The sequence below is a fragment of the Chrysochloris asiatica genome, unplaced genomic scaffold, assembly GCF_000296735.1.
Source record: "Chrysochloris asiatica unplaced genomic scaffold, ChrAsi1.0 scaffold00126, whole genome shotgun sequence".
NCBI lineage: Eukaryota > Metazoa > Chordata > Mammalia > Afrosoricida > Chrysochloridae > Chrysochloris > Chrysochloris asiatica.
Window position 1 is genome coordinate 7,154,839 of NW_006408644.1, and position 72,089 is coordinate 7,226,927.

General features: G+C 41.0%; 3 protein-coding genes and 1 pseudogene across 4 annotated transcripts in view; 2 read left to right on the forward strand and 2 right to left on the reverse strand.

Annotated features, from left to right (window-relative positions):
* Nucleotides 1-6,825: 6,825 nt before the first annotated feature.
* Nucleotides 6,826-10,399, reverse strand: TSPAN6 (tetraspanin 6). 2 transcript variants are annotated; one of them, XM_006869091.1, is made up of 8 exons: nt 10,200-10,286; nt 9,299-9,317; nt 9,129-9,166; nt 8,798-8,872; nt 8,439-8,537; nt 7,962-8,093; nt 7,608-7,691; nt 6,862-6,930 (listed from the first exon to the last, which is right to left on the reverse strand). In XM_006869091.1, the coding sequence occupies exons 1-8, from the start codon at nt 10,284-10,286 to the stop codon at nt 6,862-6,864; spliced, it is 603 nt and encodes a 200-aa protein (XP_006869153.1). The 2 variants fall into 2 exon arrangements, with proteins under 2 accessions (XP_006869152.1, XP_006869153.1); XM_006869090.1 differs by having other exon boundaries at nt 6,826-6,930; nt 9,129-9,317; nt 10,200-10,399.
* Nucleotides 10,400-21,245: 10,846 nt separating this feature from the next.
* SRPX2 (sushi-repeat containing protein, X-linked 2) lies at nt 21,246-58,430 on the forward strand. Its single transcript, XM_006869092.1, has 10 exons — nt 21,246-21,324; nt 27,233-27,313; nt 44,902-45,093; nt 47,329-47,505; nt 47,809-47,935; nt 48,097-48,218; nt 49,456-49,635; nt 49,943-50,076; nt 56,522-56,643; nt 58,250-58,430. The coding sequence occupies exons 1-10, from the start codon at nt 21,246-21,248 to the stop codon at nt 58,428-58,430; spliced, it is 1,395 nt and encodes a 464-aa protein (XP_006869154.1).
* LOC102823866 lies at nt 26,597-26,902 on the forward strand (annotated as a pseudogene).
* Nucleotides 58,431-64,015: 5,585 nt separating the features above from the next.
* SYTL4 (synaptotagmin-like 4) overlaps nt 64,016-72,089 on the reverse strand; it is a 53,112-nt gene continuing 45,038 nt past the window's right edge. Inside the window, exons 12-16 of the mRNA XM_006869093.1 lie at nt 71,302-71,463; nt 68,837-68,945; nt 66,903-67,002; nt 65,955-66,163; nt 64,016-64,275 (exon numbers count right to left, since the gene is read on the reverse strand). Of these exons, the coding sequence (XP_006869155.1) occupies nt 64,127-64,275; nt 65,955-66,163; nt 66,903-67,002; nt 68,837-68,945; nt 71,302-71,463 (729 nt within the window). The 3' untranslated portion in view covers nt 64,016-64,126. The remainder of the gene's footprint in view (nt 64,276-65,954; nt 66,164-66,902; nt 67,003-68,836; nt 68,946-71,301; nt 71,464-72,089) is intronic.

Here is a 72,089-nt window from a genome sequence, read left to right on the forward strand (position 1 = left end):
CCAGTCGTGTGCCATTTTCACAATTGTTACATTTACGTCTGTTGTTGGTGCCACAGTGCCAGTCCAGCTCATTGGGGGACTTCCTCTTTTTTGATGACCCTCCATTTTATCAAGCATGATGTCCTTCTGCAGGAGCTGGTCCCTCCTGATAACAAGTCCAAATTATGAGAGACAAAATCTCACCATCCTGTTTCTCTATGCTCAAGAGCAAGTTTCAGAGTCTCTTCTGATATCCACTTTGGTGTTTTCTTCTTTCCTGACTTTGTAATGACCTTTTGCTTTCTTCCTGTATGATGCTCTGAACTCCCTGTGTCCCTAGGGTATGCAAGGGGGTGAACTGCTTCAGAATGTACTACTGAACTATTATTGTTGTTGTTACTGTTATTGTTTTTAAGTGTTGTTGAGTTGGTTCTGACCCATGGAGACCTGAATAGGGTTTCTGTGGAGTGGCTGATGAATTTGAGCCTCCAACCTGCAGTTCGAACCCACCTTGCATTCCAGTGCTATCTCCGAACAAGACAGCACTACACCAGGATACCACTGTCTTGTTAGGAGATAGGATAACTCCATTATGTGCATGTGTGCAAACCAATCCATTTAATAAAAGCATTAGTTTGGACTTGTGCCTACAGGGTGAGAGTGAGTCTGCCCACAGCATATATGTGCATCTGTGTAGCAGAAGTCTCCTGTTATGGATATTTTTTCACTTAGTACTTATAGATATTCACAAAGGAATAAATTATGGAAGCAACTAAATGTTCTGGAGTATCTTTACTAACACAGGGAATATCAATTCATAGGCTTTAGAAGTATCAGACTGTAACAAAATGATTACAAGAACTCCAAGGGGAGACTAGTTAATGTTTAAACGGTGATTAACTCTTTGTAATCATTTCCTTGGTTCGATAATGTGGAGTAGAGAAGCAAGGGTGGGGTTTGCTTTGTTTTTAGAATTATTTTGTTAAAATTTTTTGTGGTGAAATATCTACACGTATATAAGAAAAGATTTGCTATTTTGAACAATTTTCCAAGTCCAATTCAGTGATATTATGTCCCCCATGTTGTGTGATCATCACCACTATCCATTTCCAATTATTTTTAATCAATTAACAACAAACAGGTAATCAGTACCCCTTAAACAATAACTCACCTGTCCCTCCTTCTACCTGGTAACCTCTAATAAACTTTGGTCTTTATATATTTACCTAATCTGAATATTTCACAAATGGGATTATACAATATTTCTAATTTTGTGCTTATTTCCTCAACATCATGCATTTGTTTGTTTTTAATATGTACTTCTATAGTTATATGTTGTTGTTGTTGTTAAGTGCCATCGAGTCTATTCTGACCCATAGCGACCCTGTATAGGGTTTCTGAGGAGCAAAAAGCCTCATCTTTCTCCCGCGGAGCAGCTGGTAGTTTCGAACCGCTGACCTTAAGGTTCGCAGCCCAAGTAGTAACCACTACACTACCAGATCTCCTTCACTTGAATAGTAGGAGGAAATTAAAACAGCAATGGAAAATGGAAAAAAAAAAAATTCACAAGGTCAACCCAAAAAATCAGATTGGCCAGGAAGTTAACAGTGGTTTCCCAAAGCAGTTTCTCTGCAGTGATAAGGACAGGAGCCTAATTGCAGAAGGTTAAGTGGTTTCTGACAATGCAGGTGTTTTCTATTATATAAACAGTGGCTTATATAGAACGAGATATTTAGATCAACTTATTTCACACCGAACATTAAAGAGCTATTATAATTAGACTCACTCAGTCATTCATTTATTCCATTAGCATTTGCTGTGCTCTACAAGTGCCTAACTCTAAGCTCCACAGGGTAGGGGTACCTAATAGAAAAGCCATAATTAAATCATAATGGCTTCTCTCTCACAAAGCAATCTGGGCTGTTTTAAACTGATGGCTTAAAAATGAAAGTCTCATTTCCCTGGAGCTGTTTGAGTTTATTCTTTTTGATAAAGTAGACTTTTGTTTTCCTTTTTTAATTTAAAAGGTTCTGGTTGTCCACATCACAGGCAAAGTGCCAACATAGAAGGGCAAATAGCTTTAAAAAATAATCAAATCTCAAAGTATCTTATGTAAGATATGAGGAAAAGCAGAGATGCTATTTACCTTTTGTTAGATTCTACCCCCTGCCCCTCAAATAAGTCTACATGTTGTTGTTGTCATTGTTATTGTCATCGAGTCAGTTCTGACCCATAGCAACCCTATATAGGATTTCCAAGGAGTGGCTGTTGAGTTTGAACTTCCAACCTTGCAATTCAAACCAACTTTGAAGTCCTGAGCATTAACCCACAGTGCCACAACAGGACTCCAAGTCTACATGGTAGGTACCAAATTTTCCTTTGTTTCACATTCACTCTCTCTCACACACACATAAATGCATATATTGCTTTGCATCTCATAATTTAATAGGTTTGGTTGACCACCTCACTAGCAAAGTATCAGCTTGAATTTTGACCCAAACCAAACCTAATTCCATCAAGTTTATCCCAACTTACAGTGACCCTACAGAGAGTAAAACTATCCCACAGGCTTTCCAAGGTTGTAAATCTTTATAGAAGCAGACTACCACATCTTTCTCCCACAATCAGCTAAAGGGTTTGAACCATGGACCCTTCTGTTAGCAGCTGTGCACTTTAACCACTGAACCACCAAGGTGTCCTTTGGATTCTGACAGGGAGTTAAAAACATCAGGCCTCAGAATCTTGTGTAAGCTCTGAGGAAAATAGAAATAGTATTTAAACCTTGTAGGAGATATTTATTTCCACAAGTTTGACACCCATTAACATAAACCCACATAAAACAGGTCAATGCTACTAGATTTTCCATTTTCACAAAATAAAGCCTACATAACTTAGCTTCTCAAAGTACAGTTCCAAGTCACCTTGGAGCAATCAACCTGGTAACTGGAGGTAAGATAACCCACAGAATATATCTGGTGCATAAAGGACAGAGAGGAAGTACTTTCAATTTAAATGGACAAACATTGTAGTTATATGTTGGTTGGTTGGTTATGTGCTATGGAGTCAGTTCCAACTCGTAGCAATCCTGTTCCAGTTTGCAAAATTTCCTGTGAAAGTGTACATTCTATGCTACATCTCATAGCCTTAGCATTATGAACATCAGACTTAATTGTATGTTTTTATTAAGTGCCCGCCAGTTGGTTCTGACTCCTAGTGACCCTCTGTAGGGTTTCCGAGGCTGTAAATCTTTACAGGAGCAGAAAGCCTCATCTTTCTTTTGCAGAACAGCTGGTAGTTTCGAACTGCTTATCTTGAGGTTAGCAGCCCAACTCATAACTACTACAATACCAGTCATGTGTACAATAGTTGTTGTTGTTGTTAAGTGCCGTCGAGTCGGTTCCGACCCATAGCGACCCTGTACAGGGTTTCCGAGGGTGTAAATCTTTACGGGAGTAGAAAGCCTCATCTTTCTCCCGCGGAGCGCCTGGTTGTTTCGAACTTGTGGTTCACAGCCCAATTCGTAACCACTACGCTACCAGAGCTCCTTAGTACATACCAGTTATATGTACCATTCCTTTTTTAACTTGATGTTTATGACAAAACTTCAAAGGAATTTTATCCCACCAGAGGCAGCTGGGCTGTGCCATTTCATGAAGACACTCTACCTTCACTCTTAGTGCTTGGTTACATAATAGAGTGTCTTCATGACACTGCACAGCCCTACTGCTTCTGGTAAAAGTTAGTTATGCTTGACTTAGGTCACTAGATCCCTTCTCCTAAGCCAGCTATTCTTATTAGCAACCTACTAAGGATATGTGAGGATTCATGGTGTGGCACTGTAGGATCAGCACTGGACTGCAAACCACAAGGCAATCAGTTCAAACCCACCAGCTGCTCCTCAAAAACCCTATAAAGGGTCACCAAGAGATGGAACTGACTCAATGGTACTTAACAAGGACATGGGAACTCTCCTGGCAATTTTCTTACCACCTGATTATAACTGGTATTCATTATTCTCAGCTCATGCACACATTAGCTACTCATGTATACTTGTTGTTAGGTGCCATCGAGTCGGTACCGACTCATAGTGAGCTTATGCACAGCAGAATGAAACACTGCCCGATCCTGGGCCAACCTCACTACTACTGCCATGCTTGAGCCCATCGATGCTGCCACTTGGCCAATCCATCTCATTGGAGGTCTTCCTCTTTTTCTCTTGACCCTCAACCTTACCAAACATATCCTTCTCCAGCGACTGGTCCCTCCTGACAATATGTCTGAAGTATGAGAGACTAAGTTTGGCCATCTTGGCCTCCAAGGAGCACTCTGGCTGCACTAGCCATCCAAAAACTAAAACCTACTTTACATATCTTTTCTAGTTTTTGTTTTCCTTTTTAATGAGGGACTTCTATGCAGTATGGCAATAAGAGATAATTCTACTAATGGATGTATAAATCTAAACCAAAAAATAATTCTCCCCTTTATGTGAAACTCTAGTAATTCTTTCCCTGATGATTCAAAATACATGCAAATTCAACTTATGCAAGCTATACAAGGGACACAAGTGGCTCTGTAAGGTAAGCACTGGACTGCTAACCACAAAGTTGGTGGTTTGAGTCCATCAGCCACTCCAAGGTAGAAAGATGAGGCTTTCTGTTCCTGTAATGATTTATAGCCTCAGAAACCCTATAGAGGGTCACTAGGAGTCAGAACCAACTGGAGGGCACTTAATAAAAACATACAATTAAGTCTAATGTTCATACTGCTAAGGCTATGAGATGTCATAGCATAGAATGTACCCTTTCACAGGAAATTTTGCAAACTGGGACATTTTTTAAACGTCAAGGTTTTACCTTTCATATCTAAAAATTGTACCCCAAGGTGGTAGGAGGTAAGGAGTAAAGGCACAATGCTAGTGGACAGAGCTTCTGTTAAGGGTGATTGTTAAACATCACAGAATTGTATACATGAAGACTGTTGCTATGGCAAATGTTTTGTTACCTATATATTGTATGCCACTGAGCTGGTTCTGACTCATAGCAACTCTGTACTGGGTTTCCAAGTGATTGGTGGGTTTGATTTGTGGTTACCAGTCCAGTGTTTATCCCACAGCACCACACCAAGGCTCACCTATGAAGTTCCATCGAATCAGTTCTGACTCACTGAGACTCTGGATAGTTTCCAAGGAGCAGCTGGTAGATTTAAACCAACCTACAATGCCATATCAGGACTCCAGGGTTCACCTATATATTTACAAAAAAACCCCAAAACTTTGAAGTAATCAAAGTTGAAAATATGTGAAGCAAAAAACTATCCCAAGTAGAAATGTACCTTTCTCAGTGGAAAACATCTATACCAGATTTTCTAATAGATAAGCACAATTATTTAAGAAAACAATACATATTTATTATGTAAAAGATTTTTATTAATCAGGAGCACAAACCAAAACTAAGCTACTATAAAATTGGCCAATTAAATCACATCAACCCAATAAGAAGATACCAGCTAAAACTAACGAAATTCCTAAAGAAAACAGTAATTCAAACATGAAATAACTCATGTAAAGTAATAACTGTTGTTAAGCGCCACTGAATTGATTCTGACTCAGAGACCCTGCAAAGAGTTTCCAAGGAGAGGCTGGTGGGTTTAAACTGCCAACCTTGCAGTTAGCAGTCCAGTGCTTATTCTATAGCACCACTAAAAACCTTCAAGTAGGGAAAATATACCAGTACAAATACCTTAATTCTAAGGCAAGTGTAAGTGTGCTGATACCTGATGTGTCACAGAACACAAGCAGCGTCTTAAACTGATGTGTTAGGTCAGACAGCATTACCATTACCTGGTAACACTATGGATGTCAAAGCACTGACAGCAATTACATTACACACATGTCTATTAGCAGAACAGACTAATGATAGCATTTCAAGCTGATGCAAATTATACAATCAGAAAATGTTGGCTGGCAAGGCATCAATTTTCTATCACCCAACATCAGTAGGGAATTCAGAGGGTGCAATTCCATCTTACAGCACTACATCAAATTAGCACATGCAAGGTGTTAAGTGCCGTCAAGTCAGTTCCAACTCATAGTGACCCTATGTAGGGTTTCCTAGAGACTGCTGGTGGGTTTGAACTACCACCTTGTGATTCAAATCAGCCTTGCGGTCCAGTGCTTATCCTACAGCACCACACCAGGACTCCAGCACATTCATAGTGCTTTCAAAGACGCCACAGTAAGAAAAATAAAAGTCAAGAGGAACACAGTATTTCATTTACAATTTACTAGCTCTTCCAGTGTTTCAGGGTGATACAGGGTGCTTCAAAGATCTAAAGTGAGTGGGACAGTAGGTGGACTTAGAACATATGGAACAAATGTCATGATTGAATCAGTCTAACGGGCAAATAGCTTGATTGAATTGAGTCTAATGCGCTAAGTAGTTACATCAGGTTTTCAGACTATTGGGTGGCGTCAGTGGTCTTCCATCCAGGCAATTTTATATTTCTTTCATGAAGGGTTGACATCAAAAGATCTAAAACTAAAGAAAAAAAATTATTTGCCAGTATTCCTAAATGATAACTAGGCAAAAGAATAGGGAAAATATCAATATGGTATCCTTTATGAGCTTTAGGCTAGTCTGGATGTTCTATTGCATAAATGGAGAAGTTCATACACAGACAAGCTGTAGCTGAAAAAATTGTGTGTGTGTGTGTTTGTCATGTCTTGTACTTAGGCATGCAGGACTGACAGAACACTAATAAGATTTGAATACATTGCTGGACAGGGCCTTCACAGGCAAAGCTCAAATCAAACACTAACTGAGCTGAGAAGCAAACAAAATGAACTCACCTTAGAGTTGGAGAGTAAGCCTGCACATATGCTGGTTACACTATCTCATACTGGTTATTTGTTATGGCGCGAGAAAGGCAGTAGGCGAGAAAGATTCCAATCAACTAGAAATAAAATGAGCACAATTAAAGTTGTCAGAATATATTTCCTCCACAGTAAATACAATAAATGGGGAGTCCTAGCGTGACACTGTGGGTTAATGCACCAGAATGCAAAGCCATTTGAACTGCAAGGTCAGCGGTGCAAACTCACCAGCTGCTCCTTGGACACCCTATACAGGGTTGCTATGGGTCGGAATTGACTCGACGGCACTTAACAACAACAACAAATATAAATGATGTTTTACTACTGTTGTCATTGCCAAAAATCACTCAAGGAAAATTCAGAGGTAAAAGTTTTAAAGAAACTTATTCTTATAAGGATAGATTTTCTTGGAAGATACTACCTATGTTGTCCAATACAGTAGCCACTAGTCGACTACATACGGTTACTGAACACTTGAAATGTGGCTAGAACTGAGGAAATGAATTACTTAATTTGCAAACTTTCAAAGGTGGCTAGTGGCTATTAACCAATACAGATCTAGAGACATGCCATGATATTTTAGAAACTTACTAAGACCAGACTTCCAGAATCAGTTACATAGGTCAACAAACACTTTTATTTATTTTTTTTTTTGGTTGGACCAAAAAAAATGACTTTGTTTAAGCCTAGGAGTGGAAGCCTTGTAGCTTTCTGCTAAAAGGGACAAAGCATTTTCTAAGCCACTCCAAGGACTTACCTGGAAGCAAGCAACTCCAAATGAAATTCCTGCAACAACTCCCATTTCTGACTCTATAATGGTCATTACCTTTATAAAGCAACCCTAAAAGGAAGGAAAACAAACATTAAGCACAACACAAGCAATTTATGCTCTTGTAAATAAATATTTTAATCAGATACCTCTGCAGAAAGATGATGGGCTTTGTTTTATTGAAATCTATAATGCATTTTCCTTAAAAAGGCACAGAATGCTATTCCCAACCATTTCCACTTCTTGCATTATGCATTAAAAACATTGCTAGTTGATTGAAACTCTGTATTTAACTACTCAAGTATTCTTAATGAAAAAGTTTTTTTTAAAAAAGTTCCTTACTTCATGGTTTACTTTACTTGCATCTTTGTTTGGAGTACATTCAGTTTTACAACAGCTCTTAGGATATCCTTGTTCTGAGTAATAACTAGTATCTTCCCAATCTGTATATTTGGTGACACCGCAACAATGCAACTGAAAAATCCAACAAAAACACTTATAGAACATATTACTACTTTGTAACTATAACATTTAACCTGATCTATTATGTTAAAATGGCTGTCCTCAATTAGAAAGGTCCCATCAGCACTAATGGAGTCCTGGTGCAGCACTGAAGATAAGCACTGAACTGCTAACTGCAAAGTTAGCAGTTCAAACCCACCAGCTGCTCCTCAGAAACCCTATACAGGGTTGTTCTGAGTCAGAAATGACTCAACAGTACTAAACAACATCAACACTAGCAGTCACACAAGAATATTCTCCTGAGGGAATAGGGAATGTGTTTCCCTTTTAAGAAGCCACCAAGTATTAACCACTTACTTTATTTTGGATCCTGTCTACCGCATCACTTCTATAATCTCCTGTAGTGTTATATTGTTTCAGAGCCTTCTCATAATTACTCTTAAAGTTGTTCTTAATCTATAGCAAAGAAACAGTACCATTAAACAAAGGTTTTAGAAAGTTCTTTTGGTTTCTGGGTGGAAGAAAACACCATCTGATCAACGGACCAAGTTCAAAGAGCTATGGTAACATTATTCAAGTGCTAGTGTGTACTGCTGTATCCCCCCTCCCCACCACCACCGCACCCCAGGGTGGAACTCTTGAATTCTAAGTTGAAAAATGTTTTAAATACGGCTTAAGTCAATATAACATATTAAGTTTCCCAAATTCAGACTTACTTCATGTCTAAAAACAAATCCAACGATGGCAGCAACCAGTTCGACCAAAAAAATTAGAGTCAGAAACATTGCATACTAAGAGATAAAAAAAAAAAAATCCAAGTTAGCATAAATAAGATATATCAGAGCTGCAAAAGGAGTCAGCTTATTTTTTGAGAGCTGGGAAAACACAATGAATAAAATGTTCACTTTGAATGAGGGAATCAGCTGCTAAACGGTTACTTGGTTATGTTTTCATAAGGAACAGATAACATTGTAAAGGGTCAGGACCCGTTCCAAGAGAACAAAGCCTACAACACACAACTTTCCTAAATCAATTCTAAGGACTCACCAGTTTTAGCATCCAGGCAGAAGCTTGGCAGGTAGCAAAACAGCCAAAGGTACCCAAGAGAATAATGACAGTGCCAGTGCCAATGAGCACGAAGGGCACATTGGTGGCCTTCTCATTTAAAAGAGAAAAATAATTCTCCAGGCTCACCTTGCCCCAAATACCAACGGCAAGAAGGATAACACCAGTGATCTATGTGGGAAATCAGAGAATAAAAACAGTTATTTATTGTACGCCTCAGCATCTTCAAACCACAAACCACTAGGTATTTAAGACACAATAGGTGTGAGAATTGAGCAGTCTGGTGACCGCAAGTGGGGGGAGGCGGGGAGGATGGAACTGGATAAGAAGGGGAAGTGCACACAAGGACCGGCAGCAATAAATCTACACTAGATTATTAGGCAACCATAGCCAGGACAAAATCAGAGGACAACTACACAAGACATCATAATTCTTAAACGTCATCGCAATTCTTAAACTTCATCGGGTTGTGTGTGTGTAAACCACAAAGCCATGGCATATTTGCCCTAAGGATCAAGATTCTCATAAGAAAACCTTCCTGTAGGGGGAAAAAGTGAGTTCCAGAAACTCTCCCCTCCCCCACTTGCAGCCTTGGGTACAAAGGGATGGTACACAAAAGCCAGCCAGAGGGCAGACTGGCAGAAGCAGAGCGATACCATACTTACCTGCGCAAAATTCCCCTCTTATATGAAGCAGTGAAAAGAAAGAGACTATTAAGCGAGCAAGCCCTCACTGGGGTCGGGCAAGACAACCTTCTCCAAAGGTTCGGAAACACCCTTTCCGTGCTTCCCTTCCTCGGCCCTTTGCAAGGAATTTGCACGCCAGGCATATCTGAGTCCCATCCCAGGCTGCCGGCTGCCGTCGTCCCGCACCCCAAACCTCTCTAGCCGAGCTTGGGCTCCAGCAACTCGTCACTAGGGCCGAGGTCCCAGGGGCTGCGGCCGTGCCTCCCTCCCCACTCACGACCTGAGCCTCGGCTCCCACTGCTCGAGGTCCCACCTCCCACCCAAGCCCAGGAAACCCCCTGGCGTCCCGGGCGACGCTGTTTCTCACCCAGAAGATGAAAGTGTAAATCAGGAGGACGCTCTTGAAACAAGTAATGACTGGTTTCGTCTGCAATCTCCGAGAAGGGGACGCCATGACTCGCCTAAGACCCCGCACCACCGCGCCAGGCGATCAGAACAGAGCCAGCAAGACGCGGAGACCCCCGAGTCGCTCCGGAAACTGCCGAAACAGTACGAGCGCCTACAACTGAGAAGAGCCGGAAACACTGCAATTTTCTAGAGGGCAAAGTCCTGGAGGCTGTCCGGAAAGGGGCGACCATTGTCGAGCGCCCCCTGCAGAAGCTTACTGAAAAGGATATACAAAGGTGGTGTTGGAAATTTCATAGGTCTTCAAGTGGAGCATTCTTGTTCTTGCTCTCAGAATCTTTCCCGCCCGCCACACTCCCCTGCCCTTATAACTTCATATAGTTTCTATCACCAGCAGCGCCATCCGCGGGTGCCCTAGAGGGAAGGAAAGGAAAAGATTAAAAGTGACCTATGAATATTTTATAATATAGGAAAATAACCACAAGAAATCTACTTCCAAAGGGGGAAAAAAAGCAGATGACAAATCAATAGGTACAGACACATGTGTTCAGACAAACACTGAAAAGAAAAGTGAAATTATCTCGTGAGATTTGGCTGATTTTTTTCCCCCTTAAATGAAGAATAAATATAAGAATGAATGAATTGTGGGAAGCCAGATATGGTGCTGTAGGATAAGCACTGAACTACTAACCGAAAAGTTGGCAGTTCAAACCCACCAGCGGCTCCTCGGATACCCTATACAGAATCGCTATGAGTCGGAACGAACTCGACGGCACATAACAAATCATCACTTATTGAAAGGATCCCAAAGTTGGGTGTGTATTATTTTTAGAGGGATTGGACTAGAAGACAGTTCCCTATCCAATTCCATTATTGACACAGCTTAATGTCACAACCGGGCATTTACTGTAATGCTATCGCAAAATGTCCTGCTTTGGTAGAGGAGATGTGGATATACTCAAACTATTTTGCTTGAAACCTTGCTTTAAACATATACCACAGAACCAGAAAATAGGAAAGTTCCATTGACTTGGTCACAGAGCTTCTCTGTGCTTGTAATATTGACCTAGGACTAGTTCCTATAACAGCATTCCAGAACTCTAGTTCCAACGCAACTATTAGAGAATGCATTATACTGCATTATGCAGGCTTTATACTAAAACTGTATCCTAAAATCAGAAAGTCCTAACACATAAACAGAATAGCTAAATGACATACCTATAAACCTATAAAACTCCTATAAACACTGAGAGAAAGTCATCAGGAAATATAGCAGACATTCAACATTTAAATACTGCATAGGCCATAGTTATAGGGGATGTGGTTGAGGGAGGCTAGGCACATGAAAGCTTTCTACCTAGGTTAAGTGACCTTATCTGAGAAGTCCTAGTACTAAAAAACAAACAATTACTAAGGACAGTCTTTCTAACTCCTTGTCATCTTAATGGAAATTTCCTCGGATGCTTAGATTTGTACCCTGTGCTGGAAGGGCTTTTTGTTGTAAGACCAAGAGCAAAGAAACATTTCTGCAGCTAAAGAAAAAACTAAAGCAAAAGTCACATCTTATTTCCAAGAATGTGTTGGTTTTCCTCTGCTCCCTTCCTCTGCCAGTCACAACGCTGCTTTGTTTGAGTCACAGAAAGTGCCAAATTTAATGAAAGGCTGACATGGAAATGAATATTCCTATGACCACAACACCTGACACCACTGCCTCCAACCTTGCTACACCCCCCTTCCCCATCATGCCACCAAACCTAGGCCTTGGTATGGATCCAAACCCAGACCAATAAGGCATCTAATCCCATTTTAATCAATTTAAAAAGTGTTTCCCCAAGCCATAAGATAAATTTATTCTTTAAAGTAATAATTGTAACACTGACATTTACCATGTACTAATACATGTTACCTCATACATACATCACAAAAGTCCTATTATGAGGTCACTCATTTTGCAGATGAAGATACTGGTTCAATAGCTAAGTAAATTGCCTAGAGCTAAGCCCGGCCAACTTCAGTTTCTCTCATTGGAAAGCTGGGCCTACTCTGATGAGACATGGCTGCTATTATACAAATAGCTGCCTCACTTGGGAATAATCCAAGCAAAAACTACTGTACTCAAACTTTTAACCATGAACAAAGACTCTTTGGATCTTCCAAAGCAAAGACTTCCACGGTTTCCCCCATTCTGCCTTACATTTGTAGTTTGTTACCTTTTTTCTAATCACATACAAAGCAATCCTGCATATGCCCAACAAGGCCAACAGTTCAATTTTCTTTCTGGTCTCCTTAGGTACTACTGCTACTTAACACATGCCAAAGAAACATTTCAAACTTACTTTTGAAGGTGGCAGGAAGTTAATAAAGGGCTAACATTCCTACTAAATGCTTAAATGTAAAACAATAAACAATAATAATAAGGCATTTTCCTCCCCCCCCCCCAATTTTAATCATCAACATGTAATTTTGTGATTAGAGGGAGAAATTAAAAGTGGAATTAGTCTAGGACAGGCAGGGAGGCCGGCCTCCTAGGTGCCTGGACTATTGGAGAGAAGGTAAGAATAAAACTCAATACAATCTCAACTTATTTTCTACTACTTTGCCCACATGAGTTTTCTGTTCAACAGGCCAGACAAACTCTCCAATAAGCAAGGATGTATCCCTAACTCCCTACGTACCCTCCAACTACTAAAAATTCCTGCCCCTTACAGTCCAACTCAACCCCAAATTCTTCTCACCCAAGCACCTCTTTGTAGCCATGCATTTACTCATCCAGACACCTCTTCCAGACCATGTATTACTCAAACCCTTAGACAATTACAGTACCTGCTGTGCATTTCTACTTGACTGCTTTACATCCTAACATCTAGATGTTAAACTACTGAAGAGGTTGAGTAGCAGGGCTCCTGTGCTCCCTTTTATACTCTCCCAAGTCATCTAAGACATAATGCCCTACTGATGAGCTCATAGTCAGGGCTCAGCCAATCCCTATTGAGCATATTGGTCATAATTGCTCTCTGAGTGCAACCACATAGCAGTTACTCAAGGTTTGATAACTTAAGTTAAATAAAAAATTAAATGTCCAGGTCATCCTAGTATCATATAAAACAGAAAAATAAAAGCAAGCTGCTGGATAATATCTTAGAATATTACTACTCTCTATCTTAGGAACTGAATCGGGCTGCAGGCCGCAAGGTCAGCAGTTCGAAACTACCAGCTGTTCCGCGGGAGAAAGATGAGGCTTTCTGCTCCCGTAAAGATTTACAGCCTTGGAAACCCTGTACAGGGTCGCTATGAGTCGGAACAGACTCCACGGCACATAACAACAACAACAATCTTAGGAACTAGTATAAAGACATCAACCATTACACTCAGAATACCATTTGTCTCTTAGTCACATTGCAACCCCACCATTTCTTATTTTCTAGCCCCTTTTCTAGCATTCTTTCAACTGTTTTCAGTAAAGTATCTATCATGAGATTTTAAAGCACCTCCTACTTATGAAATATTTATTCCCTTTTCTAGCATTCTTTCAACTATCATTGGCAAAGTATCTAGCATGAGATTTTAAAGCACCTCCTAGATATGAAATATTTAGAAAGTAAGTAGGTTTGCCCCAGCATCCTTTACACAGATAATTCACAACTACAATTTTAAAATTAGCTTCCTGAATGGGAATATCTTTTTTATTCATGCTGTCTTCTTTGTCTTCCCATTATTTTTTCTCTGAAATTTCTCTTCCATGTCTATTTTTTAACTCGCTTGTTTCCCCATTCACTCCTTTCAGATCTTCCATGAATCCTTTCCTCCCTTTCCAACCCTGATCCTCCCTTCTTTAAAAAGTTCTAGCACACAGTTTGGGACACATAGAAATGAGAAATACTTTTGAATGTTATAAAAATTCACAATTTCATGTCAGTTTGTCTCAGTCCATTTTTCAAGAAAGCTGTTTCTAGTCTAATCTTGTTAAGCGGTACTAAGATCTGTTAGGCAAGTCAATCTCCATATGAAACAGTATCTTATTGACTGTTGTTGTTAAGTGCCATCGAGTCAATTCTGACTCATAGCAAACTTAGGTAGGATTTTCCAAGGAATAGCTGGTGGGTTTGAACTGCCTACCTTGTGATTCGCAATCCAGTGCTGATCCTACAGCGCACACTGGGAGTCCTTATTGAATGCCTTGAGGCTTCATATTGTGTTAAAATTGAATATTAAAAAATTGAAGCTGAATTTTAAAAGCTTCAGGAAAGTCAGTATGTATGGATGTTGTATTTTCATGTGTCTATCTGTTGCCAACCAAACCATACAGAGATCTTATTTAATTTTGTATCCCCACAATGTATAACATAGTGTTTTCCATACATTGTAGGTAGTGCAGAAATGAATTTTGCTGAATTTGCCCCACCTGTTTTTAGTGAAGCTTTTCATATTACGCATCCCAGATCTTCACAGGACTGCTTCTCCTCTCCTCTAACTTCTCCCCTTACTTCCCTTACTTTTTTGCCCTCCCTTACTTTTATCTCTCTGTGATTTTCATACACCACCACTCCCCTCACTTTCCTCTTTAACTCCTCTCTGCCACTCTTCTGAGTTTCTCTTCCAACTCTTAGTGTGCCTTGAGGCCTTATGCAGCTTGCTTATGCTATTAAGTGCTAGGCCCTGTGTTGAATTCTGGGGATATGAAGTAGACTCAAGCAAGGTTCTTGCCTTCTAGGCACTCAGTCTAGTTTTGGTTGTTGTTAAGTGCCGTTGAGTCAATTCCGACCCATAGCGACCCTGTATAGGGTTTCCAAGAAGCAGCTGGTGAGCTTGAACCACCGACCTTGCAGTTCAAACGGCTTTGCAGTCTGGTGCATTAACCCACAGCACCACACCAGGACTACATTGGAAGCAGAAATAGGAACAATTACATAAGTGCAAGAAGTCTCATAACTGAAGCATGTACAAAGTGCTGTGAGAGAAAAGGAAGGTAAAGTAAACCAGTGCTGTGTGGGGTGGACTGGGAGGAAGTTTCACAGCAGCAAAGATAGATGTGGTTTCAACAGGCCAAGAGAGAAGGTAAAGGAATAGAGTGGAGAGTAAAGATGTAAGAAGTTCAGTGTGTCCAGAATGAGGAGCCAGGGGGTCAGTGCTTAAGACTAGGCTGAAGACATAGGTGGGTTTGCTTGTGAAGAGTGTGTTATGCTATACTAAGGAGCTCAGACTAGTTTCTTTGCCACAAAAGATACAGTGAAGGGATTTTTAGCATTCTGCTGCTCACTGCTCTGTTCCCCCTCTTTCTCTAAGAAGTCCTGGTAGTGTAGTGGGTTACGAGTTGGGCTGCTAATCTCAAGTTCAGCACTTCAAATTTACCAGCCACTCCACTAGAGAAGAATGAAGATTTCTGTTCCCTTAAAGAGTTACAACCCTATACACAGTCACTATGAGTTGGACCCAACTCAATAGCGCACCAGCGCCACCTCTGTCTCTCTTTTTCACTCACACACACACACACACCAAAAAAACAAAAAAACAAAAAAACCATACAATTAATTAACTATTTTTAACACATAATCTGTGAATTCCTATATCTCATTGTCAAAAGTCCCATAATTTGGACCTCTTCTGTTTATTCATCCTTATTTCCTATCACTTTCTGGAAGCTTCTTTGCCAGTTAGCCCACCCCCCTCTGACATAACAGTGAGCTCTTGTTGATGTCATTTCCTGAAAGCTGACCAAGTCTCATCTTTTCTCAAATGCCATCCTCTTATCTGCTTTCCCCCTGAAGTCTTCACAGTCTGTATCATAGCTTTTGGAATTTTATTATTTATGATCTTAACTATTTTCAAATCATGTACGTCCCCTTTTCTCCCCTTCTATATATAAACTTTCTGGGGCGTGGAGATTAAGTGTATCCAGAATGAGATCAAAGATCCCACATGTTGTGTTCATCACTGTATCCCTACTTTTTAGCTTATGGTATGGTTAAATGCCATTAAGATGGTTCCAACTCAGTGACCCTGTATAGGGTTTCCAAAGAACAAGGGTGGGTTTGAACTGCCAACTTTGCAGTTAGCAGTCCAGTGCTTATCCTACAGCATCACACTAGGACTTCTAGCCAATAAAGGTTTGATAGTGGTGGTGGTTATGTGCCGTGGAGTCGGTTCCGACTCATAGCGACCCCTGCATAGGGTTTCTGAGGCTGTAAATCTTTACAGGAGCAGAAAACCTCATCTTTCTTCTGCGGAATGACTGGTAGTTTCAAACTGTTGACCTTGAGGTTAGCAGCCTGACTTGTAACTACTACTCGTTTAGTTCCCTAGAAACACACAATGGTAATTAAATGTTGTTTTTTTAAATTGTGAGTTGAGTGAAGGTTTCTAGAGCAGATCATCAGTTTTACATTCCACAAATCATACACTTTGTTTCATCTCAATGATTGCAGTCTCCTCCATGGAATATCACCTATCCCACTTCCTCCTGTGATTCCTGTTTCCATTCCTTCTTCTTCCCCAATTCTTCTGAATTTTGTCCATAGGTAAATGCTGTCCTTTTGATCTCAAATGGTTGATCATTCTATAGTGTGCTTACCTCACTAGTGTTATTGTTGCCCCTATATACCTGTCTATTGCTTGGCTGCAAATTGAGCCACAAGTGTGAGTTCAGTTCCAGATTTGAAGGCTAATCAAGGGCCATATTCTAAAGGTTCCTCCAGTCTCTTTCTGACCAGTATGTCTGGTCTTTTTACAATTTTGAGTTTTGTTCCACATTTTCTCCCACTTTATTCAGGACCTTCTAATGTGATCCCTTTCTGAGCAGTTGGTAGTGGTAGCTGGGCATCATCTAAGTCCTCTGGTCACAGAGTGGTGGTGACTGATGTTCACGTGTTCCATTAGTCCATTGTACTAATTGCTTCCAAGTATCTTCAATTTCTATCGTGTTTCTTTCCTCTGGACAGAGAGAGACCAATAGTTGTACCTTAGATGGCTGCTCCGAGTTTTTAAGACCCCAGTCATTATTCACCAGAGTAAGTTGTAGAACATTGTATCTGTGGACAATGTTATGCCAATTGACCGTGGTATTCTCTGAGACTGTGGTCCTGAGCCCCCATGCCCAGCAACTCATTCCCTCCAGGTGTTTGGTAATGTCTATAAAACTTTCATAATTTTGCCTCCTGTGGTGCTATAGGATAAACACTGGACTGCTAACTGAAAGATCAGAGGTTCAAATCCACCAGCCGCTCCTTGGAAACCCTACACAGAGTTGCTATGAGTTGGACCCTTAAAAACAACATGCGCCAACACATTCGTGGATACGTTTGCAGCAAAGGTAAATAAATACCCATGTATCCTCTATTGAGCCTTTATATATTTGTGGGTATACTCCCAACTCTCCCTCCCACATCTATTCAGCCTTTGTATCTATCCATATATCTACCTGTTATTGTTGTTGTTAAGTGCCTTCAAGTTCGTTCTGACTCATAGCAACCCTGTATAGGGTTTCCAAGAAGCAGCTATTGAAGTTAAACCGACGACCTTGCAGCTTAAACTGACCTCTTGGTCCTATGCATTATCCTATAGTGCCGCACCAGTACTTTGGTATCTACCTGTAGACCACCATTACTGCAGGATTGTGTATAGAACAGTATTTACCTCTATTCCCTTTAACTCTTACACTCCTCCCTGTGTCTTCCCTTGATTTCATCATTTTTCTGCCAACCTCCTTGTTGGAAATTAAGCACATTTTTGTTGAATGTCTGTCTCTTCCACACCATGAGGACAGGAGCTTTGTCTATTTTTGGTCACTGGTGCCTCTCAAGTACCCAGAATGGTATGTGGCACAAAACTGAAGTACAATAAATGTTTGTTGAATTAATTAGGGATTTGGATGTCTGAAGTTTTATCTGCCTTGTTCACTAAAACCTGCTCCATCCTGGATACAGTAAATGCTTGAAAAACGTGCTGAAAGAAGAGAATCTGGATCTTGTCTACTAATTTATATGCCTATCACACTGTTGAAGACGTAGTAGAAATTCAATACATAGTTGTGATTGATGGATTAGAATTGAAGCATAGTCAGGCTTGCTACTGAACTTTTTATTATCATCAGTACAATTCTTCCCTTCATGACTGAGAATGGGTTACCAATTTGTTTGAACCCACAGGACAGAAACTTTCTACAGTAGCTGAAAACTATTTTTTTCCTTTTACAACCTCTGATTTTTCAAGGGATGGAAATATCATCTCTGAGGGGAAAGAGAATGTAAGGAGTTGGCTTGTGCTATGGTAGAATAAACTCATTACTTGATACTAAAGTAAAGAATAGAAACTTATCCCTCCATCAGAAGCCACTGGAAAACAGTTTAGTGATGGTTATAACCTTGCAATATACATGTCGTCCAGACCTCCTCCTACTAAAGCCTCTCTAGACCTGCTTTCTCTTCATTCTTATTGTAAGAAATCAGTCTTGACTCTTCAGGCAAGAAATTCATGGTATTCTTTTATAAATTACAGATACTTACCAGAAACTGAAGTCCAAATAAGTTAGGTCATCAGTGAGAGGATTTCAAAGTGTGTCTAACCCTGTACCATATGGATGGCAAGACAGCTAGGAATTAGAGAGCACTGAGGAACTACTGGAGAGAAAAATATCCAGGAATGTCAGTCAGATACACTTTTCTCCTCATCTTGAAGTTTGGGAAATTCCTTCTCACGCAGTCCGATGTCATGCTGAGTCATAAAAAGAAGTGCTCTTCAGGGCCCCAGATCTCTGGAGGCCCTTCAGCCTGCCTCTGTTAGTCATTATTATACTCATGGGCTTGGCGCCAGTGCCATTCACTGCAGCAGAAGAACTGAATTCCTCTAATCCCTATGCTCCTTCTCCGACATCTCTCTAAGACTCTCCTCTGAGGGAGGATCTGCTATCTCTTTAGGGATAGTATAGCTTTAAGGAAATTTTTGGCAGATAGAGGCATCTTAACATCTGGGCAGTGTTAACAGAATCCCAGAGGCCGGACAGACCAGGAGCCACTCGTTCTAGGAATGTTAAAGTAGGAGTTTCTTCTGACCAATGAAAGGAGCAGAGAAGGAGAAAAAGGATATAGAAGGAGAGCACACAACCCCCAATTAAGACAGGTAAGATCTGTTACTTACAGTGTCGAGGGTAAGACCCCTCCACAATATATTCCCTCAGTAGAGAGAGGGTGGTAGTAGACTCTGAATTTGGGTAGCATGACTATTCATTGCAGGGAGTGGGGGAACAGTTCTTTTATGAAATGGATCACAAGCTGCTTTTCATTTGTGCTGGAACCTGGATGCAGACTATGGGCTCACTACCTTCTCAGCCCACAGTGGAGGGATAGTTGACTACGACTACGGTGAGATGAATCAAGTGTTCAATCTGAGATTAGGAAGGAAGTGAACAGGGGAGGGTCACAGACACAGAGTACTGGGTCTGAAAGAGGAAGCCCCTGCTCCTAAACAAAGGAACTGGATTGAGAGGCTGGATGTGGGAGAGTGGTCAGTGATTAGTTCTCCAGCTGTTTTTGTTCCTGGGTTTCTCTTTAAGCCCTTCTTTCTCCTCCTTCTGTCCCCTTTCTGTTTCTTTCAGTTCTGTGGGATTTTTTTTTCTTTCCTAGCTTCTTCTCACCTCTTTTTATTTATTTTGTTTTCCTCTCATGTCCTCACTCTTTTTCTCTGTTATTCTTCCTTGTTGTTTTTGAGTGCAGATGAGTTGATTCCAATTTATAGAGACCCTGTACAGGGTTTCCTAGGAGTAGCTGGTGGTGGGTTTAATCCACTGACCTTGTGGTCTGTAGTCCAGTGCTTATCCTACAAGACCACACCAGGAATCTGCTTCCTTACCACCCTCTAAACAAAACTGAAGTCAAGCAGCAGTGAACTGGGAAATATGAATGTTTTCCTTCTTGGACGTCGTATGTCCCTGAGGGACTCTAGCAAGAATCTGTCATTTTTTTGTGTCTCCCCTAAGCATAGCATTTCATTGAAAGCATGTGGGTAAATGGGTGCTTGCAGATGCAACCAGAGGCTGGTTTATCCCAATGGGCAGCAAGTTTAATACAATCATTTACTAAATATGCACCCACTGGAAACCTCAAAACTCAACCCATTAGAGTGAGGGCAGAAAAGGAAGTGAGAGGGCAATTGGAGCTTATTCACCCTTTCTGCATGTATCTCAGTTAGATCTTCTCTAATCTCGCTGGCTTCGTACAGACTCAGCAGTGTAATACTGGAAGGTTGGACTTGAAAACCAGAAGCCACCACTAAACCACTAATCCTCAAAACTCAAAATTCAAAACTAAGAACTGTTGCTGCCTGAGAGACTAGAGAAAGGAAACATCTAATTCTGTCCAATTTGAAGTTGACAATCCAGTATACACATACACACACACACACACACACACACAAAGGGGCTTCAAAAAGTTCATGAAAAAATGGATTGAAAACGGAATTTTTCCATGAACTTTTTGAAGTCCCCTCGTATATCTGAATATATTGATTGCTACTCTATGTGCCAGGCAATAATCTGTTCTATGAGGTAGAGAATATATTATGATTCCAATTTTGTAGATGAGGAAACTAAGGTTCAGATAAGTTAAGGAATCTTTCCAAGTTCCTATAGTTAATATGTGAAAGAATTGGATTCAGATCCAGAGATTTATGTCATTCCAGAATCCAAATTCTTCCTGGTCTTGGTACCTCAGTATCCTTCCCTATAACTTAGGCCTTGGAACTTTCACATCTGATATCACCAAGGTCAGGTGAAGACTGATTGTCTTAAGTCCTGAGAGGAAAGAGACCATATATAAATAAACAGAGTCTTGTTATTCTAAAATGTCTTGGGGGTTGGGAGGTGGAATGATTATAACAGATTTTCATTAATTTAAAAATCTCTTTTCTTCCTTGAAGATCCCATCCCCTCACTTTTGGAAGTTCACTGCTGATTACTGGAAGTCATTTTTCTTTGTCCGCATACCTCTATTCCTGCTTCCCTAAACCCCTCCTTTCAAGGATGGTCTGTCAACTAATTCAAGGAGTATTCTCTCTGCTGCTCTTCCTAACTCCAGCAGTAACAGCAACATGGTATGCAGGTAAGCATTAGAAGTTGTTCATTATTTCCAGGGAGTGCAGGGCAGGGGCAAAGACCTTATAAAAGGAAGAATAAAACTGCAATAAGAAACACTCAGATTAGACACAGAGAAGAACTATTCTAGACATTTTAAAAATAAAAATGATGACCTTCACCCAGTTCACAATAAAAAGGTTTTTTTGTTGTAGTTTTCATTTAATTAAACATTGCAACAGCCTACAGAGGGAAGCTTTTGAGGCCTTGGTGGCATAGTGGGTTAAGCACTGGGCTGCTGACCGAAAGATTGTCAGTTCAAATCCACCAGCTAGCTGCTCCAAAGGAGAAAGATGAGGCAGACTGCTTCTGTTAAGATTTACAGACTCAGAAACCCTATGGAACAGTTCTACATTTAACTGTAGGTTTGTTATCACTTCGACAGCAGATTTGATATGGTTTTTTAATCACTGGTGGCACAGTGATTAAAATGCTCAACTGCTAGCCGAAAGGTCTGTGGTTCAAACCCATAGGAATAAGATGCGATAGTCTGCTTCCATAGTTATTTCAAACTTGGAAACCCTATGGGGCAAGTCTACTCTGTTCTATAGGTTTGCTATGAGTTGAAATAGACTTGAGTGAAATGGGTTTGGGTTGTTTAACAAGAGATATTTAAAAATAGTCTAGACTCCCACAAAAATGAAAAGTTTGAATAAGATGACCTTTGTGGTCATTGTCTTACCTGCTTTCTAAAAACCAGTTTCTAATATTAATTCCTTTATGGGTCAAATCTTAATATTCTTTTCAAGACCACAAAAATAGTACTTGAGCCACATATCTCATTTGGGAAAAAATAAGGGAGCAAGGCAAAAGGCAATATTTTTTAAGGGAAACAAGAATCAATTTCTCTCTCTGTTGTTCTTACTTTTGGGGTTTCTCTCTTTCTCCTTTCCCAGGCCTTATTTAGAGGATGAGATTTTTGTAGCCCCTTTCTGTTAATCTGCCAAAGATGTTTAAGGCAATACAGATCACATTCTCTTAAACAAGAATTCCCCAGTTTCTTCGGGGTTGTTCCTTACTTTAGTAGAGATGGAGTTTTCTGAATATATCACCCTTCTCCCCTGGAGACATGTTATTGTTGTTGTTGTGTGCCTTAGAGTGGATTTCTACTCATATGAGTGCCTGGAGACATAGGGAGTTGAAATAACAGACTCAGTGAGGAGTGGGGAAGGGAGAGGAGGAGGGGTGATGGAAAGATAATGAAGTGGCAGACAGGGGTTTGATGGGGCCCCACTGGCATTCCAAGTGCAAAGAATATTCTGTGGCCTTCAGTATCTACCCTCACAGGGGTTTGGGGGTGGGCGGTGGGGCGGGTAATAGAGGAAGGAGACAGGCCCAACCAATGGGGTTAGGAAAATATCCAGAGATGAGTAAATAACAAATTGCTCCCATCACAGCCACAGTCATTGCAACTAAGATTTTCCACATGCCCTTCGCTCCTCATGGAGGACTTTGGCAGTAGCTCTGTTTGTCTGGAACAGCTGCATGAAACTTTCAAATAAATATGCAAACTTCTTTCCCTCTTTGGTTTAACCTGACTTGGTAGGGGGGAAAGCACAAGGCCAACACTGAGATGAAGGAATTTCAGTCAAGCCCTTGGCAGAGTACACACTGGGGCTAAAGGAGCCCCAAATACCCACGAGAGAATATGTGCAACTGTCTTGCTTCTTCTCCTCCTTGCTTCAGTTCAAGTACATAAGAACAAAACCCATCCAGAGACCATAGGGCTAGGGAATGGAGGTTAGATAGTTTATTGCCTAATTTTAAACACCTGTGTGATGCCACAGGCACCCTAGTAGCATGATGGGTTACTCATTGGGCTGCTAATCACAAGGTAAGCTGTTCAAATCCACCAGCCACTCCATGGAAGAAAGATGAGGCTTTCAGCTCCTGTAAAGATTTTCAGTCTTGGAAACCTTATACAAGGTCAGCACTGTAGGATCAGCACTGGACTGCAAACCACAAAGTCGGAAGTTCAAACTCACCAGCTGATCTTCAGAAACCCTATACAGGGTCACTATGAGTCGGAACCGACTAGACAGCACTTAACAACAGCAACAACATGAGTCAGAACCAACACAATGGCATGCAGTAGCAGCAGCAGCATGATACCTTAGGGACTACAAAGACTTTTACCTTTCCTGGATGGAAACCTGAGCAATTGGAGTCTTAAGGAAAGGGCAGTTTTTAAAAGCCTAGGTTCTTTTGAGGTTCTCAAAGGGCTTGTAAACACATTCCCCATTTCCATAGGAATTATCAGAGTCACCACTCCTGAAGAATTCAACCTGGTGAGGCTGGTAAGATCTCTAACAGACCTGAAAACTCACACATTCTACCATCTTCTATTTTTACAAAGTTGTTTGATGAATGAAATGTGAAGTTCCAGCAATCTGGCTCCATTTCTCCTACCCTTCAATGCTAGCTCAACTGGCTCAGTTGAGGTTAGCAGTCCAGTGCTTATCATACAGTGGCACTGCCAGATAAAGAGCTGGGCATCAAGGTCAGTTTCAACTACAAGGTTGGTGGTTCAAACTCCTTGGAGACCCTATACAAGGTTGCTATGAGTCGGAAATGGCTTGACGGTACTTAACAACAATATACATAAACACAAGAGAAATGGGAAGGCTTACAGAAGTAGAATAAACCCAACCCATTCCAGTAACAAAGCAAATTTGCACCCTGCTCCCTGGTGGAGACTATAATTATACGACTGAGTCTTCCCCTTTACTATCCCACATCCTCTGTCATTCTGAAATAATGTAAAATGCTAGGTGGCTTTTGATCCCACACATACAGAGTAAAAATCCTGGATTAAAAGAAATATTTGGGATTAATTCTTTATCCCTAATGGAATAAAAATTATTCCCCTACAACCATCTTCAGTGGAATGTCTGAGCTTAGGGGCCAAAAGACCTGGGCTGGAGTGTATCTAGCTGGACAACTCTTTTAACCTCTCTGAGCCATTTTCCTTATCAGTAGAGTGGAGAGTAATAAAGGTATTTGTCTCATTAAGATATTGCAGTGGCATAATGAGGTAATGCCCTGGTGTGTCACTGTAGGATAATGCATTGGACCACAAGGTCGGTGGTTCAAACTCACCAGCAGCTCCTCGGAACTCCTATACAGGTCACTTAAGACAACAATATATAATGTGCTTAACATAGCTTATGGAGTCCTGGTATGGTGCTGTGGGTTATTGCACCAGACTGCAAAGTCATTTGAACTGCAAAGTCAGTGGTTCAAGCTCACAAGTGGCTCCTTGGAAACCCTATACAGGGTCACTATGGGTCAGAACCGACTCGATGGAACTTAACAACAACTACATAGCTTATATAGTGAGTAATATTAGCAGTTTTCCTTGTTGTTGTTATCCAGCCATATGCCTCTGACACTCCTGTTTTCTGGTAATCAGAGGTTTGCATCCCCCTGGGCACTTCCTCACAAGCTAGTTCTGGATCAGGACTGGGGAGGTCTAATGCTTGAGTGAATCACACACATCTGGCCTCCTGTTTACAGGAGCCATAAGGCTTTGAGGCTAATACTAAATTGAAACAGCTGACAAGAATTTCATGCCCCACCAAAGAAATCTCCCATATGGGAAATGAGAAAGCAAGGGAGATGAGGTACATGGAGAAATAAAGGAAAGTTAGAAAACTAAAATGGGAAAACAGAACAAAATGGAGAAAAGAAAGAACAAAAATGAACTCTTTCCTCTGGAATGAGGGCAAACCAACGAAGACATGATTTCATAACACAAACTTTCAATTTGATTCCTTCCCTTGTTCACCAAGTTAGACTGGTTTGCCAACACCCCCCAACCCACAGTCTGGGCTTGTGGGGAATGGAAGAGCTTCATCATCTAGCTCTCAGCTCCACCCTTTAGTGCAGGGGGTTCTGTGCCTCTTCCCAGAGAGGAGGCAGGGGAGTTTGTGGTTGAGTGTTTACACAGACCAAAGAGCTCCAGCACTTAAACCAAGCCCTGTCCAGGAAGCACACCCTATCCTGGAAATGGGGAATTGTCTTTTGACTAAAGCACGGCTGGCTGCCCTATTCCTGTGCATGCCTTAGGGCTCAGAAAGGCTGAAAAGAGGGCTTCCGGAAACTTCGCTCCGGAAAGAACCAAGTTGTTTTCTAATTAGTTCTTGTTCATGACCGATTTCCTGCAGTCTGGTAGAACACACGGTTTAGTCTCCCAGACAGCCACAGGCCTGCCTCCACCAGGGACTAGGCCTGTTAATGGGATGATGGGGGGCAGAGTAGTAATGTTCTCTGGCTCAGTGGCGCCCTGCTAAGGCTCTTCCTGATTAGAGGACCTGGAAGCTTCTCCAAATGACTCTGCCTTTTCTTTGCTCCAAGCCAGTACAAACTGCTCATAAAACTATTCTTATTCCCCATTGCTCTTTTTTGTTTTTTAAAAACAACATCTACATGTATAATTCAGTGGCATTAATTACAATCTTCATGTTGTGCAATCATTATCCCTATCCTTTTCGAAGTTATTTCACCACCATTAACATGAACCCAATGCCCTCAAGGCAAATGCTCTCTCTTCCCCCTACCTCCCATCCCTAGTAACCAGTTTGTCATTTAATGACTGACTTATTTTATTTATTTATTGTTGTTGTTAAGTGCCAATGAGTCAGTTCCAACTAATAGGGTTTCCGAGGAGTGACAGGTAGGTTTGAACCACCAGCCTTGTGGTTTGCAGTCCAGTGCTTAGCCTACAGTGCCACACCAGGACTCCCTTATTTTACTTAGAATGATGTTTTCGAGGTTCATCCATGTTGTGGACTTTCCTCTTTATGACAGTAGTATTCTATTGTATGTATGTAGCACATTTTGTTTATCCATTTTATTTATCTGTTGATAGATATTTCAGTTGTTTCCATTTTTTGGCTATTATGAAAAGTGTTGTGATGAACATTGGTGTACTGGTTCCCCCTTTGCCTTTTGAGTCATCTTTCTCGGCCTTGATATACCCTTCCCAGCTACGGAAACCTGTAGGCTAGTTTGAGTTTGAAGAATTGTTTCCTTCTTATGACTGTGAGCAGGCCTGTCCACTAGTAGGAAGACCCTTACTAAGGTTGTTTTTAACTTCTACTTGGGGTAACAGTCAATCCTTAGAGCTTGGTTATCAGTGTCTCACCAAATCACGTGTGTTGTATTAAGGAAATGGGCCATATACAGTCCAGATTGATGGATGATTAAAAAGTTCCAGCAGCCATTGAAGAAAAGCAGCCATGGCTGTGTGCTACTCTATGTCCATTGACCTCAACAAGGGCCACAAAGTAACCAAGAACATGAACAAGCCGAGGCACAGCCGCCACCGTGGGCACCTCACCAAGTTTGTGTGGGACATGATCCGGGAGTTATATGGCTTTGCGCCTCACGAGCGCCGGGCCATGGAGCTGCTCAAGCTCTCCAAGGACAAGCGGGCACTCAAGTTCATCAAGAATAGGGTGGGGACACACATCCGAGCTAATAGGAAGCGAGAGCTCAGCAACGTCCTGGCCGCCATGAGGAAAGCAGCTGCCAAGAAGGACTGAGCAGGTCCCTGTCCACTGTGTCCCCCTTCCCCCACAAAAGAAAAACCTTTACAGAAAAAAAAAGTTCATTTTTTTTTTCAATAAAGAGTTCTAATGTTACCAGTGAGCCCCCCACCCCAACCCCCATGAGCTTACCTTCTATGCATTTGAGATGCTGAGGTTTGCCCACAATAGTTTTGCTGATTTACAAGACAAAATTGTTTCCATTAAATAGTAACCTGGCTTCTCACTCATGAAGTGCCTCAGGGAGAAAGTTGGGTGAGAGGAAGATAGGGAAGGACTTGAGTAAGAAATTGATACATCATTCTGATATTGTTTTCTTCATTCTAGGTTCAGGTTACTATCCAGATGAAAACTACAATGAAGTATATGCTGAAGAGGTCCCACGGGCTCCTGCCCTAGACTACCGAGGTAATCCTCATTGTTCCTTAGGCTCAGGAAGAGTCTTTTCTAAAGCATCCCTCATCCAGATTTGGCTCATTATTATTTGGCTCATTATTGTTAAGTGCTGTTGAGTCAGTTCTGACCCATAGCGACCCTGTATAAGGTTTCTGAGGGGTGGCTCGTGAACTTGAACCACTGACCTTGCAATTCAAATCTACTTTGCAGTCCAGCGAATTAATCCACAGAGCAACATCAGGACTCCGGCTTGGCTCATCGTAGAGTGCCAAAATTCCAGCTCAGGGAATCAGGGAATGTGACTTTTTCATTGCAAATTTGGTTACTGACTTGCAACGTGACTTCTCTCTAACCCTAAAATTGCTATTACTAGTCCTGGTGTGGCACTGTGGGTTAATGGCGCCAGACTGCAAAGCCATTTGAACTGCAAGGTCGGCAGTTCAAACTCACCAGCTGCTCCTCGGAAACCCTATACAGGGTAGCTATAGGTCGGAACCGACTCGACGGCACTTCACAACAACAACAACAGTAAATTAGTAAGAACCTACTGTATGCCTAATCCTGTGCTAAATAAGCCTGTGGATGATACAAAGTCTAAAATAGTATTGTCCTTTTCAAGGAGCTTACATTGTTGGGGGAGATGGAGTGAAAAAATAGCACATATGGGGTAAGTAAGTATGAAACTATGTGGTAGCAATAAATGCAATAGTGGTGGTGGTGGTGGTGGTGGGTGGTAGAGTTGGTTCCAACTCATAGCAACCCTGCACAGGGTTTCTGAGGCTGTAAAACTTTACAGGAGCAGAAAGCCTCATCTTTCTCCCACTGAATTGCTGGTAGTCTGACTCGTAACCACTATGCTACCAGAGCTCCTTAATAAATGTAATTAGTTGTTTTTGTTAAGTGCCACTGAGTCGGTTCCAACCCATAGCGACCCTGTATAGGGTTTCCAAGTTGCTGCTGGTGAACTTGACCCATCGGCCTTGTAGTTAAAACCGACTTTGCAGTCCAATGCATTAGTCCACAGCACCACAACAGGACTCCAATAAATGCACTGGTGGTGATGGTGGTTTTGTGCCGTGAAATCAGTTCCGACTCATAGAAACCATGTACAGGGTTTCCGAGGCTGTAAATCTTTTTTTTTTTTTTTTTTTTGGCAGTAAGAAACAGAAGTTTATTTTCTTATGGTTTAGGAGGCTAGAAGTCCGAATGCAGAGCACTGGATCTGGGGAAATGTCCTTGTCTCCTTTCAGCATCTGTAGGCCCAGCATTCCTTGGGGATTCCATGTGTCTTGGCTTCAGTCTTCCTCTAGATCTAGGGACTCCACAATGCAGGGTTCTGTGCACTTCACTGTTGGCTCTTCTACCTTGGTGGTACTTGGTCGCTCTTTCTCTATTCCTGTCTCTCTCGTTTTGTCTCTTGCAAGATAAAAGGTATTGTATGCCACACCCTTGGGAAATCTCCTGTAAATTGGATCAAGGTGTTGGTGTGATTAAGAGTGGTGAATCCCACCCTTAGTCCTCTTATTGGTTTATTTTTAAATGTTTTATTGTGAATTATGTGATAATTTACATGGGAGAACATTAGCTTTACATTCATCCTATCGTATATCGTTTCATTGCCATAGTTATGATCCCCTCCATGCATCATCAACCAACCCTGCAAGCCTGCCCTCCGACCCCACCCCTACCCCTGGGTTCACAGGAGTCTGTTGAACGTTGTAGGGCTTAGCTCACAGCTTCATTGCTGGTTTTCCCTCACTTCCCCTTATCGGTGAGGAACGTGGTAAACCAATAAGAGCGTGTATTCCCATTGAGTCTTAGTCTTGGAAGGGGGTTTGCTCTGAGGGGACTCGACCACTTGGCTTGATGTCTCCTGGGCGAGCAACTTGCTTGTTCTTGTAGTACTCAGTCAGACTGCTTTTATTGTTTTTATTTTTCCTGTCGGCCTTTCTTTCAAGAACTATCTTCTGTTCTTCTAGGGGCTGCAGGCTGGTCTGCTTGTCCTTTCAAATGGAAATTTCGCACCTCAGAAGATTCTGGATAGGGTTCAGGATTCCACCTATGGTCTTATGTAATGCAAAGGCTCTGCAGGAAGCCTCCTTCACTGGGCATGTTGTAGCCCCATTTTAGGTACTGGTAGCTTAGTGGTTACGAATCAGGCTGCGAACCACAAGGTCAGCAGTTCGAAACTACCAGCTGTTCCACGGGAGAAAGATGAGGCTTTCTGCTCCCGTAAAGATTTACAGCCTCAGAAACCCTGTACAAGGTTGCTATGAGTCGGGACCGACTCCACGGCACATAACAACAACAATAATCAATTATAGGCAGAAAACGGAGTTACAAGCTTTCTACGGTGGTATTTTTGGCTATTCCTTTCTCTCCCCCTCAAGTGTCTATTTTATAACGGTATGCCAGGGAAACCAAGATTCAAAAGACAGCCAAGCATCTTAACATTATTTCCCCCCTTTTGCACATTCCAACCATGTCTCAATCCCTGTATCCCAGAGCCCAGTTGTTCCAAGGTTGTGCATACATCATTATTTACCTTTGTCCCACTTAGCCCATGCAAACCTGCCTAATTGTTTTCCTGTCTGCTTTGTTCTTCCATTCCTCTCCCCCTTTTTGTGAACTGCCCCCTTCCCTAGCACCCAAACTATCCTGTATCTATTCTCAACCCTGTGCTCCAACTTCCCCTTCCTCCCCTCACCCTACCTTCCACATCCCAGCACCCAGCAAAGAATCCACCCCAGCCCACCCGCCTTTAGTATGGGTTCTTTTTCTTAGTCTTTTACAGTAGTGGTCCTATGCAGTATTTCTCCTTTTGTGACTGACTAATTTCACTCAACAAAATGTCCTCAAGGTTCATCCATGTTATGCAGTGGCTTGCAGCTTCCTTGTTATTCTTCAAGGTAGCATAATATTCCATTGTGTGTATGTACCACATTTTGTTTATTCATTCTTCCGTTGATGGGCACTTTTGGTTGTCTCCATCTTTTTGCTATTGTAAATAGTGCTGCTATGAACATTGGTGTGCATATATCTGCTCGTGTTATGGCTTGTATTTCTTGTGGGTAAATACCAAGTAGAGGAATTACTGGATCATAAAGTATTTCTATTCGCAACCTTCTAAGGAAGGTTTCCAGAAAGGTTGGACCATTTTGTACTCCCACCAGCAATGTAGGAGAGTTGCAGAGTCTCCACATCCTTGCCAGCATTTATTGTCCTCTATTTTTTTTTTTTTAGCTTTGCTGTTATTGTTGGTGTGAGATGATATTTCATTGTTGTTTTGATTTGCATCTCTCTAATGGCTAGTGATCATGAACATTTCTTCATATGTTTGTTGGCTACCTGGATCTCCTCCTTGGTGACGTGTCTGTTCATGTCCTGTGCCCATTTTTAAATTGGGTTATTTGTCTTTTTCTTGTAGAGGTGTTGTAGGTTACTATATATTTTAGAAATGAGTCCTTTGTCTGATGTGTTATTGCAAAAGATTTTTTCCCATTTTGTGGGTTCCCTTTTTACTCTTCTGGTGCTGTCTTTTGATGTACATAAGTTTTTAATTTTTAGTATGTCCCAATCATCTATTTTGTCTATTTTTGTTTGTGTAGTTTATAAAAATGTTTGGTAATCTATGTATTCCCTGAATTAGGTGCCCTCACATTTGACCCTATTTTTTCATTGATGGCTTTCATAATTCTGGGATTCACATTTAGGTCTTTAATCCATGCTGAGTTGGTTTTTATATAAGGCATGAGGTGAAGGTCTTGTTTCAATCTTTTGCATATCACTTTCCTGTTCTGCCAGCACCATCTGTTGAAGAGCTATCACTTCCCCATGCGATATATTTAGGTATTTTGTCAAAATTCAGTTGGCTGTATGTGGATGGGTTAATTTCCGGATTCTCGATTCTGTTCCATTGATCAGTGTATCTTTCATTGTACCAGTACCAAGCTGTTTTGACCACTGTAGCCATGTAATAAATTTTGAAGTCAGGGAGTGAGAGGTTTCCAACCTTATTCTTCTTCTTAAGCAGTGCTTTGTTTATCCTGGGTCTCTTTCCTTTCCACACAAAGTTTGTAATTGTTTTTTTCATCTCTTTGAAGAATACTGTTGGAATCTGGATTGGGATTGCATTATGTGTGTAAATTGCTTTGGGCAGTCTTGACATTTTCACAATGTTAAGTCTTCCTATCCAAGAGCATGGTATATTCTTCCATTTTTGTAGGTCTCTTTTGGTATAGAGGAATCCAACTGAGTTTTGTATGTTGATCTTATATCCTGCCACTTTGCTGAATCTTCCTATGTAGTCTAGTAGCTTTTTATATGAGTCTTTGGGGTTTTCTACCTATAGGATCATATCGTCTGCAAATAGAGAGAGTTTTACTTCCTCATTGCCAATTTGGATGCCTTTAATTTCCCTGTCTTGCTATATAGCTCTTTCTAAGATTTCCAGCCCAATATTGAATAAGAGTGGTGACAAAGGGCATCCTTGTCTGGTTTCTGTTTGCAGAGGGAAGGCTGTCAGTTTCTCTCCATTGAGAGTAATGTAGGTTGTTGGTTTTGTATATATGCTCTTAATTATGTTGAGGAATTTTCCTTCAATTCCTATTTTGTTGAGTGTTTTTATCAGGAATGGAAGTTGGATTTTGTCAAATGCCTTTTCTGCATTAATCGATATGATCATGTGGTTCTTTTCTTTTTTCTTGTTTACATGTGGATAACATTGATCATTTTTCTAATGTTGAACCATCCTTGCATCCCTGATATGAATCCCACTTGGTCATGATGTATTATCTTTTTGATGTGCTGCTGGAGTCTGTTGGCTAGGATTTTGTTGAGAATTTTTATACCTATGTTCATGAGGGATATTGGTCTATAGTTTTCTTTCTTAGTGATGTCCTTCCCTGGTTTTAGTATGAGGGTTATGCTTGCTTTATGAAATGTTTTAGGAAGTTTTCCATCCTCCTCTGTATTCTGGAATAATTTGAGTAGAACTGGTGATAGCTCTTCCCTGAATGTTTGGTAGAACTCACCAGTGAAGCCATCTGTGCATGGACTTTTTTTGGTTGGGAGTTTTTTGATGACCTGATCAATTTCTTCTTTTGTTATGGGTCTGTTCAAATTTTCTACTTCTCTGTGTGTAAGTTTAGGTAGGTCGTGTTTATCTAAAAATGTATCCATCTCTTGTAAGTTTTCAAATTTGTTGGAGTACAGTTTTTCATAGTCTTCTGTTATTATCCTTTTGATTTGCTTTGGTTCCATTGTGACATCACCTATGTGGTTTCTAATGCGAGTTATTTTTGTCTTTTGTAGGGTATGCCAATGTATTGGGTATTTCTATTGTTGGGTATGCCAATGTTCTGTCGATTTTGTTAATCCTTTCAAAGAACTAGCTTCTTGTGCTGTTGATTCTTTCTATAGTTTTTCTGTTTTCTATCTCATTTATTTCTGCTCTAATTTTTATTATTTCTTTTCTTTTGGTGGCTGTAGGTTCCCTCTGTTGGTCTGTTTCTAATTGTTGTAGATGCTGTGTTAAAGTATTAGTTTTGTTTCTTTCTTCTTTTTGGATGTGTGTGCTTATTGCAATAAATTGTCCTCTCAGCACCACTTTTTCCGTGTCCCAAAGATTTTGGTACATTGTGTTTTCATTCTCATTTGTTTCTAGGAGTTTGTGAGTTCACGTGAGACTGTAAACCTTTACTAGAGCAGAAAGCTTCATCTTTCTCCTGTGGAACAGCTGGTAGTTTTGAACTGCTGACCCAAGGTTAACAGCCTGATTTGTAACCACTTCGCTACCAGAGCTCCTTAATAAATGCAATAGAAGCAAGAAAAGGAAACCAGGGAAGTGGTCATGAAAGTTAACATTTAGGCTAGGCCTTAAATGATGGATAGGATTATGAAAGTTGGAACAAGGAGGGGAATCCATCCAGGCAAAGCAGCGTGGCCAGAGACATGGAGGTAAGACATGCACTAGATGGGGGAGCTAGGAAGAAACCAACTCTACTGGAGGGGTTGGGCTTTGAAGGGAGTAATAACAAAGTTGAATATAAAGAATGAGGCCAAATTAGTAAAGGCCCCACCCATGATCTAGGGACCTTCTAAAGAGAGGCAGGAGAATTACATAGGAAATATTTCCAGAATTAGATTCTCTGTTTCTGTGCTTTGTAAACCTTGCAGAAGAATTTAATTGTTGTGCTTAGAGCCATAAGGATTCATCCTATGTTCTTGTACAGTGGAGTAATGTGTTGAATGATAATTTTAGAACATGACTTTGTTATGTTTATGGAGAGGTAGAGCCTGAGTCAGAGACATTCTTCAGAATTCTGTTACAACAATGTTGACTACAGATGATTGAGTGTTGTTATAAGTGCCATCAAGTTGGATCTTACTCATAGCGACCCTGTATAGGGTTTCCAAGGAGTAGCTGGTGAGCTTGAAATGCCAACCTTGAAGTTCAAACAGCTTTGCAGTCTGGTGCATTAGCCCACAGTGCCACACCAGGACTCCAAAAATGTCCTATAGGCAGTTGTAAATATTAAGATTAAGCTTTGTGAGTTATCAGTTTAATGGATAAACTGTTTGAGGGAGCAGAAGACCAAGGTCAGAGCCTTAGAAGACATCTACAGATATGAGTAGTAGAAGAACCAGCAAGGGTAAAAGACATGTTAGTGGTTATACAGGTATGGGATAATCAGAGTAATATGTATCATATTATGTGGTAGCAGTAAATGCAATAGAAATTAATAAAAGGCAGTCAGGGAAGGGGTCATGAAAGATGACGCTTAGTCACAGAAGAGAGTTTGAAGGAAGGAGGGAAGGTAAGAGATCAACTATTGCAGAGCTCAAACTGAAGGTAAAGCAAACATATTTGACAAGAAGAAGGTAAATGGTTAACTCTGAAAACACACACACACACATGAAAAATTTGCAGAGTTCCACCTGGTGTGGTGTTGTAGGGTAAGCACTGTATTGTTACCTGAAAGGTTGGTGATTAAAACCCACCAGCTGATCCTCAGAAACCCTATACAGCATCACTATGAGTTGGGATCAACTTATGACACTTAACAACAACAACAAATTATTTCTGGCTACCTTCTAACTATCTTCTTTCCATTGCCAAATGGCCTACAAACACTGCCTCCTGTCCCTGTTGTTGTTAAGTACTGTCAAGTCAGTTCCTACTCGTGGTGATCCTATAAAGGGTTTCTGAGGAGAATCTGGTGAGTTTGAACCCATTGACCTTGTGGTTAGCAATCCAATGCTTATCTTACAGCGCCATACCAGGACTCCGCTTCCTGGCCTTAGCACCCACTAACTCCTAAACTCTCTATAGTTTGTTACTCACTCACAAATCTTCATGCTGAAACAATATCTTTTGAAGATCACAGTCTCTTCTCATGACCAAATTACATGTCCTTTTCTTGAACTTAAGTCTGTTTAGTCTCTCAGCAGCAGTGAGACTAATCCCTCTCCCTTGGACTCATTATATCCCGATCATAACTGAAGCCAAGAAAGAAGATGAGCTCTCCAATGATAACAAGAGAGAGAACGAGGCTGGAAACAGAACTTTGGACAACCCTGACCTGTCTCCTGAGTTCCTCGGCTACTGAACATTTCCAATGGGAGATGTCTAAAACAAATTAGTTCATCTTCCCTAAAAGGTGTTATCAACTTACCGTCTCATGTCTGCTAATGATACCATAATTCTCTTAACTACTTGGACTTAAAATTACCTCAATTTTACCATTAATGGCTACCATTGCCTTTAATGGTTCCTTTTCCTCATAGCTTCTCACGAGTTATTCACCAAGACCTATAATTTCTTTATTAATCTATGGTGTTAATATTTTTAGTACCGCATACATGAATAATAGAGTCCTGGTGTGGCGCTGTGGGTTAATGCGCCAGACTGCAAAGTCATCTGAACTGCAAGGTTGGTGATTCAAGTTCACCAGCTGCTCCTCAGAAACACTAGACAGGGTCGCTATGGGTTGGAACCAATGAATGGCACTAAACAACAACAACATGAATAGTGGCCATTGCCTCCTACCTATATTCTGTGGCTCATGTTTGTCCCTCCCAAAACCTGGTGGGCTACTGTGACCATTTTTATGTTAAGACTCTAACCTCAATCTAACTTCTCACCTTCCAACTCTGAAATGTATTATCCCTTTTCCTCAAATGAAATCTATAAGGGAACTTCAAAAAGTTTGTGGAAAACTTGAATTAAAAGATAACGGTATTTTTCCAGGAAACTTTTAGAAACCCCCTTGTATGCCACACTGAGCTTTCTCTCACCCATTCATTATTTCATCCATTTATTTAATGATTATTTATTGAGTGCCTACCATTTACCTCTTCCAAAATAAATTTTTGTTGTCTAGACCACTTGTTTGGCATTCATTATATACTGCCTCATTGGTTTGCTTTTATTACCCTCAACAAAACTATTATCTCTTTAACAGAAGGGGTCATGTATGACACTCCAAAAGAGCCATGTAAAAAACTAGGTTCTCAAGAAATGAGACTGGTTGGCATCCAGGGAGCAGAAGCCAGCTTGTAGGAGACTTTAAATGGGAGAGAGTCCCTGGGTGGTGCAAACAGATAATGCTCTAGGCTGCTGCCTGGAAGGTGGTGATTGAATTCACTCGGAGGTACCTCAAAAAAACAAAACAAAACAAAAAAACCTGTCTATTTACTTCTAAAAAAGGAGTCATTGAAAACTCTATGAAGTACAGTTCTACCCTGGGGATACCATGAGTCTGAGTCAACTCACTGCAACTGGTTTTTATGAATGGGAGAAGAAAATAGAAAAAAGCAACTGATGAAGAAGTTACTTTCAAGATGTCTGGCACCCCTATATTAGCCTACCTCATTGTTGTGTGCCACTGAGTTGGTTCTGACTCATAGTGACCCTGTATAGGGTTTCCAATGCTGTAAATCTTTACTGGATCAGAAAGCCTCCTCTTTCTTCCTCAGAGCAACTGGTAGATTCATACTGCCAACCTTGTGGTTAGCAACCCAACTTGCAATCCACTACACTACCAGGGCTCCTAGCCTACCTCATTGGTTATTTTTAAATGAGCATAAAGCTCTTTAGAAAAATATAAGCTGCATAGTGGCCTTTGGTCTTGGAACCTAATGTCTCACAGCTCTCTTTGGAATTAAGTTTCAGGGCTTACAACAAGTTGAAGTTATCAGTGAGGAGTGAGGAGGGGGTAGCAGGGAACAGTATAACTTGTGGTTCCAGCCTCCCTTGTAAAATTTTTGTGATCTCATAATCAACAGCTCTGGAAAGGTGCGCCTTGAGAGACTTTCTGTAATTTGGAGATGGTGTCTCCAGGTGGCAGTGGTGTCTAACTGCATAGGCTGGAAACAATTCTGGAAATCCTAGTGTGGTGTTGCTCAAAAAGGAATAGAATGGTGCCTTAAACTCAGACACAGATTTAGGGAATATCATTACCAGGGTTATTTAATATACATAATTTCATTTGATTTTTACAACAGTCCTATGACACTGACTTATTATCCCCTATTTTACAAATCTGAGTCCTGGTGTGGTACTGTAGGATAAGCACAGGACTGCTAACTGCAAGGTCAGCAGTTAAAAACCCACCAGCTGCTCCTAAGAAACCTTATACAAGGTCGCTCTGAGTCAGAACCAACTTGATGGCACTTACAAACATTTTATAAATCAGGAAAGTGAAATTTGAAGTCACACAGCTTGAAGGTGGCAGAGCAGGAAATAAAAACCCAAACCAATCTTATTCCAACTCTTTCATAAAAGAATTTGCTTACTGTTTCAAAAAGAAGAACTAATCATTAAAAACTTAAAATTATTTTGGAGCAAACTGTCTATTGGTACCATTTCACAGATCTTGATTTTTCTTTCATTCTTTATCCTAATTTGTAACTTAGAATCAGGAACCCTTCTCTGAGGTTTGCTCTCAGTTCTCTGAGCTGCTGCTTTCCTTACAGTTTGTCTAAATGCCAGGCAAACTAGTCACTCTGCTGGGTTATCTGAAGATTATCATGAGAAGGATTTTCAACTCTGTTGTCAGTCTTTCCTTTTCTTTATAAGCCCTGAAAAGAGATAGCTACAGAACAGAGAGTAGAGAATATGGACCTGAGTTCAAATCCCAGGTCTTTCACCTTCCAGCTCATTGAACCTGGACAGGCACTGTGCTATGTACTTTATAAATGTTATTTCATTTAAATAGATTGCATGTTTGCTGTGTAGTGATATGGAAAGATCTCTAAAATACATAATTTTAAAAAGAAAACAATGAAGACAACAGTGGGCATAAAATGTTACCATATGTGTTTAAAAAAAGAGAGAGAGAGAGAGGGAAAAATAAGAATCTATACCACTATTTGCTTTATATGCAAAAAATGATATATCAACAGTGGTTCTTTGGTGGGGAAAATGTGGGAGTAGGTAATGGGAGGCAACCTTTTTGTACTATGAACTTTAAAAAATACTTTTATTACCTTTGTATACCTTTTATAGGAGCCCTGGTTACACAGTGGTTAAGCATTCAGCTGCTAACAGAAAGGTTGGTGGTTTGAAACCACTGTTGTTGTTAGGTACCATCAAGTCGGAACCAACTCATAGCGACTCCATGCACAGCAGAACGAAACAATGTCCGATCCTGGGCCAACCTCACTACCACCGCCACACTTGACGCCATCAATGATGTCACCTGGCTGATCCATCTCATTGGGGGTCTTCCTCTTTTTCTCTGACCCTCCACCTTACCCAGCATGACATCCTTCTCCAGCGACTGTTTTCTCCGGACAAAGTATCCAAAGTATGAGAGACGAAGCTTAGCCATCTTGGCCTCCAAGGAGCACTCTGGCTGCACTTCTTCCAAAACAGATCTATTGGTTCTTTTGGCAGTCCATGGCACTTTCAGTATTCTCCTCCAACACCACAACTCAAAGGCATCAATTCTTCTACAATCTTCCTTATTCACTTTCCAGCTTTTGCATCCATATGAGGTTATTGAAAATACCATGGCTTGGGTCAGGCGCACCTTAGTCCTCAAGCTGACATCTCTGCTCTTCAACACTTTAAAAAGTTCCTGTGCAGCAGATTTGCCCAATGCAATGCGTCGTCTGATCTCTTGACTGCTACTTCCGCGAGTGTTGATAGTTGATCCAAGAAGAACCCACTAGCCACTCCTATTGATGAGGCAGGGGAAAGATATGGCATTCTGCTTCTTTAAAGATTTATAGCTTTGGATATCCTATGGGGCAGTTCAACTCTGTTGTATAGGGTCCCTATGATTCAGAATTGACTCAGTGGCAATGGGTTTGGCTTTAGCTTTTATAAGGAATTCTGGTGGCACAATGGTTATGCCTTTGGATGCTAACTGAAAGTCTGTAGTTCAAATCCACCCAGTAGTTCCATGTGAGAATGACTTGATAATCTGCTCCCATAATTGCTGTTTTTGAGTACTGTTGAGTTGATTCCAACTCATAGCGACCCTATTGCAACAGAACAAAATGTTTCCCAGTCTTTTGCCATCATTACAGTTATTGCCATGTTTGAAACTATTGTTGCAGCCACTGAGTCAATTCATCTTGCTTAAGGTCTTCTTCCTTTGTTTTGCTGACCCTCTACTTAACCAAGCATGATGTCTTTCTCCAGGGTCCCTCCTGATAGCATGTCCACAGTACATGAGGCAAAGTCTTGCCACTCTCATTCCCACGGCACATTTGGATTCCAAGACAGATGTATTCATGATATATTCAATATTATTTACCAACATTATAATTCTAAGGCATCAATTTTTCTTCAGTTTTCCTTATCCACTGTCCAGCTATCACATGCATATGAGAAAATAAAAATTACTATGACTTGGAGGACGAACACCTTAGTCTTCAAAGTAATATTTTGCTTTTTAATACTTCAAAGAGGTCTTTTGCATCAGATTTTCCCAATGCCATATGTGATTTGATTTCTTGACTGCTGCTTCCATGGGCATTTGTTGTGGATAAGTAAGAAAACTGAAATTATTTGATAACTTCAGTCTTTTAACCATTTATCATGATATTGCTTATTGGTCCAGTTGTGGGATTTTTTTTTTTCCTCTCTTTATGTTTAGATATAATCTATAATCTATACCGAAAGCTGTACTCTTTAATCTTCATCATTAAATACTTCAAATCTTCTTCCCTTTCAGCAAGCAAGGCTGTATCATTTGCATATCACAGGTTGTTATTGAGTTTTCCTCTAATCCTGATGTCACATTCTTCTTCAAATAGTCCATTATTTCAGATTATTTGCTCAGTATACAGATTGAATAGTATGATTAAAAGATACAGGTCCTTCTTCTTAGTCTGGACACTGATACTTGCCTACCACGGTGACCCTGCTGAAATTTGAAATACCAGTGTCCTTAGCCTTCAGCATCACAGAAACACACAAATCACCACAGTACAACAAACTGACAGATAAGTGAGGGCCCATAATGATGACAGTCTGGGAAACCCTATGAGGTAGTTCTATTCTGTCACATGGTGTTTCTATGAGTTGAAAAAAGACTCAACAACACCTAACAACAACATACCTTTTATACATAGTTTTGTACTATGTGAATATATTATTTATTCCAAAACTAAAATGTTTAGTTCAATATAGCAGGCTAACATGCTAAAGTGACAGATATTGTGGTTAGAAAACAAATGGGCTTTAGAGCCAAACAAAGCTTGGGTTCAAATCCCAGCTCTGCTACTTACTTGCTGAGGGACTTTAGGCAAGATACTTCCTAATCTGAAAAATGGGAATAAACATCTACCTACCTCACAAGGTTCTTTGGAGAAATATAGTAAATGATGTGTGAGAAAGGGAAAACATGTAGGATGGTGCCTAGCACACAATAGAGACTCAATATATTTCCTGCCAGGCATCACATACAATATTTAGCCACATTCTTAGTGTCAGTTTTCTATCAGCACTCTTTAAGTACAATTGTTGAGACATTTGCGAATATCCTTAACGATATAGTCATCTCTCCTATATTTCTTTTTTTTTTTTGAATGTTTTATTGTGAATTTTGTGATAGTTTACATGGGAGAACATTAGCTTTACATTCATCCTATCATATATCATTTCATTATTGCCATGGTTACAGTCCCCTCCATGTATCATCAACCAACCAAAGGGTATACCCTGCAAGCCTGCCCCCTGGTCGTCAGCACACAGCCTTTCTCCGGCTGCTCCATCTCTCCACGTTGTCATTTCTGCCTCCATCACTGGCGTCACTGCTTCTCTGGATAGGGTCTCGCACTCTACTCTTGATGGTTCCAGGGACCTCCGCTCCTGGACTGCAAAGTCAATCACTCCCCTCCTTTTGCTACAAAATGTCTACCTTTACATTTCCAACCCTCGCAGTCAGGCCTGATAACAATTATTCACCATTGTACCACAAAGGACCTATCCCCATCTCCTTTTATCAGTGCCACCTACACAGATTGGATACTACTCAGTGGAGATTCTACCTTCCTCCATGCCCTCTGGATCTGGGCTCCCTCTTGAGAGCCTGTAAGCCAGTCACTTCTTGCCTTTGTAGCACCCCCATTTTGGGTAGTCTCCTATATTTCTTGTCATCCACATCAATAGTGTGAAAGGCATTGTCACATACTTCACTTATCTTCTTATACTATACCCACTATTTCTCCTGCTCTACCAGTCTGGTGACCCTACCCTTAAAGGACTTGAGGTCAGTCTGGAATTACTTGTTCCTGAGTATTCCTGGAGTTCACCGTTTCTCATTCTAGCTACATATAAACCAGATGTTAAAAAATTCTAGAACACTGTACTATTGGTGTTGTCAGTGTCACTAGGCAATAGTTTCCAGAGACTACTTTCTTCCCTAATTAACATTGGGATAGGATTTGCCTATCTGCAGCCTTCCAACGTGTTTTCTTTAGGTCAGGATCTCTCTGGACTGGAAAATATGAATTGATTCAAAATAGCTGGATACTCTTTTATTGTTTCACATTTATCTTGATCATATTCCCCTTTCGCCATGTGTGCTTGTTCTATCCATTCCAATCTGATCTTTATTTTTCTTGGCATAATATAAGGGAGAACTAAAACAGGAGTAATTGTTGCAATCCCAGCCATCCTTGTAAGGTTTTTGTGACATGTCTTGTGACCTTATAACGAACAGCTCCACAATGGTAGTGAGTGTATAAGAGACTTTTTGTAATTTGGAGATGGTGACTCCAGACAGCAGCTGTGTGTCGCTGCCATAGGCTCAAAACTAATGCAGAAACCATGGTGTGTTATTCGCACAGTCATCTGTTATCACTCTCCAGTTGCCCTCAAGCAGAGGCTCTAGTCTAGTTCTGTAAAGACATCATCTCAAAACCCCTATGGAGTTCTGTGCTATCCAGTAGGGTCACTATGAGTCAGAATTCACTTGATGGCAGTGGATTTTAGTGTGTTTTTTTGTTGCTAATATTGTGTCAGTTTCAGCTGGCGGGTTTGATCTGCCACTTTTCAGTTAGCAGTCCAGTGCTTATCCAACAGTATCACACCAGGACTCCTTAGTGCATTTAGGATTTGGGAAATGCATCAGTTCATTTGGGGCTTTAGTGTTTCTAATCCTAGACCAACAAGTCTGTACCATTCTTGTGTATGCATCTGTGGGCAAGTGGCCCTCCTCTTATTAATAACTGTCCCTTGAAAACCTGAAGCTGCTAAAGAACTGTTTATTTTGTATAGCCAATGAGGCTTCCTTAGGATGCATTTATGACTTAGCAACCCTATAACCTTTTGTGCTCAATTCTGAACTGGCATCAAACTTTCATTCCTAAGAAGTCTTCTTTGATGTCACACTTTCTTCCTCTATCTTACACATTCATATTTTTAAATGTATTTTTCATTTGCATACAATAAAATCAACTCTTTTGTGTGTATCTACAGAACTATGAATTTCTGACAAGGGCAAAATCAGGTAATATCACCAACAGAACAGTTTCATCACTTCAAAAACTTTTCTAGTGCTGTCTTTTTGAGGCTACCCCTGACCTCTGGCAACCACCGATGTGCACCTATTTTTTCCTTTTTCAGAACGTTATATAAATGGAATGCTATAGTAGGTAGTCATTTAAGTATGGCTTCTTTCACTTCATAAAATGTATTTACGATGTATCCATGTTGTTGTGTATATCAGTACTCCAATCTTTTGTATGGATAACCCACAGTTTGTTTAACCGTTCACTCAAAGAAGGACATTTGAGTTGTTTCCAGGTTTTAGCAATTACAAACAGAGCTATTTTAATCATTTGTATATAAGCTTTTATGTGAACTCAGGTTTTCGTTTCTCTTGACTAAACACCTGGAGTCCTGGTGTGGTGCTGTAGGATAAGCACTGAACTACTAACCACATGGTTAGTGGTTCAAGCCCACAGCCACTCCTTGGAAGCCCTATACATGATCTCTATGAGTCAGCACTGACACGATGGCACTTAACAACAACAACAATAGTAAATACCTGTCGAGGTCCTATGTCGGGGTCCAGCCTCGACAAGGAAGTGTGGGTGTCACGAAGAAGGGAGATCTGGCGGCGAAAGGGATAGAGAAAGAGAGAGATGAAATATATACAAAAAAGACAGGCACACAGATATGATGCAAGCTGGCAGGTAGGCAGATCTGCAAACATCTTGCCTAGCATTGCACCACAGAACTCACTCTACTTCAATCTTTTACTATCTTTTTTAGGGAGGGATTTGTTACAAAGGAAGGATGTAATTCACAAAGGGAGGATGTGATTCTTTAGATAAGACAGGATACAGAACTGAAATGTGATTAATCATTCAAAACAGGACATAATGATTCACAGGAACAACTTTTAAGATATTTTCATAGTTTTTCTTAACAATTTAACATTTTTATTTTTACAGAAAAAAGGTTCAATCAAGCTGTTATATATTAGCTTTTAGGCTTAAATGATCTAGAGCAGCGAAGTGCAGTTTCTCAAGGATACTTAACATAAAGCAAGGTTCCTGAAAGGAGCCAAGCTGTCTCTGTACACTTTGCAAACTTTTGTTTGTGAGCAAGATCTCAGGCACCGGGCTTCATTTATCTATATCTAAAATGCTACATTGTTCTTAATTATCACATTCCTATATACTTTCAGGAGGAAGGAGAGCATCTGGGTTAAACTGATTATATTCAGAGGTGGTTTAATGGGGCTGCCACTATTATCCTCTAATCCAACATATCCAGAATTTACCATTCCATTTTATTTACAAACCTTGGGTAGTTTTTCTCTAAAAACCTTTTCTCATATTCCCAATATACCTGTTCCTGGCCTTTCTGAGTTATCTGAGGAAACTTTTACTGCCTCGGCTCTAAAAAGGGGTTTCAAACCCATTATTGTTCATGGATATCAAACATAACTGAATAATCAAATAAGGAGCAGTTCTGACATTCATCCCAGGTGGCTATCGCTTGTTCCTCAGAAAGATTTGTTCCCAGGACTCCACGTACTGCCAACACAGTGGAGGCATTAAGAGAGGCATTGTAAAAGAAACCATTTTCTCCGAAGCTACAATTACTGGAGTTAGAAGCATATAATGAACAATATTAGGACCAAAGAAAATTATACAGAGGTAGCCAACCAGTGAGTTCACAAAAAACAATGAATGCGGGACATCAGGAGGTCACTTCCTTGGCCCTCAGGGTCCATGGCTCGCAGTCCTGAGGAGGGCCACGGGGTTGGATTTTCGTCCATGTCACAAGGTCACTGATCAACCCAGGGTCTGCATATGCTGTCCCCAGCAAATACCTACAGGTATAATTGCAGAACTGTATGGTACGTGTATGTTTACCTTTTTAAAGAACTATCAAAATATTATCCCAAGTGGCTGTTATTCTGCATTCTCACCATCAATGTTATATGAGAGTTCCAGTTTCTTAACATTGTTACGAGCAATTGGCATTGCCAATTGTTGTTGTTTTTAGTTTAGACATAAGTAATATGTGTATAATGATACTTTATTGTAATTTTAATTTGCATTTCTCTAATGACTAATGATGCTAAATATCTTTTCATGTGCTTTATTGACTACACTATATCCTGTTTAGAACACTATCTGTTCATATCTTTTGTTCAAGTTCTAATTAGGTTGGTTGTTTATTTTACTGTTGAGTTTTGAGAGTTCTTTATATATTCTACATAGTAGTCCTTTGTCAAAGTCCTGGTGTGATGCTGGACTTTTAACTGCAAGGTCCATGGTTCAAACCCACCAGGTGCTCCTTGGAAACTCTATACAGGGTCACTATGAGTTGGAACCAACTGGAAGAAAGTTATAGACAACTTCAAGTTCTTTGTCAGAGGGTTTTTTTTTGTTTTTTTTTTTCCCTCTGAGTGTACAATTGCTCCAGCACCACAAGTTGAAAAGACTTTATTTTCTCCATTTAACTGCTTTGGCACCTTTGTGAAAAATCAGTTGGGCATGCTTGTGTGGACCTATTACTACTCTCTCCATTCTGTTCCATTGTTCTATGTGTCTCTTGGGTCACCAATAACATACTGTCTTGATTATTATATCCCTAGTTTATGTTTCTTCTGTTGTCATAGTCCCCCGATGGTGTTATACATTAAATATCCAGGATGGAGAAGTGGCATGCTACTCACCAAGGGGAGGAAATTATCACAGCAGCCTGGGCACTCGTTGTGAACTCGCTTGTGACCGAGGTTTTCGATTGATTGGACGGAGGTCAGTACAATGCCTCCCAAGCCGCCGGTGGTCTGGAACTGGATACTGCAGGCGTAAGTTGTATGTGTGCACATGTTGACAGATATATGTGAAAGAAGCTAGTCAGTCAGCCACCTGAAGATGTTACTATATGCCCTTCTCTCACGTAGAAACTGAGAATTTTTCATGGTTCCCCAAAAGGACCTTTCCTCATGCTGACATTCTAGTTCATTTTCTCTCTATGGTCTCTGCACAAACAGTATGGAAATTTGAATAGCAGCTAGCTCTTCTGACTCAAGGAGCCCAGGATAGCATGTAGGGAGCTAAGGTTTGGGCCATCATCCTAATGTAGACATGGACCTTCTACTGGTGGTCCCAGGCTCCTTCCCACTTAGAGTAAACTGCTGTACTTCCTGGCCTGTATCCTTAGAAGGCCTTCTTCCTCATTTTCTTGTGAAAATCAGTGAGAGGAACCCCAATATTAGAATGTGAGAATGCTAATATACACACATTCTAAATTGGGCCCCTCTTCAGCTCTGAAATCCTTCTTATTTAAGCTCTTCAGCCTTTCAGTGGCTGAGCTTTGTCTGTTAGGACACCTATGTGTAGGGCCCTGTACTGGTCACTTCAGGAGCTTACTAAATTTCTAAATTACCCCAAAGCTGATTATAGACTAATGAAATATCATTATGTGCCTATGAACAGAGGAAATACTGGCATTCAGAAATGAGATTGATCAGAAAAGATGCAGTGGAGGGTAGGAGAAGCTTGATAGACAGAAAGAAGGAAGTCACCACATCCTTCTAGGTGATTGCAGTATCTTTGTTCTAGGACTTGGGCCCTATCATTTCCAAAGTGAATTTGAATTACCCTTATGAAATTAAAATAATATAAGGCTACAGATTAAAATGAACATCAAACCAATTAAAAGATTGCCTGAGAAGCCCTAGTGGTGCAATGTAGTTCAAACTTACCAGTCACGCCATGGGAGAAAGATGAGGCAGTCTGCTTCCATAAAGATTTACAGCCTCTGAACCCTATGGGACAGTTCTACTCTGTCTTATGTTGTTGTTGGTAAGTGCCATAGAGTCGGTTCTGACCCATAGCAACCCTGCATGGGGTTTCTGAGGAGCAGCTGGTGAGTTTGAACCACTGACCTTGCATTTCAAACCAACTTTGCAGTCCATCGCATTAACCCATAGGGGCACTATAAGTCAGAATTGATGGCAGTGGGTTAGATAGAATGAGTTAATTCTTACATTTGAGCACTGAATCTAGTTTTTGACTTTCCTCATAGAAGACAAATGGGTGAACATGTTGGATCTTTCAGTCTCAATTTTCATATAATACTAAGAAAACAAATTCATCTGAAGACACAAGCCTTTTTCTTGGCCCTGATTTCAAGGAGGCCATTTTTTCATGGGTCTTTATCCATGAGATATAGAAAAACTTAATACACAGTAATCTTCAAGTCTGGTTTGCCAATAAGAAAACTGAACATAGTTAATATAGTGTCTTTATTCAAAGCTCCAACAATTGAGCTTATGCAAGGGTAGAACTTAGACAACTTAGAGGGAATGTGTGGCTTACCTACTTCTCTCGTGTATCAAGTATTTCAAACAAGACTTTGGTACGCACAGGCTCACAGTCAATTCATGGTAGCACTTTCTGCTTGTGGCACATGTAGTATCTAAAGCACATGGATGGTTCTTTTATAAAATGCTACCAAATCTGACCCTTCAGACACTGGTCTGACTTGTATTCTCACTTGGAGAGAGGGCCAGCTTTCTTCTGCATGTAAGTGCTGGGCAGTGTCAGTGGTGTCCTCAAAATTATATTCAAAAAGGAGCTTTGAATTTGTTCAAGGGGATCTAACGTTTGTGGAAGAAGACAAGAACATGAACAGATGCTTGAAACCCTAAATGAACCCAGAAGCTTATATCTGCTTTATCTCTTTTAATCTGCACAACTGCACAACCATCCAATCAGGTAGTCACATTGTACAGATAAAAACATTGAGACTTAAAGCCACAGATAATAAGGTGAAATTGGATATAAACCCAAGTCTTGCTTCCAAAGTCCATGAACTTGGACAAGTGATTTACTTCTCTGAGACCCTGAAGAGCAGTATTATACTTTTTATATGAAAATTAAAAAGTAGTTAGAAAAAAACAAGGCAATTAAGCATAAAAATATAAGGTTTCTGTATCTTTGGCTGTCTCTGATATGGTTCTCCTTGCGTTAGATACCCTGAATCACCTCTAGATAGCCTCCCAGTTCACTGAGCTTGCCACTTGGTTCTCTCTTAGAGATGAGATGCCACACATTGCCATTCATCACTAGTGGCACCTACACGTGCACAAATGGGGTGCTTCTTGACTCCCGCTGTGACTACAGCTGTTCCAGTGGCTACCACCTGGAAGGTGACCGCAGCCGCATCTGCATGGAAGATGGGCAATGGAGTGGAGGCGAGCCTGTATGTGTAGGTAATTGCTGGTCCCTCCCAGTTTTCCTGCTGCAAAAATCTCTCCTGATGTGGATATCTACAAAGGATATAAAATTCTTACTATAGAAGTCAATCCTGTTCTCTATGAGAGTGATGTGCTGGGTATATGCTTAACAAAGGACTCAGCTCCCCTTCAACTAGACCTCCGTCCCCAGTTTCTTTGGACACCTTGAACTGAAAGTACACCTTTTACCTACCCAGTGTTGTGGTATTGCTTCCATGGGTCCCCTTGAGATAAGGTAGGGGAGCCCATGAGTCAACAGTTGATTTCTGGCCTTGGCAGACATAGATCCCCCCAAGATCCGTTGTCCCCATTCACGTGAGAAGATGGCAGAGCCAGAGAAGTTGACTGCTCGAGTATACTGGGACCCACCATTGGTAAAAGATTCTGCTGATGGTACGATCACCAGGTGAGTTCAAGTAACAGATGCCCCTATTCCTACCACCAACTTCTACAATTTCTCATGCTGCCCACACTGAGCTGCACATGATTAGGCCACAATGATGGTGTATCCCAGACCTTAATTCAAATAATCTTTCCTCAGCAGCTCTTTAAACCTATCCCATGCAGGGTGACACTTCGGGGCCCTGAGCCTGGCTCTCATTTTCCTGAAGGAGAGCATGTGATTCGTTACACTGCCTATGACAGAGCCTACAATCGAGCCAGCTGCAAGTTCATTGTGAAAGTCCAAGGTCAGAGTTCTTCCATTTCCACATTATTCATTATTCCTGCTCAGTCTACCATGACTTCCTAGATGCCCATCACAACCTTCTCCTCTCCATGCCTAACAACAGCCATGCCTCATTTATAGTGGGTGAGAACAAATAATCCCACCAAACAGGCTTATTCTCATGTGCATATTCACTTCTACAACACATGTGCATACACACATTTCAGAAATCTTGACTTTCCAACAAGACTTTCTCATTCTCCTTAATCTAGACAAAAATCACAAAGATCTTCTGCATCCATTTCATTTCTTGACTTTCTAATTTTCAAATCTAGTCAGCCTTCATTATGTCTTTCATCTCTGTTGACAATGGTGGTGTTGGCTGCCTGATTCTTTTTGTTTGGTGAATTGTTCAGTTTTGCTTATCTCATTATAAAAATAATCCATGCTCCTTGCTGAAAATCTGGAAAATTATGAAATATGTAAAGGAAACAAATTTGCACCCCACCATCCATAACCAATTTCTATTAACCGTTTAGTATTGTCCTTGTAGTGTTTTTTTCTATGCTTACTATATATGCTTACAAGTCCACCAAACAGGTGGACGTATATACTGTATATACTATCTTGTTGTTGTTAAATGGTGTTGAGTCAGTTCCAACTCATAGAGACCCTGTATAGGGATTCTGAGGAGCAGTAATTTTGGACCACCGGCCTTGTGGCAAGCAGTCCAGTGCTGATCCTACATCATCATGCCTTGATTTTCAATTTTCCTTATGACACAAGTAATGTTCCCATATTCTTAAAAAATTCTTCATAAATACTCAAGGGCAGCAAAATAGTCTGCTGTAAGGATATATCAGAATTTGCTTAACTCTTGTCTCACTGTTGGACATTTAAGCTGTTTCTGATTTAATTTTGATACTGTAAGTAATTATGTAAGGTGAACATTTTTATACAGGGAGTCCATAAAGTCTGGAAATAGATGACAACATTTTTGTTTTTTAAAGACTGATAAGTTCCTTTGACAGTATTATGTGTACTTACCTGTGTTTACAGACTTTATAAACACCTTTGTCTGAAAGATTTAATTCCTTAAGAAAAGTCTAACTCCAGCCCTGATCATTGGAAACCAAGAGAAGCCATTCATTCTGATCATTGTAGGTCCTTTGGTATATAAAGCCTAGCATGGGCACTCTCTTAGCCTTTCCTTCCAAATAGAGACACACTAACCTCTAACTTAAGTTCCTCCCTATTAGTGAGACGCTGCCCAACTCTGAAACCACCACAGCATGGCTACCTCTCCTGCACTTCAGCAGGGGATAACTATGGTGCCACCTGTGAATACTACTGTGATGGTGGTTATGAGCGCCAAGGGACCCCCTCCCGGGTCTGCCAGTCCAGCCGTCAGTGGTCAGGATCACCACCCATCTGTATTCGTGAGTAAATCAGGGAATGGGAAGAATGAGTATATTGATTGTGGTACTTTAGAGGATTTCCTTATGTTACACGGATTCAATAGCAATGTGGATGATGTGGGAATGGGAAGTTCTGAAATGTGTTTTATTTTAAGGAACAACGCTGCACCATAGAATACTCTTACCCCAAGAAGAAGTTTTAAAATCACCAGGTGTTCTTTTGAAATTTCCCCTAATGGAAGGGAGAAACTATCAGAGTTAACCTAAAAGTTCTCATCAATATGTCATTACCCATGCTTGGATGACTGTCCATCTGCTTCTGCCCCAGCTATGAAGATTAATGTTAATGTTAACTCAGCGGCTGGCCTTCTGGATCAATTCTTTGAGAAACGGCGACTCCTCATTATCTCAGCTCCTGATTCTTCCAACCGATATTATAAAATGCAGATCTCTATGCTACAGGTAAGATCCACTTCCCTAACAAGGGCTTAGCTCCCTTACACGCCCCTCCAATCCCATCCCATTAACCCCATACCTTTTCCAGATTAATTTCTCTCTGTCCCACAAACTGTTTTCTCAACCTTTTTGTGGATATCATTTGATCAATTTTATTGAAGACACATTTAGCACATTTTAAAGGCTGGTATGTTTTTACTGAAAAGGCAATGAGGACACTGGAGTAGTAAATGTGACTTACAGGGGGTTGGGTGAAGTATGGAAAGGGAATAGGGCCAAATAATCTGGATAGAATTGTGAGACAGGTATGATCAAATATAAATGTTGAAAATGAACTATGTTCATGTTTTCAAGGAATAATAGTATTAACAAATACACGGTGAGTGCTATGTAAGTACCATGTGCTGATCTATGTGCTTTAGACACATTAATTTATATAACCCTCATAATACCCTTTATGAATAGGATGCTTTTATCCCCATTTTATAGATGAGGAAAGTCACACATAGAGAAGTTAAGTGATTTTCCCAAGGTCACTATTTAGTAAATGGCAGCACCTAGAGCTAATAAGTGGCACCAGGATCAGAAGAGAAAAATGTTGTGATATCTTAAAGCAGAATGAAGTAGTTACTTGAGATTTTTTTAACACACTACTACATACCTAAGAGGAGTCCTGGTGTGGCACCATGGGTTAATGCACCAGACTGCAAAGCCATTTGAACTGCAAGGTCAGTGGTTCAACCTCACCAGCTGTTCCTTGGAAACCCTATACAGGGTTGCTATGGGCCAGAATTGACTCAATGGCACTTAACAACAACAACAACATACCTAAGAAGCCCTAGTGGTGCAATGGTTGTTAATTGAAAGGTCAGTGATTCTAACTCACTAGCAACTCCACAGGAGAAAAGACCTAATGATTTGCCTGGGAAACCCTTTGGAGTAGCTCTACTCTGTCATATATGGTTGATATGAGTCAGAATCAACTCAACAGCACAAAATAACAACTAGATATCCAGCCAAAGCCACTTATGGAGGAGAGAGAGATAGATACGGCAGCAAAAAGCATGATTATTGGGACTTATAAAACCAGACTAGGATGGTGAAGAGAACTGTGCTGACAAGGCTAGCTCTAGGGAACTGTAAGGGGCTAGATAGCTAGATGCCATGGATTGAATTATGACTCCCTAAAGGAACTTTTGGCTGAAAGCAGAGAATACCAGAAAGATGCTTACCTGTGCTTTATTGACTATGCAAAGGCTTTCAATTGTGTGGATCATGACAAGCTATGGATAACATTGCAAAGTATGAGTATTCCTAAACACTTAATTGTGCTCATGAGGAATCTGTGCATGGACCAAGAGGCAGTTGTTCGAACAGGACATGGGAACACCGAATGGTATAAAATTAAGAAAGGTGTGCGATAGGGTTGTATTATTTCACCTTATTCAACCTGTATGCTGAGCAAATAATCCGAGAAGCTGGGTTATGGTGAAGAAAAATGTGACATAAGGATTAGAGGAAGACTCATTAACAACCTGCGATATGTAGATGATACAACCTTGCTTGCTGAAAGTGAAGATGACTTAAAATATTTACTGATGAAGATCAAAGACCATAGCCTTCAGTATGGATTGCATCTCAATGAAAAGAAAGCAAAAATCCTCACCACTGGACCAATAAACAACATTCTTATCAACAGAGAAAAGACTGAAGTTGTCAAGGACTTCATTCTTCTTGGATCAACTATCAACACTCACAGAAGCAGCAGCAAGAAATCAGACGATGTATTGCATTAGGCAAATCTGCTTCACAAGACCGTTTTAAAGTGTTGAAGAGCAAAGATGTCAGCTTGAGGACTAAGGTGTGCCTGACCCAAGCCATGGTATTTTCAATAACCTCATATGCATGTGAAAGCTGGACAATGAATAAGGAAGACCATAGAAGAATTGATGTTTTTGAGTTGTGGTGTTGGAGGAGAATATTGAAAGTGCCATGGGCTGTCAAAAGAACCAACAGATCTGTGTTGGAAGAAGTGAAGCCAGAGTGTTCTTTGGCAGCCAGGATTGACAAACTTCATCTCTCATACTTCGGACATATTGTCAGGAGGGACCAGTCACTGGAAAAAGACCCCCAGCGAGATGGATTGACAAAATAGCGGCATCAATGGACTCAAGTGTGGCAACAATTGTGAGGTTATCCCAGGACCGGGCAGTGTTTCATTCTGTTGTACATAGGGTCGCTATGAATCAGTACTGAATCAATGGCACCTAACAACAAAGGAACTCTGGTAATGTAGTGGTACGAGTTGGGCTGCTAACCTCGAGGTCAGCAGTTCAAAACTACCCGCTGGTTCACAAGAGAAAGATGAGGCTTTCTGCTCCTGTAAAGATTTATAACATCAGAAACCCTATCAGGGTTGCTATGAGTCAGAACCGACTCCACAGTACATAACTCCACCAAAGCAAGGGTGGAGTACTGGTAAGGCACTGCAGGATAAGTTCTCGACCACAATGTCAGGTTGAACTGCAGAATTGGCAGTTCAAACTCACCAACCAATTCTTGGAAACCCAGTACAGGATCACTAAGAGTTGGAACTGACTCAATGGCACTTAACAAAACAACAAAGCAGGAGTGGGAAACGTCTGGCCTACAAGCCATGTAAGGCCCTTGAAATCATTTAGTATTGCCCTGCCAAGGCAACCACAGTTCAAGCCATCACATTAAGGGTGAGTTAATTAAATGTTTGACCAAATATTGCAGGCTAATTTTTAATCGGATAATTTTGTATGGCCTACTAATTATGTTATAAATTTTGGTAGAAAAAAGGTTTCCTACCCCTGTCCTAAAGTATGTGTCAACTTTGCTGGATCATGGTTCTCAGAGGTCTGACAGTTATGTATTGATGTTATCACCCTCCATGACATGATCATCCAATCAGTAAAGGGATTGGGTGGGATGCAACACCCTTACACAGGTTATAGTCCTGATCCAATGTAAGGGGAATTTCTTTGGTATGTGGACTGCATCACCTTTATTTTCCAAGATTTAAAAGGAAAGAGAAGCCTACAGAGAAACAGGGACATACTATCACAAAGAAAGAGGAGCCAGGAATAGAGTACATCCTTTGAACCCAGGGTCCCTGCACCGAGAACCTCCTAGACCCAGAGACAGATTGATGCCAAGACACATGTAAATCTCCAAGGAAGGTCATGTCCACAGATGTTGAAAGGAGACAAGGACCTTCTTCCAGAGCCAACAGAGAGAAAGCCCTCCCTAGAACTGGCAGCCTGAGTTTGGACTTTAGCCTCCTACACTGTGAGAGAATAAATGTCTGTTAGTTAAAACTATCAGCTTTAAGTATTTCTGTTACTGCAGCACTTGATAACAAAGACAGAATTTGGTACCACAAGTGAGGTCCTAACAGATAGATACCTAAAATGTGGAAGTGGTTTTGGAATCAGGTAATACATAGAGGCTTGACGAGTTTTAAGGTGCTTAATAGCAAAAATATAGATTACTCTGAGACTATTGGTGGAATCATGGATATTAAAAGCAATTCTGGTGAGGGCTCAGAAGGAATTGAGAAGAGTTGTAACACCAGAGACTGTGCATACAGCGAGAAGCAGCGGCAGAGAAACAGCAGTAGCAGTAGCAGTAACAGAAAACCAGTGCAAGATGGTACAAAGCAAGAAAGTATCTTAGGGCTTACTGGTGGAGTCGGGTACCCCCAGGCACTTATTGGTACTGCTAAAACGATATGTCCACCATTTGTCTGTCAGTTATGGACAATGCTTAGGAGAATGAGTATTCCAGAACACTTAATTGTACTCCAGAACACAATTATAAGAAACCTGTACAAAGATGAAGAGGCAATCATTGAAAAAGAACAAGGGGGCACTGAATGGTTTAAAATCAGGAAAGGAGCACCAGGGATGTATTATTTCACGATACTTATTCAATCTATATGCTGAGCAAATGCTCTGTAAAGCTGAATGTAGCATCAGGATTGGAAGAAGACTTGTTAACAACCTGCAATATGCATATGATACACCTGAAAGTGAAGAGGACTTAAAATACGTACTGATGAAGATCAAAGATCACAACCTACATTATGGGTTGCATCTTAATGTAAAGAAAACACAAATCCTCACCACTGGACCAATAAATAACATCATGATAAATGGAGAAAAGATTGAAGTTGTCAAAGACTTCATTTTGCTTGGATCCACTACCAACAGTCATGGAAGCAGCAGTCAAGAAATCAAACAATATGTTGCATTAGGCAAATCTGTTGCACAAGACCTATTTAAAGTCTTCAAGAGCAAAGATGTCAGGACTAAGATGCACCTGACCCAAGCCATGGTATTTTCAATAGCTTCATATGCATGTGACAGTTGGACAAAGAATAAGGAAGACTATAAAGAATTGAGTTATGCATTTGGTATTGGAGGGGAATATCAAAAGTATGATGGACTGCTAGAAGAACAAGCAAATCTGTGTTGGAAGAAGTACAGCCAGAATGCTTCTTATAAGCCAGGATGACCAGAATTCTACTCTCATACTTCGGACTTATTAACAAAAGGGGCCAGTCCCGAGAAAGACATCATGCTTGGTAAAGTGGAGAGTCAGAGGAAAAGAGGAAGACCCCCAATGACATGGATTGGCATAGTAGCAGCAGCAATGGGCTCAAGCTTAAACAATTGTGAGGATTGCACAGGACCTGGCAGTATTTCATTCTGATGTGCATAAAGCTGCTACAGACTTGGATTTGATTAAAGATTGCGGGGATGAAAGTGCCTTGCATTGGGCAAGGACATTAAGGAGTCCTGGTGTGCACTGGACCTCAAGGTTGGTTTGAACCACAGTGTCAGTGGTTCAAACCCTCCTTGGAAACCCTATACAGGGTCACTATGAGTCAGAACCAACTCCAAGGCGCTTAACAACAATAACAATAAGGGGCAGACAAATACAATAGCTCAGCCTGAACAATAAGCAAGAACAAGAATGAACCAGCCAGTGAGGACAGTGACTCCAGAGGTCAGTACTAGAGGAGGAGCCAAAAGATTAAACAGGGGTGGGGTACAGGGATTGTCCAAAGTTCCTTAAACATTGGTCAAGGTAATTGGATAATAGTATACTCTATCAGATACGGCAAGATAGTCAGGGCAGGGTCACAGGTGTGCTGTCATTGTAGGGAGGCAGAAAAAGGCAATGAAACGAGCACTTGGCACTATTTTTTAAGAAATTCTGGAGATTGAGAGAAGGTCCTGGTGATGTAGCCTAGTGGTAAGTAGCATACAAGGGCAGACAGCCTCAGACCTCAGTTTGAATCTTGGTTTATCATCTTACTGTCATGCAAACTTGGGTAAGTTATTTCCTCCTCTATAGAACAAGGATAATACCAATTAGCTTGTTAGTGGTGTTGTGAGGATTAAATTAGATGATGTGTACTACACATTGTTGTTAAGTGGCGTTGAGTCAGTTCCGACTGATAGTAACCATGTGTAGGGTTTCCAAGGAGTGGCTGGTGGGTTTGACCTTGTGGTTAGCAGTCTAGTGCTTATCCTACAGATCCGCCTCATAGGGATCCTGTATAGGGTTTCCAAGATTTTAATCTTCATGGGAGCAGAAAGCTTCATCTTTCTCCTGTAGAGTGGCTGGCAGGCTCAAACCACAGACCTGGTGGTTTGCAGTCCAGTGCTTATCGTATGGAGCCACTGTGCTCTCAGGTATGTATGTTCAACGTATAATAAAATCATTGCCATCGAGTTGATTCCAACTCATAGTGATCCTATAGGACAAACTAGAAATGTCCAGTAGAGTTTCCAAGTCTTTACAGAAACAGACTGCCACATTTTTCTCCTGTGGTACAGGTGGTGGGTTTGAACCTTGACCTTTCAATTAGCATGCTAGTGTTTAACCACTGACTGCACCATTGGGGCTCGATCCTACGTATAATTATTGTTGTTAAGTGCCGTGGTGGAGTAGGTTCTGACTCATAGCAACCCTCAATAGAGTTTCCAAGGAATGACTGGTAGGTTTGAACTGCTGACCTAGCTGTTCAGATTGACCTTGTGGTCCAGTGCCTATCCTATAGTACCACACCGTGATGTCATTATTATTATATCAGAATAGCCATTTATTAAGAACCTCTGTAATTTGAAACCTTTGCTTAAGCAATGACAGATTATGTTTCTGCAATTTATCAATTATATTTCTCTACTGCACATGGTATAATTATTTTGTATACTTCAGTAGCATGAAAAAAACACTGTTGTGGCAAGTACTTACGAAATGACAGAGGGAAAAGGTTTTAGGTTGCATAGTGTGGTCTTTAGGGGAGAAGCCCCCTTTCCCCCACTTCCTTATGTGGTTCCAGGAGGAATCAGTTAAGTAGCCTTAGGTTGGAGTGTGAGGACCTGTTTGATAAAACATTCTCTCCTGCTCCCAGCAATCCACCTGTGGGCTAGACCTGCGTCATGTGACCATCATCGAGCTGGTGGGGCAGCCACCTCAGGAGGTGGGGCGAATCCGGGAGCAGCAGCTGTCAGCCAACATCATTGAGGAGCTCAGGTCAGTCTGGGAAGCTGCAGGGAAGGAGTGAGCAGAAATCCCAGACAGGAGACTGGTAAAGACAGGACTGTAGGAAAATCAACAAACACTATTCTCCTGGGGTATTTCTTTAATTTTTGAACTCTTAAGTGAGACCAGAGTCTTAACTTTGACAGGACATCAGAATCAAATGGGGAGAGGGGGAGAGGAATTAAAATGAAGATTACCTGGCCCCACCCTAACCACCTCAGGAATGTGCTTTTATAAAAGCACCTCAGGTGATTCCAAAGCATTGGCAGGGTTGAGACACACTTAGACTCAAGTGTGACTCTGATTAACCTCTGACCCTTCTGCCGCTGTTTCCTTCCTTTGCCTTCAATCTCCAAAGGAGTAAAATGTACTTTTAGGCCCTGAAGCCTGAATCACACTCTTTAGCCCCTACAGGCAGAGACAATAGGTGACGACAGGTGGTGGAAGTTGACTTTTCTCCTTATCTACCTGTTATCACTCTTCCAATGCCTCCACATAAATCCAAGGCCAATAAAGTCATTACTGCTCTCTGTTCTATAATCTAGGGATTAGTCTCAGTGGAGGAGTCCTGGTGTGGCGCTGTGGGTTAATGCGCCAGATTGCAAAGCCTTTGAACTGCAACGTCGGTGGTTCAAAGTCACTACCTGCTCCTTGGAAACCCTATACAGGGTCGCTATGGGTTGGAATCGACTTGATGGCACTGAACAAGTCTCAGTAGAGACCTCAGAAAGACTGAGTCCCAGTTAAAGGAGAGACTAGGAGACTGCACAGTTGCAGTTATAGATAGAAGAGTTAACCAGGTGATGTTGATCCACCTCAGGGCTGCCATGTATGGCTTTGCAAATTAGGACCAACCTAAAGAAGAGCTCTTACGAATGTGGCTGTGACCCGCAAGGTCAGCAGTTCAAAACTACCAGCTGCTCCACGAGAGAAAGATGAGGCTTTCTGCTCCCGTAAAAAATTTCCAGCCTTGGAAACCTTGTTCAGGGTCGCTATGGGTCGGAACCGACTCCACGGCACTTTCACAACAACAATAATTACGAATCAGGCTGCTTACCTTTCACAACAACAATAATTACGAATCAGTCAGAAGTTTGAAACTACCAGCTGTTCTTTGGGGAGAAAGATGAGGCTTTCTGGTCCCGTAAAGATTTACAGCCTTGGAAACCCTGTACAGGGTTGCTATAAGTCAGAACCGACTCCACGGCACATAACCACCACCACCAATTTTTTAGAAAATACTAGTTATATCATAGTCTGCAGTTATATCAGTCTCCCCTAGAAATTGCTCAGTATAGCCTAAGGAGCTTTATGGGATAGTCCTGTCCAAGGGGAAGTGTATTCAGATAATAACAAAGCTGCTCCAGCTAGGGTAAGGAAGAGCTGCTTAGCTACTTACACAAGGGCAACAAGACTAGGGGTCTGAGCAGAGAAAAGCAAAAGGGTTTGAGTTAGGTAGTAGAGGGGGTGAAGGCAAGGAATTGGCCTGAGTAGGAATTAGTCCAACAACTGAATTATGAAGGATCAGAAAATAGTAGGACCTGGTGGGTTGGATGTCCAGACAAGGTCTCACTCCTCTCTGTGCTGCTCTCTCTAGGCAATTTCAGCACCTGACCCGCTCCTACTTCAACATGGTATTGATTGACAAGCAGGGTGTAGACCGTGAACGCTACATGGAACCTGTCACTCCTGAGGAAATATTCACCTTTGTTGATGACTACTTATTGAGCAATCAGGAGCTGGCCCAACGCAGGGAACAAAGGGATGTATGCGAGTGAACCTAAGCCAGGGCATGGAGAGATCAAGGGAAAAGATACGCTAGTTGGTTGAAACTGGGGCCTAATAAAAAGGAGGAAATGGTTTCCCACAGTTATAGGAACCGGACTCTGAGCAGGGTGAAGTTCACCAACCCTGGGACATTTTCAGGCACCTTTTAAGATTGTGTGGTAATTTCCTTGAAACAGATCTCCATTTCAGGTAGCACTGGAGGAACATAAGAAGCTAGGTAAGGACTGAGGGAAGGTCCTTGGCCCTGGGTTAGGGGTAGAAGGTCCTCCTTTCCTAATCTGGGCCTGCTCTCCAAAGTCTATCAGATGATTAACAAAAAAAATCAGGGTTTTTAATTGGTTCATTCTGGTTCGACAAACTCCCACCTGTTGCTGAGAGTGTGCATTTCCACCCCAGATAACACTGAATGAGAATCTACATTTTAGCAAGATATATATGAATCACCTGGGGGTCTTGTTAAAATGTAGATTCTGATTCAGTATATCTGGTGTGGAAAGGCAAACTCTCTCAGCAAGAGGGTCGAACTGGAATGAACTGGTTGGAAGCCTTGATAAATTCAACATTCGTTCACCAATCAGCTGTATTTTAAACGGATCTCCCAAGTGGCACACTGGTCACACTTGGCTGCTAACTAAAAGGTCAGTGGTTCAAACCCACCAATCATTCTGTGAGAGAAAGGATCTAGCAACCTGGTACCATAAAGTTTATTGCCTTGGAAACCATATGGGGTAGTTTTACTCTATCCTTATGGCACTGTGGGCTAATGCGTCAGACTGCAAAGTCATTTGAACTGCAAGGTCAGTGGTTCAAGCTCACCAGCTGCTCCTCGGAAACCCTATACAGGGTCGCTATGGGTCGGAATCAACTTGACGGCACTTAACAACAACGACAGGGTCACAGAGTTGGAATCAACTCAATGGCAATGGATTTAATGGCTTTACTCTGAGATGACAGCAGAGGGCAGCACCATCACACTAGACAAACAGGAGAGTTATTGTTGTTAAGTGCCTTGGAGTCGGTTCCAACCCACAGTGACCCTGTATAGGGTTTCTGAGGAGCCTCTGGTGAGCTTGAACCACTGACCTTGCAGTTCAAATAGCTTCACAGTCTGGTGCATTAACCCACAGCGCCACACCAGGACTCCAAACAGGAGAGTAAGCAAGTGTAATTGGATTTTCCTTTTATCATGGGGAGTGAAGGATAGCTACAAACCGTGAACCTGTTTATCATTTCCCCTTCTAGGTTATTAGATCACAAATGTTATATTAACCACTTCTTCATCGAAAACTAAGAAAATGTTACAATGGAAGGGAGCTTGGGAAGAAAAATCAGGCCAGAACATGTTCTCTTCTGGCCCTTCCAGCTGGCTCCTGGTCAAGGACCCTTTCTTACTGAAGTGTCCAGTTTCTGTAACAAAAAGGAAAAAATGCTGTCCCTTCCTCAGAGAGGCACCGCAGCCCCATGATCTAGGAAACCTCAAAACCACACTGTACACCTCTGTAAAACTAGTGAGGAAAAACTGATTCACCCTCATGTATTAACTTACTCAGATATCTATCTTTTAGAAGATGAGCACCGAGTAGGTAGGCGCTACAGCAGCACAAAGTCAAACCTTTAGAGTCATTTCTGAAGGAAATTTGAGGATGGGCACAGTGAAGCCACACACAGGTATCATAGTCTGTGTGACTGGCACAACTCCTCCCCTAAGAGTTATTCAGTACAGCCTACATAGTTGACTGTGATAGTTCTGTTGAAGGGTACTTATAAAGGAAGTACATGCAAATAATAACAAAGCTTCCAACTTCAGCCCCATTCGATGGTGTCAGTATTTGCAAAAAAGGCATTCTTTTTTTAAAATGTTTTATTGTGAATTAATTATGTGATTGTTTACTTGGGAGAACATTAGTTTTACATTCATCCTATCATATATCGTTTCATTGCCATGGTTACAATTCCTTCCCCGTATCATCAACCAACCAAAGGGTACATCCTACAAGCCTGCCTCCCCACCCCCACCCCCCAATAAAAAGGCATTCTTGCCCTTGTTGCTGTAAAACTTCTTTTATGTATTCGTGGAACTCAGTGTCATAGTTATACTCTGTTTATCCAGGGGGCACCAGTAGAAAACTAATTAAAGGGAAGAGGGAAGCAGGGTGAGTGAAGAAGCAGAGATAATGTTCACTGTGTGCTGGGCTCCATTTTAAACAGTTTATATTGACTCTGAGAGTCCTGGCGTAGTGCCGTGGGCTAATGCATCAAACTGCAAAGTCATTTGAACTGCAAGGTCGGTGGTTCAAGCTCACCAGCTGCTCCTTGGAAACCCTATACAGGGTCACTATGGGTCAGAATTGACTTGACGGCACTTAACAACAACAACAACATATTGAATCTGAAATCATCACAAGAGTCCTATCCTATTATTAGTCCCATTTTACAGAGGAGGAAATTGGAAGCACAGAGAGGTTAGGCAATTTGCCCAAGATTAGGCAGCTAGCAAGTGACAGGGTCTGGATTTCAACACCAGCAGCCTGGCTCCAGAGTCAACATTCTTAAGCATTTATGCTATCCTGCCGCTATTTTTTTCTACTTTTCATTTAAAGAGAGCTAAAAGTTCAAAACAAGAAGGTTTCATCATCTATAATTCTACTCAGACACGAGACTTGGTATGGGCCTACAGGGAAAGAGGAAAATCAAAGGCTCTCAACTCATAAAAATTCACTCTCCAAAGCAGAGTGATGAGACATAAATCATGAGCTCAGACTATATGGGGCTGACAGTGAGTCTGAGGGAAGCTGTTCTCATGGGAGTTTTAGGGAAATTTGATTTTTAAAATGCAAACTAAAAAGTTGGGCTGTTTCTGGCTAGAATTGGACATGGAAGAAATTATCAGACTTGAAGCCAAAGGTCCCTTCTCCTTCTCCCCTCTAGGGACATACAGAAGCTATTGAAAAGCAGGAGGCAAATTATGGGCAGAAGGCAAAATACAATGAGTTAATGTATAAAGTCTCTGGTCAGACAGGGTCTGTGGTTCCAAAGGCAAAGATTGTACACCGAACGAGATGGATGTCGGAATGCTCTTCCTTGTCTTTATTACTAACACTTCAAATAGCAAGTAAGTCAAAGGCCCAAATGATAACAGTGAAGAGGTCCATGACCTCCTGAACAGAATTCCCACCTGGGATTGGCTGACTCTGTAAATGTGTCTCTAGCTTAAAAAATGGAGTTTTGTTTCTCGTTTTGAGTAGTCAAGGCAAATATTCATCTTACTTTCTTTAGAAAAAAGTTTTATTGTGACCTCCTTTGGTAGTTCTTTTCAGATATGATTAAAACTGTCTCCCAAAGTAGGGGAAATGGATAGAAGCAGAATCAGGCTCAGTCAGACCCATCAGGGTTAGACCGACCCCAACTCCCTATATATGTCTTTCTCTGTACCTCTCTGCCCAATCCCAGCCCCTAACCCTCACAAGCACACACATACACACAAACATAAAAACTATATAGTTAAAAAGCTGGCTACATAATATCCAAGCATTCTGACTGTCCAATTTTGTAAATTAACTTTAATGTTCATTCTAGAGGACGAGGCATCCATTCCTTTTAGCCTTTGCCTGTAACACACACATCATTCTCACAGGAGGCAAAATGGTGTACTAGTCAGACAATGGCTCAGATTCCAACTTTGGTGCATGATAGCGGGCTTCAGTTTCCTCTTTGGTAATGTGTATTTCCTATTTCATGTGGTGTTTGGAGAATTTACAGAGCTAACTTATTAATTGCCTAATACACAGTCCTGTTCAAAAAAAAAAAAAAAGGCATTTAATATTTGTGAATGCCCCTTTTTACCAGAGGTCAAAAATCACTTGGGCTTTACCTAGATACCCAGAGCCTGATTTTTTCGATGGTTACTTAGCACCTGTGTTATTTGTGTATTAAACCTAAACAATGGTAGAAGAAGTAAAGGAGTTAAGTCCCCATCTCTTAAGGAAACAGAGGAATACAAAGAGAGGGGCTTATAGTAGAGAATGTCTTCCCTCATCTCTCTTGTGGATATTTCTTCAGTTCAGGAGGTTCTACAAAGTCAAAATTGGGGTTTCCTTGGTACTTCAGAGACAGAAAAGTGATACCACGGTTCTCCATGGATCAGATCTCAGCAAAGGTATCACACAGCAGTATGGGAAAAGGGTAAATTTTCTTCAAATCAGCAGAGGATAGTTAGGGAAGGGCATTTGTCAGGTTACTTTGGTTTTCATCCATTCAGCTTGAAGAGCAACAACAGTAAGTCAGAAAATCAGAGACAACGCATCTATAGAACTAAAAAATGCAAACACTTGACAAGTGAAAAAACTTTATTGAAGCACACACATACAGTTCAGGGGATAGAAAACAAAAAATAAGTTACAGCCCAGGATTCCAAGATGTGACTTTCGTTATAATCCACACCAAAAAAAAAACCTTTAAAAAAATTCCTCCATTCACATATAATAGACACCCCACCATCATTTACTATCAATCCAGTGGCCTTGTAGACTCCGTTCACAGACAACTTTGTATGATACTCATGTAAGGATTGAAAAGGTCAGTTTAAACACTGAGAATCAGAAAATGAGCCTCAGACCACAAGACCCGTCTTAGAAAAACCTCAACATGCCACAAGCATGCTATATCAAAGTCAATTTTAGGAAGCAATTGAAGCACTAGGAACAGATACCGCTTCAAGAAAGAAGTCAGAAGAGCTGGGAGGTTTTCTGTACATGTTGTCTTGGAACACCAGATCACTTTATACAATTAGTTGGCTGTTTTGGCTAATACCGTGGTATGTGGACCATGTTCTTGTGTGGTAATGCACCCCAGAAACAAACACTAAAATGCAGTATGTAAGAGTGAAGATTTATAACTTCTCGTTAAATAAATGAGCTTTTAGACAGCTGCTGTATCAGTTAAAATATAGAGAATTCAGCATATGCTGTGAGGCACTTACCCTCAGTCACAGTTAAAAGGCCATTATTGAGTTAAAGTGTTTTGTTTTTATTTTACAGGTGGATCTATTATAAGGTTCCCCCAAAGGTGTAGAAAAGCTGGACTTTACTTAGCATTTGAAACAATATCAGACCCAAGCAAGGTGGTAACTTCTTAAAAAGAAAAATCTTAAAAACAAGTTTCTGAAATGTATCAAGGTAGAAAATCAGTTTTTAAAAATGAGTTAAAAACAAACTGGAGAGATACTCATCTCCCTCCCATATTCTCTTATCTCTAGCAACTCAACCTTGCTTCCCAGAGTCTTGACCTCAGGTCAGGCACACCTGTAAACAGACCAGTGCTAATGCCAAAGGCAGGCAGGGTTTCCTGGGAAAGTAGGAGCAAGGATAACAAGAGAAAAGATAAAAAGTTGTTTTAAGAGATTTAAAAAGAAGTTAATTACACTTCATAAATATAAAGACAGGACAGACTGAAAATACACTGGATTATACACACACACACACACACACACACAATCCTGAAGTGACCCTTAACCTGTTTTTAAAAAGGAATAACTCTGCAGCACGCTAGCATAAGGGGTTTTGTAGAAATACATGTTACACATACATACTTAACATACACACATTAAATTAGAAATCTTTGCTCTTAGTTTCTTCACCTCCTCTGACTTTCCCTGGCCAGGGCTGGACCTGCAGAGAAGGTCAGGAATTCATAAAATCAGCTTTTGCTTGGCCATCGAGGAACGGAGCTGTAGAGTCCCTTCTGCCCAAGACCCTGGGTATTGTCGCATCTTCTGCCACAGGCTCACTTCTTCCCCAGCCGAGTCCATCCAGTCCACCATTTCCCCATTACTGATCCCTGAGGAGAAATATCAGAGGATGCTAAACAGGGGCTCCACCCTTCAGCCCACCAAGAAAGACAAGTTCTACAGTAAGGGTAGCAGCCTCATAATATGCAATGTGCAATGAAGAAAGACTGGTGGAGACAGCAACCTGGGAGATATTTTCGGCTGATCCTGTATAGATATTCCTGTGCCCCTGAGACTATCCAGAGACTTCAGGTTGATGAGGCAGACCTCCAAAATGCACACTGTAACTTGTTGTTGTTGTTGTTATGTGCCGTGGAGTCGGTTCCGACTCATAGCGACCCTATACAGGGTTTCCGAGGCTGTAAATCTTTACGGGAGCAGAAAGCCTCATCTTTCTCCCGCAGAACAGCTGGTAGTTTCGAACTGCTGACCTTGCGGTTTGCAGTCCGATTCGTAACCACTACGCTACACTGTAACTAGAGTCCTCTTATTCTGAGGCTGTTACAGAGCTCTAGTGCTTGACATCTCATGCCAGAGCTACTGTCCTTTTATCATTGCCAGGTTTACTTTAAAAATGCTTTAAAATATACGAGCACATTTTGATCTAGTTGTAGACCCTGAGGCCAGAAGTTAGAATTGTATTAGGCCTCATTCATATCCATCCATGCATGCATTCATTCAGCAAACATTGAATGCCTACTATGTGCCAGTTACTATACTAGGCTCTGGAGATATGGTGGTGAAGAAAGCAGAACCAGTTCCCATCTTCATGTACTTTACATTTAAAAAGAGACAAAATGACAATAGTCATTTTGAAACAAACATGGTGACATGTAATACCTGGATCAGGGTCTATCTTAGATGGAGTAACATGATGACCACCCTGAGGTGAAAACATATCTTTTGTCAAGTTGTCAAGACCTAACCCGTGTCAAGACTCAAGAACTGAAGGCTACAAGCCTTTCTAGACAGTGGGAACAATAATTGCAAAGGTTCTGAAGTAGGAATGAGTTTGGTGTATTTGTGGAGCATAAAGAAGGTCACTGTGGTTGGAACATAGTAAACAGGTGGCAAGGTAATCCAGGATGAATCATAAAGACACAAAAAGTGTCCTTGAGACATGGTAATATGGAGTCTATTGGTGGCTATGACATGAGCTATTCCTCAATGGCATGGTGGGACAGGAGCCAGATGGCAGTGGATTGAGGACTAAAGGAGAGGTTAGAAAAGTAAAGATGACAATTATTTTAAAGACATTAGAGGGGAAATGTGGGGCCAATGGAGGGTTTGTTATTATTTGTTAAGATTGGAAATAGAGAGATACATGGAATATAGGAAGATATGAGAGATAGGAGATAATTCCTGAAGTGAGGTCATTGAAAAGGTGAAAATACGATTCAGAGCACATGGAGAGAGTGTGGCCTATGTAGTAAGGAAGATGGAAATCATAGGTACGTTGATAGGGTTGTGGCTTTTGAGGGGTATTGGGGGAGAGACGGGAAGATGATGGAATTCTTGGCAATCAGAATATGAAATTGATACACATAATAGTATAGAGCTCAGCCTCCCCTATGTCTGGCACATTGTAGGCACTCAATAAATATTTGTTGAATGATAACTGAAAAGAAAGAAGACAGCTCTAGTCATAGAGGGGCTTTCTGGTGGAAAGGGTATAGTAATTGTGAAATATATAAGAGGCCTTAAGTCAAAATGGGGAAGAGGCTCTCACCAGTGCCAACACCCAGCCTGACCCCTCCCAGGAAGTCATTGCTGGACAGGGGCTCCCGGTCCCACACAGTCAGTTCCAGGCACAAGTGTTGTAGATCTTCTAGCCGTACACCATTGTAGACAAATGTATGGTTGTAGTGGGGATTCAGAGTCTTCTTCATCACAGGAGTTTTACGCTTACTGGCCTTGTTCCTCATGGGAAGTAGGTATCTGGCAGAGGGTAGGGAGTAATCAACAAGCCACTCAAAGCTGGCATTATCTGTCTTAGTTCCCCTTGCCCCTACCACAGGCCTAGCCCAGGAAGGTGAATAAACACTCTGATCCTAATACACACACCCCTCCTTTGAATCTGCTGAAGCAGAGTTCCTGCCACCTCCACTAAGTCATTCACCTGATTCAATTCCTTTAACCTGGAGAGATAATTAATATAATTTTATTAGTGAGCTGTTGCCTATGCTCCAGCCAAAATGGGTTTTAAATATTTGGTTCCATTTCTAATGGCCAAGGTCCTGTTTAAATACAACCAATAGTAATAACTGTAATCTTAGCCAAACATAATTTGCTATAGAACTTAAATCAGTGGGATGATTTCTGTTTTGTGGAAAGCTAGCATTGCTTTAAAATGGTAGGGAATGAAGCCTTGAGTTCTCAAATCTGGGCAGTCAGGGGACATAGATTTTTATCCAGATTAATTAGCAATATAAGTCTATTCCAAAGGAAAAATCTGTCCACTGCCCTCCTCTGTGGAAACCAACATGACAGTCCAGTCCAAAGTGAGCCTAGTCCAGTGCAAAGGTGGTGGAGGAAGTTTTGCCAGTACCTAATTTCAGGAACAAAGGTGGCTTCTGGGAATGGTAGGATACACAAGGATGAGGATGGTTAAATTCTACTCCTTTCTTAGCTCTTTTGTCCTGAAACTCATGAGTTTGGTGTTAGTCGAGGGACTCACCCTTTGACAAAGCTGTCTGAAGTCCCTCCTGATTTGGCAGCTGTGAGGTTCTTGGCTTCTTTGATCCACACTTGGAGCTCTCCCCCTTCCCCACCTTTACCTGCAAGGGATGTCAGTCATAGCAAGTGAGCCCTGCACCTCCAGATTTATTCTGAGCTTGATCTACATAGCACTTCCCTTCCTTTCTCTTGTAGGCAGCAAACTCCATGACAACTGAAACCATATCTCACTTGTATTCTCAATAACTAACACAGTGCCTAGCAGTAAGTAACAGGTACCCAATTAATAACAACAATAAACACTTATTGAACAGTGGCTTTGTGTCAGATACTATGCTAAGCACTGAATTCTCAGAACAGCCCTGTGGGGGAAGGTACTATTTCTTCATGCAATTCTCAAACAACCTTGTGTGGTAATAATATTATTGTCCTAATCTAGACAGCACTTAACAACAACAACAATGCTATAGATGAGCAAACTGAAGTTTAGAGCAATAAAGTCACCCAATATTTGCTGAATTATTTTAAAAGAGGGAATGCCTCCACTTGTGTTCTGGATTCCATTCCCATGCCATAATTTCAACCCACAACTCCTGATTGTAGTATTTCTTCCTCTACTGGTTCTTTCCCCTCAGTCTAAATATATGCTAATTTCACCTCTTCTTCTTCTTTTTTTTTTTTAAAGTCCCTTTAAAGGAAAGCCTCCCTTCAACCTTATCTCCTCTTCAAGCTATTCTCCATGTCTCTCTTTTCCTTCACCACCAAGCATCCTGAAAAAAAAAAAAAAAAAAGACCACACTCACCACCTCTATTCTCTGCCTTATTCACTCAGCCTGGTTCCTAGTGTAACCTGGTGTCTACTTCCACTAATTCACAGAAAATGAGCTGCTCCTTCTCAGTCTGCATCTAGTCTGACTTCCCTGTAGTATTTCAATATTGTTGACACCCAGGCCCTTTCTTCTGGAAGCTCTCTCACTGGCTTCTCTTCCTGTCATCATTCTTTAAATGCTACTGTTCCTTATAGCTCTAACCTTACCTTTCTTCTCTAGTCATTCTACACACCCTTCCTAGGTATTTCACTAGAATCCCAAATCCTCTGCATTAGACCTTGCTAAAGGTTTGTTTTATTTTTTAAAGAAACTCTTTGGCTTTCCATTGCTAACAGATCAAGTTAAACTCCTTACCGTTAACATTCAAACCGCTTTTCAATTGGGTTTCAGTCTCAGCTCCAATTCCAGTCACACTCTCAAGTATAAGTACATAACTCCAGCACCACTGAAGGGATTCACTCCCCCCAGATTCAGAATACATCTTTAACATGCCCTTCTAAAGCCTCTATCAGGCTATCCCCTCCTCCTCCTGAAAATGCCCTTCCATCCTTAATTTCTGCTGTCAAATCTTAACCAAGGTGCAATTTCAATAAGACTTCCTCCTTAAACCTCTCTCAAATGCCACTAGACAGAATTCATTACTTCTGTATCCATGTTCCCTTAGCACATGTGTGTCTTCCTTGCTAACTTAAGTTCCTCAGAAAGGGCAAATATTGTGTCTTATTTATCTATACATCCACAGCCACTAACATAATGCCTAGCAGGTTGATGGACTCTTTCCTGCCTTCAGTTTCCCATCCCTCAATTTACCATCCCTTTCAATCATCCCTGCTTATGCCCAAAGTATCTGTTCTCATCTGTCTTCTGAGTAACTTGTCATACCCAGACCCAAACCAAATCTATTTAATGTCCAAAAAAAAAAGTAATACAAATCCTGCCAATTCTTTGATATTCTCACTGATAAAAGGCTGAAAAGGCTTAATAAAAGGCATCTTCCCTAGAAGATCCAGAGCACATCTCAGTCCAGTCTCTCCAATATCAGCACTAATATCAGTTAGATTTTGTGAAGACTAAGAACTGAATATGGACCCCAAGGAAAACTCACTCTTTTTCCGGTCACCTCCAATGGGGAGTTTAGAGGCTGGGATGTATTTCAATGAAACCACCAACTCCCCTTTGTGTGATGGCAAGCCAGTCAGGGACTCGGCACTGATCTGAAACACAGGGAAATCCACCAGGTCAAGCTGGGCTTCTCGGGAATTGTTGGAACCTCTGTTTGAAGAGATTCTAAAGTTAACCTCAAGAACAACCTCAAAGTATAAGAGGATCCTTCAACCCACTGGACACAATCCAGAGTCCTTAGACCATGGCAGCCATGGTTTCAAAGGCAGTTCCTTTAGGAAGAGATGCAGAAGAACCACCACAGAATCTACTTCCATATCCACTATTTATACTACTTTGGGGCTACAGTTTTATTAGCTCCCAAATACTCTCTAAAGTCTTCAAGCAAGGTTGCCACACAAACCCACAAAGGACACCATGATGAAGAATCTTGTTTCCAGCATTGTTAGTAAAAGCCAATCAATATAGGAATATAGGAAATGTCAATCAATGTAAGAAGAGTTAAATCAGCCACTTTTTGGAAACCCTATATAGGGTTGCTATGCATTGGAACCAACTTGATGACACTTAACAACATTCATTGCATTCTTTTGGACTGCAAACCTAAAGGTCGGTAGTTCGAGCCTGCCAACCACTCTGTGGGATAAAGGCGAGGGGCTTTCTGTTCACTCAAAGATTAAAAAGCCTCGGAAACCCTATACAGGGTCACTGAGTCAGAACCGACTCCATGGCTCTTAACAACAACAACATACTATATGATACTATATGATACTATATAGAGTACCTCCTCCCCCACAAAAGGAAAAAACCTAGAAGGATACAGACCAATTTAACACTTGTTCCCTCTAGAGAAGGAAGTGAAAAGGGTAAAGGAAAGAGGGCTCTTACTTTTTGACTCTATATACATATCTGGGGTCCTCTGAAAAATGAGAATGTCATGTATTACTTGAATGATTTTTAAAGATGAAAAGTATATTCAAAAGAGGGCTTGCAAAGAGTTGAGGGCTAGGTGGAACTCTGGTAAAAAAAAAATTACATAGCCCACAACTGAAAAGTTTACAATTTATTTTATTTTATTTTCCTTTAATACTTATTTCTACCACTCAGCTCTAAGTGCCACAAGGACAGGAACTGAGCCTATTTTGGTTCATCCTAGTATGCCCAACACTTAGAAAACTACCTGGCACATAGTACTGAACTAATACATGAATGAATAACTAAATACCTGGAATATGCAACAAGTAACCTAACATCTTTGGCTTTGGGTGGCAGAAATGGCTCCACTGGTTTTCTCTGCAGGACTCTGCTCTTTAATTTTTGGTATCGAGAGCACGAGCTGGTGCAGACTAGAAGTACCCTTTCACTTACCTGTGCCCATTGGAGCTACTCACCACAGAGTTTCTCAGTGCTAAAAAGGCATAAATCCCATAGGTTTGGGAAAATGTACCACATACCTGGATGCACATGGTTTAGTATATGGGGTAAATAGGAAATAATAGAGAGGTGAATGCTAGGCAGAGAAAACTGAATGGGGAAAAGTGAATTACAGAGAGAAAGAGAAAATGAAAGAAATGTAAGTTCCAATCTATTTTTCTTCTACATTGTTTTAGTTTTGAACCATGTACAGGTAATTCTTTCAATCATAATTTTTAAAAACCACAACAGTACAAAAGAGCATACAGAGAAAACTAAATCTTCATTCTACCTCAGTCCCTCTTCTTAGACGCTGCCACCATAACTAGTTTCTTGCATATCTTTGAAAGGCCAAAGGTGTTACTAGTACATATACCATGTGCTACTTTTACCACTGAAAATGCTAGTGTACAAAAACATTCTTAAAGAAGAACTTTGCTGTTGCACTGCAAAGTTCTGGTAATCAAAAAGTTGCTGGCCAAGTTCTAACTCTATTTTAGTACTTTCCTCTTCACCAGAATGACAGGAATCTATTGTATGTCTGTTGTCTCTCAGGCAATATCATGCCACTCTACCACACTCTCACCTGAGATTCCACCTTCAAAGTAAAATTTTCGCTGGCCTGTGTGACTAAAAGTACAGAAAACAGCAACTGGAGCTCAATGAATGGGTTTACTTCTCACTTTTTTAGTGAGATGCTTAGTTTGGTAAAGAAGTGCTCATGAAGATACACCCACAGATTAGCTTAAAGAAGAGGTACAAACATTCTGGAATGTTAGGAGGCAAAGCTTAGCACACACAGGAAAAACTTTTCACAGAACAACTATGGTTTCATGCTTTGCTTGGCTTACACAGAAGTGATTACTCAAACTTGGCATACAAATGGATCAAAAATTATTGTCAAACTTAGAAATGACAGCAGGGTGCGCCAAAATGCTACAGAAGGCTACATTCAAAGCAGTTACCAACAACTACCAGCTGAGGCCACTGCAGACAATTCTACCTCAGATATAAGGAATAGTTAACACAGACTACCTTTCCATGTAAAGGGAGGCAATGATCCAGTTTCTTATCAAGCTTCCAGGAATCCATTTGGATCTCTGCCTCTCCAAGGAATGTGTTTCTGCCAAAACGACCATGATGCCAAACTGAGAATTGCAAGGTCCTCTGGGCCAGGAGAGATTCTGGGATCTCATACTGTGAAGGAAAAGATGATTGATTAGTTACTGGTAATTCTTCAGAAGAGATGAGTATTCCAAAACCTGATCAACCATAACCAAAATTCATAGTCCCGATTACCAAATTATTTTAATCCCTAGGCACTTTGGGTTTCCATACTCAAAACCTTAACTTCCCCATTTCACCAAAACCTACCATATTCTGAGATTTGTTATTGTTAAGTGCCATCCAGTTCATTCTGGCCCATAGCAACCTTATATAGGGTTTCTGAGGAGCGACTGGAGTTTGAACTACCAACCTTTTGGTTCAAACCAACCTTGTAGTAGAGTGCTTATCCTAAAGCACCACACCAGGACGCCATTCTATGTGAGGACCTGGAAAATTATTTTTTTTTTTCTGAAAGGAGCCCTAGTGGTGCAGTGGGTTAAGCTTTGGGTTGTTAACTGCAAGATCAGCAATTCAAACCCACTAGAAGCTCCACAGGAGAAAGATGAGATTGCTTCCATAAAGATTTTGCCTCGGAAACCCTATGGAGCAGTTCTACTCTGACCTATACGGTCACTATGAGTCTGAATTGACTCGATGACAGTGAGTGAGTCGGTGAGGACACATTGGAATATCCAAAAAGAATTGCAAAGGACACG

Bases quoted from the DNA above. Each gene is read 5' to 3' on its own strand.
- TSPAN6 (XM_006869090.1), bottom strand. From the start codon at position 10,286: ATGGCGTCCCCTTCTCGGAGATTGCAGACGAAACCAGTCATTACTTGT. The intron at 8,873-9,128 runs GTGAGTCCTTAG...TTTATCTCTTAG, and splicing joins CTGCCTGGATGCTAAAACTG to TATGCAATGTTTCTGACTCT. The intron at 8,094-8,438 runs GTAAGTGGTTAA...TGGATTTTTCAG, and splicing joins TAGACAGGATCCAAAATAAA to TTGCATTGTTGCGGTGTCAC.
- SRPX2 (XM_006869092.1), top strand. From the start codon at position 21,246: ATGGTCTGTCAACTAATTCAAGGAGTATTCTCTCTGCTGCTCTTCCTA. The intron at 27,314-44,901 runs GTAATCCTCATT...CTGTTGTCATAG, and splicing joins TCCTGCCCTAGACTACCGAG to TCCCCCGATGGTGTTATACA. The intron at 47,506-47,808 runs GTAATTGCTGGT...TGGCCTTGGCAG, and splicing joins AGGCGAGCCTGTATGTGTAG to ACATAGATCCCCCCAAGATC.